Source organism: Impatiens glandulifera, chromosome 4, assembly GCF_907164915.1.
Source record: "Impatiens glandulifera chromosome 4, dImpGla2.1, whole genome shotgun sequence".
Taxonomy (NCBI): Eukaryota; Viridiplantae; Streptophyta; class Magnoliopsida; order Ericales; family Balsaminaceae; genus Impatiens; species Impatiens glandulifera.
This window is the reverse complement of record NC_061865.1, coordinates 53,508,920-53,581,008: the sequence shown is the minus strand read 5'-3', so window position 1 is coordinate 53,581,008 and position 72,089 is coordinate 53,508,920. Positions and strand designations below refer to the sequence as shown.

At 24.9% G+C, this 72,089-nt stretch overlaps 6 protein-coding genes and 1 long non-coding RNA gene across 7 annotated transcripts in view; 2 read left to right on the top strand and 5 right to left on the bottom strand.

Annotated features, from left to right (window-relative positions):
• LOC124935997 (putative phospholipid-transporting ATPase 9) overlaps positions 1-467 on the bottom strand; it is a 5,058-nt gene extending 4,591 nt beyond the window's left edge. The window contains exon 1 of the mRNA XM_047476448.1: positions 1-467. This exon is cut by the window's left edge and continues 300 nt beyond it. Within this exon, the coding sequence (XP_047332404.1) occupies positions 1-90 (90 nt within the window). The 5' untranslated portion in view covers positions 91-467.
• A 10,345-nt stretch (positions 468-10,812) lies between these two features.
• On the top strand, positions 10,813-12,129 carry LOC124935383 (ornithine decarboxylase-like). Its single transcript, XM_047475820.1, has one exon. The coding sequence runs from the start codon at positions 10,813-10,815 to the stop codon at positions 12,028-12,030; it is 1,218 nt and encodes a 405-aa protein (XP_047331776.1). The 3' UTR covers positions 12,031-12,129.
• Positions 12,130-15,339: 3,210 nt separating this feature from the next.
• LOC124936912 (lysine-rich arabinogalactan protein 19-like) lies at positions 15,340-16,280 on the top strand. Its single transcript, XM_047477443.1, has 2 exons — positions 15,340-15,940; positions 16,049-16,280. Exons 1-2 carry the CDS (start codon positions 15,383-15,385, stop codon positions 16,142-16,144), a joined length of 654 nt encoding a protein of 217 aa, XP_047333399.1. The 5' UTR covers positions 15,340-15,382; the 3' UTR covers positions 16,145-16,280.
• A 2,657-nt stretch (positions 16,281-18,937) lies between these two features.
• LOC124937079 lies at positions 18,938-19,432 on the bottom strand. The gene is made up of 2 exons (XR_007099219.1): positions 19,249-19,432; positions 18,938-19,132 (listed from the first exon to the last, which is right to left on the bottom strand). It is a non-coding gene; the product is annotated as an uncharacterized LOC124937079 (long non-coding RNA).
• A 506-nt stretch (positions 19,433-19,938) lies between these two features.
• LOC124935876 (phosphoenolpyruvate carboxylase 4-like) lies at positions 19,939-24,938 on the bottom strand. The gene is made up of 19 exons (XM_047476308.1): positions 24,594-24,938; positions 24,350-24,513; positions 24,163-24,277; positions 24,009-24,086; positions 23,866-23,934; positions 23,640-23,795; positions 23,474-23,569; positions 23,264-23,405; positions 23,077-23,178; positions 22,926-22,999; positions 22,529-22,834; positions 22,334-22,459; positions 22,121-22,222; positions 21,907-22,053; positions 21,730-21,828; positions 21,565-21,653; positions 21,352-21,478; positions 21,070-21,276; positions 19,939-20,984 (listed from the first exon to the last, which is right to left on the bottom strand). The coding sequence occupies exons 1-19, from the start codon at positions 24,747-24,749 to the stop codon at positions 20,160-20,162; spliced, it is 3,180 nt and encodes a 1,059-aa protein (XP_047332264.1). The 5' UTR covers positions 24,750-24,938; the 3' UTR covers positions 19,939-20,159.
• Positions 24,939-40,261: 15,323 nt separating this feature from the next.
• LOC124935382 (early nodulin-like protein 2) lies at positions 40,262-64,921 on the bottom strand. The gene is made up of 5 exons (XM_047475819.1): positions 64,798-64,921; positions 61,615-61,731; positions 60,977-61,268; positions 46,976-47,122; positions 40,262-40,364 (listed from the first exon to the last, which is right to left on the bottom strand). The coding sequence occupies exons 1-5, from the start codon at positions 64,919-64,921 to the stop codon at positions 40,262-40,264; spliced, it is 783 nt and encodes a 260-aa protein (XP_047331775.1).
• A 6,439-nt stretch (positions 64,922-71,360) lies between these two features.
• Positions 71,361-71,843, bottom strand: LOC124935381. Its single transcript, XM_047475818.1, has one exon. The coding sequence runs from the start codon at positions 71,841-71,843 to the stop codon at positions 71,361-71,363; it is 483 nt and encodes a 160-aa protein (XP_047331774.1).
• Between the last annotated feature and the right edge of the window lie 246 nt (positions 71,844-72,089).

Genomic DNA, 72,089 nt, shown 5'->3' with positions numbered 1-72,089 from the left:
TGAAAGATCATCTTCTTCAACAGATGGTTTACAACATCTGAAAGTGTAGATCTTGCTGAAATTAAACTTTCTTCTCCGACCAGTTTTCATTCCAAATTGAAGAACCCAGAAAACCAAACTATAATCTTAGCTAGAAAAGAATGTAACCCAGAATTTGATTTATGTTTTTGTCATGGATCTCTGTTTCTCATGGTTGACTTATGAAAAATAAAAAAATTACCCTTTATTCTATGTAATTTACTAACCCTAATCTTTACCTATGAAACAAATGAGATTACAGAGAATAATATTATAAAGATGTCTGATTTCAAAAACAGAGAAATGGGGAAGATGAAGATGGAATTTTTTTGGGTAAAACTGGGTGGGATCACACTCAAATTTGCAAATGTAATTGACTTCCATTAATTCTCTTTCAAGAAAATGCATCAATGGCGTGTTTCTCCTTCACCCCCACACTCTCTCTCTTCCAGAGTTGGCCTCTCCTATGTTCTCTCCCCTCCTTCTCTCTTATGCTTTTCTTTTAACTTTTTTACCTTTTTAGATAGTAATTATTATATTTACTAAATTAATTTATTAAGTTACTAAATAATGTTATTTAGAGATTAGAATGATGAAAAATTAGCTTATTTGATTAAAAATTATACAAGTATTTTAGTAATATGATTATTATTGATTTATTACCTTAATTCACAATGTGAGCTGTTAGGGGTTGTCTTCATTTTTAAACTAAATTTTTGTAAATTATTTTTTTATTTAAAATAGACCAACAAAATAGGACATCAAAACAAATTAAAATATAAAAAAAAATATCAAAAGGAGAATGAAAAATATAAGATCTTTAAGAAGGGCAATTAACTTCTCAATCAGACTTACAAACTTTTCGAAAGGAATAGTATTATGGATTACATGCACGTACGATGATTCCCTTTTAGTCAAATAGTCTACAAAAGTAATAGAGATAATAGTTCAACTATTCAAATTTGTGATATTTGTTACATCGATCTAACAAAATTTGTGACATCACTCACTAATTTCAGTCCCGTTCTAAAGAAAACTCCAAATATTTATATTAATATATTAATATAAATATTTTGTATTTTTAATATTTGTTTTTCAAACAAATTAATAAATTGTAACATTTTATTTATATTAATTTACTACTTCTAGAAGATTGAGTAAAATAGTTTGACAGACAAGCAAAGGTTGTAATTTGTTTGTTTTGGCAATGGATATTATTTTTAATTTAATGTTAATTAGTACTTCTAGAAGATTGTGTAAATTAGTGTAACAAACTGACAACTGTTATAATTAATAGTAATAAAAAAGATTCTTGTTTTAGTTGGATATTATTTTGCATTTGAGATCCTCTGCTACCTGTTACCTCTCACCAAGAGAGGAGCAATATGGTAAATAAATAAAAGCAGGCTAATATGGTAGAAGATCCCATATTTAAGTCAATAATTGATAGTAATATTTATGGAGTGATTAACACACAATGACATGTCACTATTTAAGTTGCAAGATTGTTTTAGTGGACTTTTGAAGAAATTGTATTTTTAATCAATTTATTTGTATGATTTTTTATAAAACTACTTTTAGATAATAAAAAAATACTTTATTTATTTGTATATAGACTCAACTTGTGTAAAAATAAAAGATATTTTTTTAATTAGGAGTGTAAATAATTCAGTTTATGATTTGATAGGATCAGTTTGTACACTTAAATACACAACTAAATCGTTAATATCGTTTAAAAAAAACCTTCGACTCAATTTGGCCAGTTAGAATATCGGTTAATCAATATAGTTTATTCAATCAATTTTTTCATTTGTCAAAATTCATTTAAATAAAGTGTTTAAAAAAAAATCAATAGTTAAAATATTTAATAATTAAGGGGTAGATTTATGTATAAATATTAGTTGCAATTGAATTATACAATTTTTTTACTTTTAGTCAGACTTAATAATTACTTTCGTTATTCGGAATAAAAAAAATAGTTGATATTATTAGTTTAATTGATTTGTTATTCTGCTTAAATCAATTCGATTTGATTAGTTTTGCTTCCCTAATATGTTCAACCCCTTGACTTCATTTTTGGTTTAGTATTTTTATTCTTTAATTTGTTGTGCATACATGATTGAGATGGGGTTGTATTTTACTAAGAAATTAACAAATTATTTTAGTATATATATATATATATATTTATTTATTTGGTATAAGAATATGTTTATTAATGGATTATAACAAAATATTCAATTTAAAAATAGATAATAATTTTATTTGGTCTAAAAAATGATTTATTAAAATAATGGTTCATATTAACTTGTAATGTTTGAGTAAGTGGTTAATTTGGAATATAGGTTTGATTTTGAATTTATTTTTTATATAGTCAAATTGTTTTATTAATTTACATATTAAATTATAAAACTTATCACCTAAACTGGCATGAGGCGGGTAGTTTTGCTCTGCGTTGCAGGCCAGAAATGCTCGGTCAAATATGACCAATTAAATAAGATTTTAAAATCCCACGTAGCAGGTTGAAAATAATATTTTATTATTATTTGTTTATTTTAATAGAATATACAATTTCTCTCTACTGATATTTTATTTTATTTAAAGAAATAATTATAAGAGATAATTTAGGATAGAGAAATTAAGAGGAAATGATTGTCATCTAGCTGAAAAAATAATAAAAAAAATTTATGTTATTTCTTTCTAATTTCCTATTAGATGTGATTCACCATTTAATTTACTTAAAAAAAAAGTTATATATTGACTTAGTAAGGGAGATTATAAATTAATAAGAAGAGAAACAATCATTCTTTTATTAAAAAAAACTTTAAATAACTAAAATTTTAATTTTGTAAATTTTAAAAATAATATTTAATTTTAAAAATATGTTTATATATTATTTAATTTAAAACATAACAAATTAATTAAAAAATAAAAATGATAGAATTTATAAATCTCAAAAACACTACTTAATTTGAAATATATATATATTAAAACGTTTCAAAATATTATTTCATTTAAAACGTAAAAAATTAATTAAAAAAATAAAAATAATAATTAAAATAAGATGATAAACATTTTATTCATTTATAAAAATCTCAAATACCTACATTTTTTATAATTCGAATATTTCAAAAATTCAAACAAAATTTAGATTCAGTTTCGTAAAACAATTAACCATATTTAATAAAGATATTGCCGTCTCCGCCGGTCTCTAATTCCTCCGCTGGATATAGATTCTTCTAATTCCTCTAAGAAACAACTTTTTATTTTTATTTTTCTATTAAAAAAATAATCGTTTAAACTTGCACGATAGGACAGATGTTGATTTTGTAAGGTGACTCATGATTTTGTTTCTTTTCCTTTTTTAAGTGGGGTTCTTTATTTAAAATAATATTAATATATAATTTAAAAAGTATAAGAAGATTGTATGAATACTTTTTTCTTTATTTAATTTGGTATTTATATTTTATCAAAACTCTATATTTATTTTTATTATATTGATTTATACTCCGTTAAAGTTTTATATTCTACTTGATATCATACAAATGTATATATCATGTCAATTTTTAATATTTTTTTAATAATTGTAAATTATTAATTAAACCAAATGAAGTGTACAAATATTAAAATAATAATAGTTTAAACAAACTTTTGTATTAATCAAATCCATAAATATGATAATATATTTGAAATATTTTTTCTAAGAAAAATAAATATTTAATAATTTAAAAAGATAAAAAAAAATTAATTCAATTAAATACACAATTAAAGTACTTAATAAACAAATAAGCATAATTTTTTTTATTATAAATACTTATTATCATATATAAACAAATATTAATAAATTAATATTCAAAGTTAGTATTATGAATGTGAGCTTAAAAAATTACATCAATATGTGAAGTTGGTTTATTGACAAAAAAAACATTTATTAATATTAATTTAATTTAAATGCAATCAATTTTGAATACAAATAGATTGGTTTTATTATTTAGCTAGACCGTACATTCAACTATATATTATTTGTATTATATCGGACCTAAACTAATTAACTAACAATTAGTATTGTATACAAAAATTTGGGTTCAATTTTATTAGTAACGTATTAAATAAAAGTAAAACTGAATAATGATGAATCATATTAGCTTTCTAAAATTGAAAACAATAATAAGTTCGATAAGTTAAATAATTTTCGGTTTGAAAGATTAAAAAAAATGATCTATTAGGACGGCAAAATTGATCAAATTTAGTTGAAAGTTAATAAAAAAACATAAATGTTGAAGATAACAAAGAAATAAATGTTGAAAATGACTAAATGTAACAAATGAGTAGACAAAACTCTATTTAACCTAGAATAAGTAGGGTTATGGATTGGGTAAGACATTTAATATTCATTAGCATCACATTTTGTACATGTACTTTTATTTCAAATATTTTATTTTAATTAAATAAAGTTACTTAAATTTAATTATCTTTTCTTCCTATTTTTCAATATATCCTATTCAACTAGTAGAATGAAATGGGTTATGAATTCGGCATCACATTTAATTATCCATATGACATAAATTATATATATATATATATATAGTTTTATTTTAAACATTTTATTTAAATTAAGTTACTTAAATTTATCTTTTCTCACTGTTTTTCAATCTTATTGTATTCAACCATAACTTAGTTATAATAATTTTATTAGAAAGTTAATTATAATACTAAATTAAATTAAAGATCTCTATATAATAAATAATGTAAAACGTTATGGATATCATGTTCCTTAATTGAGGTTGTATTTATTTACTAAATATTGAGTAATGGTTAAATTATAAAATATTTTTATTTTTATTTTTATTAAATTGAATTAAAGTTAACTAAAACTATTAATTAGTGTAAGATAAATTTAAAAATTGTAAGAATATTTAATTTTTACGAATTTAAATTTAACTAACAAATAATTGAGTATTATATTTTTTAATATTTAAAATGAAAATAAGCCTACTGCCCACTGAGGAATGCTCTGAAGGCCACAACAAATGACTTAAGCCAATACTGTTGTCTGTTTTGTGTTGGAATTTGAGTTTATTTATAATATATATATATTTAGACATGATGAGGGATGGGAACAAGTAGTGTACTCGTCACTAGTAACGTAGTGACGCATTGGAACTCGAATTTTATTTTATTATTCGATTCTGATACCAACTGGATGAGTATCTTTATTTTTATCTTTATTCTCGATTTCGTCAGGTTTCGATACCCGACGGATATTTTATTACCCGACTAAAAACTTGTAAAATTGGAGAGGTTAAAGAAGAAGAAAACAACTTTAATAAATAATTTTAAAATTAATAATATCGATATATTTAAAAAATAAATAAAAATATTACTTACATATTTATGTTTTATCTTAAATAATATAACAACTTTGTTGTTATTAAATTGATTTTTTTTTTATAAGAAAGGTTTAAGAAAGTTCAAAATTTAACCGGGATAAGTGATGAGTTAAAATAAAAGTTGAAAGACGTACAATAATGAAAGATAAATATTTTTTTAGGAATATAAAAAAATAAAATTAAAATAAGATTGGATAAGAATAAAATAAATAATATATTTATTATGATGTGATCCTAGTCAAATTAAGTTTTAATAAAAAATAATTTTATTTTTAATATTAATATAATCGGTATCAGGTTTGGATATCGCACACTTCTTATCCCATTCTTAACCCCGTATCTGATCGGGTACCTTCTTCCCTTCCCATGTCGACCCGATCCAATTTAAAATATTCGAATCTGACTATCGAATACTCACCTGCATTGGGCATACAAGTATTCATTGACATCTCTAAGTATACATCCATTTCAATTTAAACCGTTTTAAATAAAAATCGAACTCGTAATTTTCGATCTCTTTAAAACCACCCTTGTCACCTAAAATTTGAGTTGTGTTTTGATATCGAAAAAAAAATATTAAATTTACAAATTTTGAACATAAAAAAATTTAAAAGACTTCAAATTATTGTAAATTTTTTTCCAAAAACACTGAAAAGAGACAATTGGATAAAATATACCCAAACTTATCTTAAAAAGCATTAAACTATTATTATTATTATTATTATTATGGTTCTTTGACATTTGTTTAAATTGCATTAAAGAATACTCATTTCTTAAGTTTCTATGGACACTTTGGAATGATTAAACACCTTCTAAAATGTCATTATTTTGGTGAAGTTAAATGACATGCTCATGCTAGGTATTTGATTATGTGAGGCCCTCATTCATCCCAACCTTTTGAGACATGTTGAAATAATTTTGTAAGACGACACATACTAAACAAGTTAAGTACTTAACGGACCTCGACAGAATCGGATTTACATAGGGCAATAAAAAAGATTATTACCTATTAAGTTGGTATATATCTCAAACTTATTTAAAATAGTAACATTTATATTAGTTACATGCTGAATAATTAATACACATTCTAAGTTCTATTCTCTTCGGTAACATATTTTCAAAATAAAAATAAAAATCTAACTAGTCATGACCCCATCTTATGTATTATTAATATTAAAAAAAGTGATAGATAGACAATACAATTAAATGGATGACTAGGATAAGCTAAAATCTAGACAAAAAAATAAATGAAACCCATAAAATTAAAGTTATTTTTTCTTATCATAGACTAAAGCACACCATGTTTTAACCATTTCAGGTCCTTTTCTTCTTTTTTATTTGTTCTTTTACTTTTTTCAAGAATGTTGCCCCATCTTTTAAGCAATTTGATTTTCAAAATGCTCGGTTAAAGTCTCATATGAGGCGTTTTGGTGGGACATAAATCACTTTTCACTAGCCATTGCATGCCCACCCATTTGAATAGCTAGTTTTTATCATTTTATTGATTTAAAATGTAATATTATTTTTAACATTTTATTAAGTATGGCAACACCAATATATATAGGAATCGCAAATCAAGAAGAATAAAGGAAACGACAAATGAACAACTTTTGATTATTTAGAATGATAGACATGTTCACTATTTCAGAAACCGGAAAAGAAAGCACACATCGGTGCAAACCATTTAAGAATACGATGTACGTTTCACAACCCGTATGAAAGGGTCTCAACATCATATCATATTTTCGTCCAGATAAGACCTGTGTATTATGTTTTTTTTTAGAACGCTAGCGTTTCTCTTTCAGAGTGTGATTAATTTCCGCGGATTAAGCATATAGCCGTAAACATGTTTAACCAACTCATCAGGCTACCTAAATATGTAATATTATTTTTAACATTTTAAATATATAACATCAATATATATATAGGAAATCGCAAATTAAGAAGAATAAAGGAAACGACAAATGAACAACTTTTGAGACACATTTACTATTTCAGAAACCGGAAAAGAAAACATACATCGGTGCAAACCATTTAAGAATACGATGTACTTTCACAATCCCTATGAAAGGGCCTCAACATCATATCATACTTTCGTCCAAATAAGACCTATAAATTATAATTTTGTTAGAACGCTAGCGTTTCTCTTTCAGATTGTGATTAATTCCCGCGGATTAAACATGATATAGCCGTAAACATGTTTAACCAACTAATCAGGCTACCTATATATGCAATATTATTTTTAACATTTTAAGTATGGCAACATCAAAATATATATATATATATATATATATATATATATATATATATATGAAATTGCAAATGAAAAAGAATAAAGGAAACGACAAATAAACAATTTTTGATTGTTTAGAATGACACGCATTTACTATTTCAGAAATCAAAAAAGAAAGCATACATCGGTGCAAACCATTTAAGAATACAATGTACGTTTCACAACCCGTATGAAAGGCCTCAACATCATATCATACTTTCGTCCGAATTAGACCTATAAATTATATTTTTTTAGAACGCTAGCGTTTCTCATTCAGATTGTGATTAATTCCCGCGGATTAAACATGATATAGCCGTAAACATGTTTAACCAACTAATCAGACTACCTATATATGTAATATTATTTTTAACATTTTAAGTATGGTAACATCAATATATATAGGAAATCCCAAATTAAGAAGAATAAAGGAAACGACAAATGAACAACTTTTGATTGTTTAGAATGACACGCATTTACTATTTCAGAAATCAGAAAAGAAAGCATACATTGGTGCAAACCATTTAAGAATACGATGTACGTTTCACAACCCGTATGAAAGGCCTCAACATCATATCATACTTTCGTCCGAATAAGACCTATAAATTATATTTTTTTAGAACGCTAGCGTTTCTCATTCAGATTGTGATTAATTCCCGCGAATTAAACATATAGCCTAAACATGTTTAACCAACTAATCAGGCTACCTATATATGTAATATTATTTTTAACATTTTAAGTATGGTAACATCAATATATATATAGGAAATCGCAAATTAAGAAGAATAAAGGAAACTACAAATGAACAACTTTTGATTCTAATGATTGTTTAGAATGACACATTTACTATTTTAGAAACGGAAAAGAAAGCCTACATCGGAGCAAACCATTTAAGAATACGATATACGTTTCACAACCCGTATGAAAGGGCCTCAACATCATAAATAAGACCTATAAATTATGTTTTTTTAGAACGCTAGCGTTTTTCCTTCAGAGTGTGATTATCTCCCGCGAATTAAGTTTATATACCCGTAAACATGTTTAACCAACTCATCAGGCTACCTATATATATTATATTCAGTATGAATGATTTAATTGTCTTATTTATGTATTTATCTATATGTTTTTATAAAATTTTGGGTTTATGAAAAAGTGAATTTGGAGATGAAAAAGGCCCAGCCCATATGATAAAAAAAGGCCGGAGTGATTATCTTAAATGATTTAGAGATGAAGCCTTAAATTCATTATTCAATGATTTTCTCATTCCAAAATCTAATTCAATTTACCAATACATAAATTGATAATACTTAATTTATTATAATAAATAAAGCATTGAAAGATGCATTTAGGGTTTCACGCATTTTGCATTTTCTTTATTCAAAATATGCATCATTCAAAGAAAATCACCAATTCAAGTTATGTTTATCAATTCAAAACAATATTACTATTTTAGAAATTATTTTTTAAAGAACAATTCAAATTCATTAAAGATCAAGAAAGTTGAGGAAATCAAACTTATATATAAAATGAGTCAATCATCTTCATACTTTTTTGATTTTTAGTTTATCATCTTGTTTTTCATTTGAATTAAAAAGAAATAAAAAATAATTTGAACAAATTTCTTTAGTAAAGACCATTCGATTTTCCTTATTTTTTTTTTAAAATTTTTAGCTTTACAAAGTTAAAAAAAAAACAGGTAATTTGAGCCCAATATGATTTCAAATTGGAAATATTAAAACACAACTCCTTTGCAAAAATCTACATGATAATTATTGTATTTTGTTTTTAATATAAAAATTATTATATCCTCCAAACAATTAAAAAGAAAAGTAAATAAATACCTTATTTATTTTTTTCATAGGCATGATTCTATTTGGATTAGTGAAATAATCTCAAACAAATCAAATATCATTTCACTCCCCTTTTATCAATCATATCACTCAATTCATTATTAAAAAAATACTAAAATACTCTTTATTTTAAATTATTAATTCTTATTTTATTTATATATCAATACCTTTAAAGTTTTTTAAAAAATAAATCATTATTTTTTCAAAATAATCATCCAATATTAATTTTGTGCTTCTCTATTTTTTTTTTAAATAACCCAATACCATATTTAAAATAAAATCAATGGAATAAAATAGTTAATAATTGTGAATGAGAACAAGAGAAGTAAGAGCTAAATTGTGCTTACTAATTAACATTTAAACAAACAAAATAGTAAATGAAAGATTAAATGTAAATAACATTTAATGTTAACCATTGGATATATAGGAAAATGAAGCAAGAAGTTTCTTGACAAAAACTCAAAGTCCCAAGATTTTTTTATTTTTTTTAGAAATGGGCTATTTGTTTTGACTAGTGATCTTTTAAAATTAATGATATTATGTTTTTTTAATAATTTTAAAAATTAACCAATCATGCTGATGTTCAAATCACCATAAGATTTGAGTTCAAACCATAACTTGATGCCCAATTGTTTTGATATGTTGTTTTTCAACAAAATTAATTGAGATTTTCAAAATGAAGATTAATGAAATCCATCATTCAATTTATCAAATTTCTTTCTAAATATATTAAAAAATAATTTCCACAATCCAGAATTCCAGATTAGTACTGTTTTTATTTTTTTACTTAGTTTGTTCATAATTATTCAAATTATTGTGTATTATCTTTATGATATTTTTCCAAATCTAACCATATAACTTTTTCGGATTACATATATATATATATATATATATATATATATATATATATATATATATATATATATATATATATATTTAATTCAGATTCATATATATATATATACAAAATCTCACATCAGATCCAGGTTGGATACTAGACATATCCCTTCATTAATTAATACAATTTTCTTTTAAATATTTTATGCATTAATGTTTTATGCTGTTATGATCTCCTCAATCTGTCTCACGATATCATGTTTGGTTCGACAACAAAAAAAAAACAACAAATTTTAAATTTTTTTTTTTTTTTTTTTTTGAGGATCAAAATTCCAACCCTAATCTCTCCAACTATATATATATATATATGTTGAAACCTCAACAATTAGCTATTCATAATTCTCTCTCTCTCTAGTTCTTGTTCCATCTTTTCCACCAGAGTCCATCAACAATGGACAATGGAAAGAAAACTACAGAGATTTCTAAAAATGGGATTAACGATTTCATCAAATCTATCATCCTTTCCGATCCTTATACAAAGGAAACTAAAGAACCCTTTTTCGTTCTCGATTTAGGCATGGTTACATCTCTCATGGCTATATGGAAAGAAAATCTCCCCACCATCCGCCCTTTCTACGCCGTCAAATGTAACCCTAACCTTTCTTTACTCACCCACATGGAAACCCTAGGCGCCAACTTCGACTGCGCTAGCCAAAAAGAGATCGAACTCATCCTTTCTCTAGGAATCTCTCCAAACCGGATCATATTCGCAAACCCATGTAAACCCGATACCCATATTCGCTATGCATCCAAAACGGGTGTCACAAGAACCACATTCGATTCCGTTTACGAGGTTGAAAAGATCAAAAAGAACTACCCGGATGGTAACTGTCAACTCTTAATCCGGGTCAAACCCATACACGATTACGGGTCGGCTAGATGCCCGTTGGGAGCGAAATACGGCGCCCTACCGAACGAAGTCGAGCCGCTTCTAAAAGCGGCCAAACTCTCCGGGCTAGACGTGGTCGGCGTCTCGTTTCATATAGGCAGCGGCGACGCAGACTGCCGATCGTACCACTCGGCTATCTCAGCCGCTCGAGACGTATTCGACACGGCGACAAAACTAGGGTTTCCAAGGATGCGGGTTTTAAACATTGGCGGCGGATTCACAGCCGGTTCACAATTCATAGAAGCAGCCGAAGCTGTGAACTTTGCTATCCAAACCTATTTCAAAGACGAACCGGATCTTGAAATAATTGCCGAACCGGGTCGGTACTTTGCGGAGCACCCGTTTACATTGGCGGCGAATGTTATTGGGAAACGTGTGAGAGGGGAGTTAAGAGAGTATTATATAAACGACGGGCTTTACGGGTCGTTTAATTGTATACAATATGATCATGCGGTTATTACGGTGAAGGCATTTATGGTTGAGTCGGATCCGGAGAATGTAAATGGGTTCGGGTCAATGACATATGGGTCGACTGTTTTTGGCCCGACTTGTGATGCACTTGATACGGTGGTGGAAGGTTATGAGCTGCCGGAGATGGAGATCGGAGATTGGATGGTGTTCCCTAATATCGGGGCTTATTCGTCGGCTTCTGGATCGAATTTTAATGGTTTTAAAGGTGTTGGACTTTCAACTCATTTGGTTTATTCTAAGGGTGGCTAATAATTTAGGGTTTGATTAGTGGTTAAATAATTGTGTTTTAAGTGGAATATAGTTTTATCCATGTGGCACTTTTTTTGTTTTTTTAATATTTTAAGTTGATTATAATATGTATGGTGGAGATTTAATATATATTAAGTTTGATTATAGTTGTTGTATCATCTATTTAAAGAATATTATATTCACCATTTTCTATTATTAAATATATATTACATTAAATATTATTTATTATTTATGTAACTTTATTTAATTTAAATGAGAATATTATATTCATCATTTTGATCATAGCCCAAATAAGTATCTAAATCAAGTAATATATTTTTGGTTGTTTATGAAATATTTAATTTATGAGATTCAAGTTTTGGGACAAATTAGATATGTATATATTACTTGTCATTATGTTCATTTAAATTAGAAATTTGTAAGAAAATATTTTTTTAAAGACCTTAGCAAAGCACATGCAATATTTTTTTTAATGTTTAATATTTTTTTTTTTTGAGGTTACACCTAATAAATTAGAGATTTTGGGTTTGATTTTTAATAAATGTTAACGTTATGATTTAAATAAGGGTTACGAGTTTATGTTATGATATCGATAGTCTTCTTAGTACTAAATTCATATGTGAAAAAAGTAAATGATTCTCACTTAACTAACTAAAGATACTACCTAACACATTATTATTAGCTAACATATCAGAATTTTGAGTTTTCTCTTATTTATATATGACTTTTCTTCCCCAATAATAGAGGTTGGGTTACTTTTCCTCATATTTATTTATAGTTTGTATTTTGTTGGCTTACATTTAAAAAAGTTTAGTCCAACTTAATCTACTCTAATTTCAAACAAAAACAATATAATATAAAGTTATTTAAACTATCATTTCATAAAAAAAAATATAAATTGACAGACTCTCAAACAATATACATTTTATAACCTCATGTGAATATTACTCTACTGATCAATCTCTATCACTTTATATGAATATTATGTAACCATCTGGTTTATTGATTGATCAATCTTCACAAGTTTCCCAACTTGACTGACAATTAGTTTAAGTGATCAATTAATATCTTAATATTAATGTTTTCATTTATTATTTACAGAATATTATTTTAATAAGTGTTTATAATTCCTTAAAGCTTAGGATTGTACCTTTATTTGAAGATCAAATGCCTCATTTCCATTTTCCCTTGTCAGTTTCCCTTGATCATATATGCTCGATTCGTCTAAACTGTTGGACCTTAACTAACTCATCTTGATGGACCATTTGACTTGAAAGAAATCATAGAATATATATTTAATGAATATTAATTGTCTTATGAAGCGTTTATTCCATAATTCTATTATTATAAAAATTAAAAATATTTCATTGGATAAACCGGTTGAGACGGTCAAAAATTCATTGATCTTATCGAGAATCACCTTACTCGTTAAAGTAATTGTCCATCGATGAACATTTTTGTGTCGTGTTGTTTTCATTGGTTTTTTATCTCATTTTTTTGTAATATTTTTGCATTGAGATTTAAAAGACTCTAATTTATATCATATTACATTAATTTTTTTATAAGTTTTCTTTGTCTACAAATGTCAAAGTTTGTTAATTTGGATTATCATAATTAGTTATGCCTAACCATTTAATTAAGTCCATTGTGATAGTTGATCAACATTGGGTCACTAGCTAGGTTTTATGTTTGTTTGCAGAAAATTTGTTTTAGTCTCCTTTAAGAAATTAATAAATATTAAAAACAAAATTAGGTACATAGACTCAACTGTCCCTTTTCTTACATTAGAAAGATGATATAATTCATATAAAAGTATTAGGCAGACATACATAAATTGTTTGGTTTCACGAACTAAGCATGAGTTTTTTTAAAGTAGTTTATTTTGTCATTCTTTTTTATGATTCGTTCTTTATATATCTACTTCAATTCACATTTTATTATTGTCGGTTATTCATAATTGTCTAGCATGTTTTAAATGAGAGTAGTCTTTGTGCCCAGGCCGAACCTGAAGATTGGGCTCTCCTAGGCCCATTTCTTATAGAAATTAAATAATTATTTCAATTCCAATGTAGAATCTATATTTTTAATGGAGACTAAGCTAGAGAAGAGAAACATTATTTCTTTTTTTTTTATATGAACAAAAGAGTTACAAATTTTCTCATACAAAATATTTGGACAGTTAATTGGGTTGATGATATCACTAAGTTATGAGTGTTGTAAGTGATACACATACACTTTTCATTTTTTCGAATGATTTTTGTTTTTGGTTGATACGTTAATTTTATGGCTTACACGCAATATATTCTCATAAACAAGAATAATATAATAAACAAATGATTTGAGGTTAATGCGAACGAATAAAAATTGTTTCTTTCGATTTGGAGGTACATAAACATGCACAACTAACTTAATATTTGAAAGTAGTAATCTATTTTCTTACCGTACATAATGTTAATATTTGAGGAACCATAATGCAAGAAAAAAAACATGAAGGTGATAAACATTACAAAAAAAAAAAATAATAATTTCAAAGATTTAATCATTTCATGGTCAACTAGTAACCAGCATCTTTTCAAAGATTAAGTTTACAATTTCATAAGAAATCAGAACACCTATATTACTTATTTTTTATTTTATCTGTGGATTAACTAATTTTGTGACTAATTTGTGTAATTTTTCTAGTTTATATTTGAATTTTAACACCAATTGCAGGGCAGGCTATTAGAGATGGGCCACCGGCCAGACCCCAAAATTAGAAAGGCTAAAAAAAATGTTATGTTTCTTTCTATTCGACTCTCTCTCTTTAAAATCCTTCTCTCAATAGTGATTCAAAAGTTTAATTAGATCTTTGAAATCTTCTCGAATCATATTTTTTTCTTATTAAATATTATTTTTGAATTCAAAATTTAGGTCCCAAACTAGATCACCCGGCCCCAAAAATAAACGAGACGGCTCTGAGATAAATTGACGCAAAACAATTTATTAATCACAAATGTATTGTATCTTATTATTGGTTCATAAACCTCAAGAACTTTAAAATGTACTTCAAAATTCAACCAATTTCAGCCCAAATCTCTCAATCTAAATGATGTGAACAATTGACCAAATATTATGGTCTACAGTCATGATAATAGGTAACAAATGAAAGCAACATATGACTGAAAAAAAAACATTGCTTTCACTATACTAAACTAAACTTAACTCAAATCCTAAACAATCCAAATGAAAACTAAGGAAAACTACACCTACCCCATAAGATTAAAAACCAAATCCCATTTGAGAACTACATTTTAATTAAAATTCACCAACACTATATAAAACCACAATTTCCCTCAATCAAATCCCAATTACAATGGCTTATTCTCCCTTCTTATGGCTATGCTTTCTCACCTACCTCAGCCTCTCCCTTGCTCAACCTCCGGCCGCCGCCCCTTCCACCTTACCAACACCAAACACACCTCCGGCCACCACCCCTTCCGCCTTACCAACACCAAATCCGCCTTCAATCGCACCACAAATTGCTAGCAATACTCCAATTCCGATATCATCACCATCATCTTCAACACCAATTTCCTCACCACCTTCTCCTCCACCTCAAACTCCGCCACCAACATTACCACCATCACCCATAATCTCTCCACCACCTCCGGTCCTCCCTCCGGCTCTCCCGCCAACACAAGAATCCCCTGCTCCCGTCCCATTGCCACCAATCTCAACTCCAGCTCCGACACCATTCCTCCTTCCTCCGGTTCCAGCTCCAGCTCCCGGGAAACACAAGAGGAAGAGGAAGCATAAGCACCGGAGACATCATGCTCCAGCACCGGCACCCACACCTCCAAGTCCTCCGGCACCTCCGGCGATTACGGTCTCCGATGACGACACACCGGCACCTTCACCATCTTCGAATTTGGTATATACTTTCTCTCAATCATTTTACATTTAAATTGCTTTACTAAACCATGCTAAAAGAATATAATCACAATTGATCACTGACAATCATTCTTTCTATGGGTTTTAGAATGGAGGGAGTTCATTTCAAGAACAGGGTGATAAATTCAGGATATGGGTGAAGGTTGCAGTTGCAATTGCTGCTTTCATTATAACCATCGGATAAGATATCTTCTTATCCTTCTTCTTTATTAATTAGAGGATGATTGATTTATTTGTTAATAGATTGTATACAATTCCAATAAGGTTCTGATATATATATATATATTATATATATACAGTTTCAAGCTTTCATTCTGTCATCATTTTGAACCTATTCGAGATTTTCCTAAATATTATCATCAACTATCATATCTTTATTTAAATAGGAACGTTTTTTTTTGTGAAAACTTTTATGCTATAGGTTCATTTTGACAATTTTAAAACAAACTTAATCAAATTTAGTAGGATATTCTTGATTCATGGTAAGTCACACAATTGATGTAGTGGTAGATCAACTCATGACAAATTAAAGAAAAAGAACGACTCCTTGAAACTTGAAAAGTATGAGGACTAATAAATATAATCAATATAATATATTAAAAATATAATATAAAGATAGATATAATATTGATATTATATTAGTTTTTTATAAGTTTAATTTATATAAGAGACGTGCATCATATAATTATGAGAAATTCAATAAAATCTCTTTCTATATTCTTACAAGGACATAGACAGTCGCTAAATATTCAACGACAGATAAGTAACGTCAGTGAAAACATTAGCGATGTTTAAACAAAAATTTGTTTATGAGAATTTTCCGTCGCTAATAATTTTCCTACGGAATCCATAGTGATCGTTTCGTAATGGTTTTCGTCATTGTTGAATATTGATCATCAACGAATCTCTTTAGTTAATAGTCTTTTTTGTGAAATTTGAACATAATCTAATGAGTTATGCCGGAGACAATCGGTGGCGGTTGATAGACATTAATCATGACGACTAAAAAGACGTGTCATTGTATTTTTTTTTTGTTCCAAAAGATATTGGAGAACATTTAATAACTAGAGTAAACCGTTAAAATCTATATATATATAATGATGCTTAATTTTTAAAGTGTCCGAATTGCCGGGTCGAGAGCTGTGGTTAATTTGGATACTTGAGTCGGATTGTGGGTTGACCCGTTTTTAAATTTAAAACGGTTAAAAATAAAATTAAAAATGCTAGAGGTATGTTTCGAACTTGCAACCTAACAAAACAAGTACAAGAGGCTACAAAGACTTTATATTTTAAATTCAACACCAAATTTGATAAACGCGGGACGTTTTAATATTAATATAAGTTCAACTTTTTAACTAACTAATCTATATATATATAATGATGCTTAATTTTTAAAGTGTCCGGATTGCCGGGTCGAGAGCTGTGGTTAATTTGGATACTTGGGTCGGATTGTGGGTTGACCCGTTTTTAAATTTAAAACGGTTAAAAATAAAATTAAAAATGCTAGAGGTATGTTTCAAACTTGCAACCTAACAAAACAAGTACAACACTTTAACCAACTAGGCTACAAAGACATTATATTTTAAATTCAACACCATATTTGATAAACGTGGGACGTTTTAATATGAATATAAGTTCAACTTTTTAACTAACTAATCTATATATATATAATGATGCTTAATTTTTAAAGTGTCCGGATTGCCGGGTCGAGAGCTGTGGTTAATTTGGATACTTGGGTCGGATTGTGGGTTGACCCGTTTTTAAATTTAAAACGGTTAAAAATAAAATTAAAAATGCTAGAGGTATGTTTCGAACTTGCAACCTAACAAAACAAGTACAACTCTTTAACCAACTAGGCTACAAAGACTTTATATTTTAAATTCAACACCATATTTGATAAACGCGGGACGTTTTAATATGAATATTAGTTCAACTTTTTAACTAACTAATCTATATATATATAATGATGCTTAATTTTTAAAGTGTCCGGATTGCCGGGTCGAGAGCTGTGGTTAATTTGGATACTTGAGTCGGATTGTGGGTTGACCCGTTTTTAAATTTAAAACGGTTAAAAATAAAATTAAAAATGCTAGAGGTATGTTTCGAACTTGCAACCTAACAAAACAAGTACAAGAGGCTACAAAGACTTTATATTTTAAATTCAACACCAAATTTGATAAACGCGGGACATTTTAATATTAATATAAGTTCAACTTTTTAACTAACTAATCTATATATATATATAATGATGCTTAATTTTTAAAGTGTCCGGATTGCCGGGTCGAGAGCTGTGGTTAATTTGGATACTTGGGTCGGATTGTGGGTTGACCCGTTTTTAAATTTAAAACGGTTAAAAATAAAATTAAAAATGCTAGAGGTATGTTTCGAACTTGCAACCTAACAAAACAAATACAACTCTTTAACCAACTAGGCTACAAAGACTTTATATTTTAAAATTTAACACCAAATTTGATAAACGCGGGACGTTTTAATATTAATATAAGTTCAACTTTTTAACTAACTAATATATAATGATGTTGAGTAAATGAATACTTGTGTTGGATTGTGGGTTGACTCACCCATAAACTTAAAACGGTTAAAAATAAAATAAAAAATGTTATCCGTAATTTTTTTTCACGGTTTTTATAATTTTAGTCGTGCAAATGCACGGGCTAAATGCTAGTTATTCATAATGTTATTATTATATCGATGTCGGAGATCATTAGATTCGAAAAACTCGTAGATTTGTGTAGAGATTTATTGCTCTCGAGCCAATTAATTGTATTTATGAGTTTAATTTATTTTTTATGTTATTTGTTTTGTCGTTGTACTTAAACGTTTTTTATTATTAAATGATTCATTTAAAAAAAATAAATTCATTATATATTTTTTTCATTTCCCAAGCTTAATTTTTAACCATCATTTTATGCGTGAGAATGTGATAAAAACATGTCAATTTGAAAATATTCAATATTTGCCACTATAGAAGTTTGGAAAACACTTTTTATTTCAACAGGAAATTAAACCCTAGAAGGGTTTGCACACATGCATAGAGATTAGACCTAGAGGCCACACACAACAAGCATATATCATGGCACTAATAAAATAAAATTCAAAATACAATCTTTCATTTCTTCTTTGCAGCTGCTGACCTTGTAGTTGTACCCGATACCTGTCGAGAATAATTTGAAAAATAAAACTCAAACCGTTATTATGAAATGTTAACTAAAAAGTTTTTTCCTTTAAAAACACATGTTAATAGAATAATGAACATATATATAGTTAAACCTTCTTTTTGAGCTCTTGAAGCTTTTGCTCGATCTTCTTGGCTCCGGGAGCCTTGGAAAGCTCCTTTTTGACCGAGGCAGTGGCGGAAGGTTTGGAGCCGAGGGGTTTCTCCGCCTTCATTGAGGCCATCAAACTAAGAGTATATAATTCTTTGAACTAAGAAAAGGATGAAAATGTTTAGAACTTGTGGTGGTATTAAGGAACTATGAACATATTAATGGCTTGATTTATAGGCATGATTAAGAGGAATATTAGAATCATTTGTTGGACCATATGACAAAAGAAACTGTCAATCCATCCATTTAACGAATAATTGAACTGCAACTCCATTAGTAATTTCTTTTTCATAGATGCTTATTCCAAAAGAATATATTCATCTAGATGTATGTTTATATGTCATGTTGATTGATCCATCCCATTATCATAAGATAAGAGAAGGTAATTAGAGTAATATTATTGATTTTGAGACTTAAATGAGAGTTGTAAGGATATGACAAATGTTTAATTGGACTATTTTACGAGAAATTCTTTCTAAATGAAATGTTTCACGATAATTGAATTTACGAGAGAACTTATATCAAAAGTGCAACTTTTCGTAATTCTAAATGGTCTCAAATTTTAATATCTTTTCATGTAACATGTAATACTATCAATAAGATCATCATATAGTGAAACAAAAACATTAATCAATGAGGAATATTTGACAATTAACTAGCTAGCTAGATAATAAGAAGATACATATATCTATTGTCATGAACACATGACAATTAGACAACCATTCTTCATTTCAGCTAAGTTTAAGCAACTTTCATTATCAATTGCAGCTACCAAACAAAACTCAAATCATTATTATACAAACACATAACCATATATATACTAAAAAGTTTAGTTTATGAACTATCTTTGTTTTCTCAACCAGTATTCCTCATTCCAGCAGCAATCCCATTAATCGAAATCAATAGAGTATCCCTCAGCTTCACATTATCCTCGTCGCGTCTTAACCTTCTCAATATTTCAACTTGCAACATATTTATCGGGTTCAAATAAGGAAGCCGACTCTCAATCAGCCTTCGCAAGCTTTTATTGTTCTTAAGAAGCTTCTCATGACCCGTTATAGCCAGAACCGTTTTTTGAGTCGATAAAAGCTCATTCCTCAAATCATCACCGATTTTTCGCCTACTCTCTGAAACCAAGACTTCGTCGTAATGCTTAGCTATATTCGGGTCAGCTTTCCCTAATATCATTTCGATTAGATCAACTGTACATTGAAAGAAAGGCCACTCTTTATACATTGCCTTTAGTTCTTCGGTGTTTCCCTTATCGCAAACACTTTTCAGCCCTGCTCCAACTCCGAGCCATGCAGGAAGAACGAATCTAGTTTGAGTCCACGCGAACACCCATGGGATGGCGCGTAGACTACCTATTCCTCCAGAGCTCTTCCTTCTAGTTGGGCGGGAACCAATGTTTAGGAATCCAAGCTCAGCTTGTGGAGTGGCTTCGTTGAAATAGGTGATGAACTCGGGATTCTCGTAGACTACGCTACGATAGCTCTGGCAGCTTACTTTTGAGATATCGTCCATTATAGTTCTCCATTTTGCCTCTCGTGGCTGCTGGGGAGGGCGGAGAGTAGCTAAAAGGACCGCGGTTGTGTAGATTTCTAGTTGACGAACCGCGGTTTGAGGTAGCCCGAATTTCGCTTGCACCATTTCTCCTTGTTCGGTTGACCGTAATGTTCCCTGCATGTAATTTTGTATCGGTTAAAAGAGAATTCTTCGGGTTCTTTTTTTTTTCTAGAAATGCAGTAGGGATTCGAAACTTTACCATTACAGAACCGGGAGGCTGTGATTGAATGGCGAGATATGTGGGTCCTCCACCTCGGCCTATACTCCCGCCTCGACCATGAAACAGAGTAACCTTGATTCCAAACTCATTGCAAGCCGCTACGACATCTTCCTGAGCTTTGTAAAGTTCCCATGCAGCAGTAAACCGACCAGCATCTTTCCCAGAATCAGAATATCCAACCATCACCTTTTAACAAACAAAAAAACATCAAGTCTTAACAAAAGTTTAGTATTTCCTATGGTTGATAACTGATAAGACTACCTCTTGATGTGCATTGTGGTTTTTAATGACGTGATCTCGGTACCATTCAATCGACAACAATTTTCGAATAGCCGGACCAGCTGCCTGTAAGTCTTTCACCGTTTCAAACAATGGAACCACCCGTAATCTAATCACATTGTCATTAGAAATGATATCTTTAGCTACATTTTTTAATTTATAGGTTCATGTTCAATTTAGTGTCAACTTTCTTACGTGCCACCCGGGCATGGCTTGCTTAGCTCCCCTGAAACCGTAAGACGAGCATCTTTCTGCAAAAGCTCTACAGCAAGAACATCGCTCGCCTGTGAATTTTTTAAGAAAACAACATTACAATAAAAGAAATTTTCGAATGAATAGGAAAGTTTACAATTTACATACATTTGAGGCCATGGAAATCACGTATGCTCCTAACGAATCGCTTCCTAGCTCAGCAGCGACTCGAAACGTATCAAGAACTTCTTTAACGTCTGGAGGAACCTATATTAACTCATAATAGATTAGAAAAAAATCTGTTTTAAATTAGAATATGTTTCTGATGAAGAACCAATTTGACACCTCAATGGTGGGAGGAACAAGAGGGCGCTTGCTCTTTAGTTCTCTTGTCAAAAAATCCAACTTTTTATCTTCATCCCATTCACTATACACACCCATATCCAGATATGTTGTAATTGAATCAATCGTTTCTGCATGTCTTCCTGATTCCTACTACCAATAAACTAACCAGATCAGTTCACACATTCATTCAACAAAAGATCAAACGCAAACACACCTGACGCAGATCAAGCTTCATTAGATTCATTCCAAATGTGCATACTCGTCGAATAAGATCAGCAAGCCTTCCATCAGCTAGAGCACCAGATCCACATGATTGCTACACAAAAGGTTACAGTTTGTTTGAATGGGTATTTTGCTTTTCATCTTTTAACTACGATAAATAGTGTCGCTAAACATCAAATTCTCATTGTTAATTCATTTTACTTACCAGAGATTCATAGCATAAAAGAAGTGGTTCTAGAAATTGGTCAGGTGATTCATAGTAATCCCATGAATCTTGCTCACAAGGAAGATCCTCCAGAAGAAGTTCCAACCGCTTCCTGGTTTTCATCAACTGCAAAAGGAAAAAACAAGAATTTACTTCTCTTCCTTCTGTAATGAATCTAAAACAAGAAGTTATTACAGTTTCTTTAATGTTCCCAAGAACAACTCTATAAGGAACCAATGTGGGACGTAGAGCTACGCTTGGCTCTAGAAGCTTCTGGAAACTTGTCCTACCCATCTGAGATTCAGCAAATACTTTCCTCTGTGATTGGAGTTGAGTTGAATTGAAAGACGCAGAAGCTGCAGCAGATGCAGCGTTGGATTTTACACTGGGTGATGCAGGTGGAAGTGCGTTGTTTGGATTCAACTGATCTGTAGATTTATTCCGACCAATTTTACTTGTTTCCTGGATAGCCTCTGGTTTTTGAGATCTCCTTCCGTCCGTCTTAAATTCATTCAAACATGAAAAAGGAACAAGTAAGAAAGATAACAATTTTCAATTTATATGAATTTCAATTAAAACAGAGCTTCTTCACCGCAATTCCATGTGGCTTGTATTCAGTTCCAGGAACTTCTAGCCTGGGATAAGTTGATGCCTCGTTCTTGAACTCTAATTCATACAAGAAAACAATTTAAGTTTAAGACATGAAAAGCCAACTAATGATCAAGCTGAATGAAATTGTTAACCTGTGCAAGGAGGCATGGCAGCATTAGGTGGAAGATAAGTTGGAAGACCAGGCTTCGTTTGGCTCCATCTCTCGTGTCGATCATCACTTGCGGCTGCAGTTTCTGGAAGAACGGGCAACTGATATTATACACAAAACCAACAAAATTATTACAATCTTTCAAACAGATGAGAAATGAAAATTGAAACCTTTTTCTGAAATTTCCTGGGCTAATCTTGACAACCTATCGTTGCATCTATCCATCGAGAGTTCAAATCTTAGATGATCGACCTCTCGAATATAGAGATCAATAGCCATCCATCTAGATAATAGCGAAACATCCTTGGTTACCTAAGAACAAACAAGATCATTTGTTAGTTTCATTTAATTGTTTTGAAAAATAGTATAAGAAATTTCACCTTTGCAGTAACATTTGGATTTCCATCTCTGTCACCTCCCATCCAAGCTCCAAATTTGATTGGTGTGCATGTCAATGGTAATGGTTTTCCAGTATGCTGTTTTCGAAAAATGCAAGAATAAACACACAAAAATGAACCTTAAACAAAACAAAATGTTTCAAAAAACCTTCTTAAGTGCATTGCTGACGCGACGTAAATAAAGAGGCACTGCTTTCCAAAGGGATTGTTCTACAATATGTAAACCAGCTCTAGCTTCATCAACAGGTGTAGGTTTATGACGTCTCAATTCATCAGTTTGCCATATTGAAGTGATCTCCCTCACCTGCAAAATTTTGAAATGACCAAATTAAACACTTTAGATTGAATTATTTCCTAAACAAGTAAGTAGTTACCAGGTCTTCAATCAACATATCTCGATCCTCAAAAGTCAGATCAGGTCTGTCATTATAATCCAAAAGATGCTGAAACAAAAAAGAACCCAATTCAGAAAACACTTCAAAATGAAGAATATACAAGATTTCTTCTTCACACAAACCGCGAGTCTGATGTGTTTGTACTGTAATGTACGCCTGTTGATTTGAGTGGGGTGTGCAGTTAGAACAATTTCAACCTCCTATTTGAAGACATGAACAAGAAGAGATCAATCAAAATGTATAAATTTAGATCGAACATTTTGAAGAGAAACAAACCTGATTGCAGACAGTATTGTAGAGCTTTTCTTGTGAAACTCCACCTTGTATAAGCTGATTAAATATATCATCACAAGATTTCGATAGATGCGCAACCCCCCTTGTTTTTCTAAGCCTAAACATCAAGATAACTAAATTTGAGCAATTGGGTAATGAATACAGATCACAGAATTACAGAATTACAGACCTGTGATGGGTCTCAGCAATACCCATTAGATTAAGATAATGACTGAAAGCTCGAGAAAGTGTAAGAACTTCATCTAGTGTCATTGTAGACATTTCTGAAGCAAGTTGTTTCTCAAGAAGTTGAGCTGTATCTTCTATACCCGCTAGCCTAACATTACAAGCTCCCTAAACCAAACACCAATATCAAATCAAATCAAATCAAATCAAACCCATTAGAAAACGAAAAGAAAAGGGTAAAAACAAACCTGAGAAAGAACTCGAATCCTTTCAAGCTTTCCCATGAACTTAGACCCAACTTCTCTTTGTAAGACATCTTTTAGCAAACTACCCAATAACCTACAGTCATCTTCAAATCCTTGGAATGAAATTTCCCCTGCGATTTCATCTGTAGTGTCCGTCATTTCCCCCCTGAGAAGAAATGGAAATGAAGAACGTTGAAAAAGGGAGACTGGAGGAGATTCTGTTATATGGGGATTATGAAGGATGGCAGCAGGCTAATAATATCTTTTCCATAGAAAAAATGAGAGCAAATGGCGTATTAACACATGTCAATTGCAGCGGTATTGATGGAAGCCATTGTAGAGGACCGTACGAACCAATATAGCATACTCTGTATTGAAGAATAAAGCCGTTTTCATTCTATATTTGTTCTTTTTTTCAACTATCAAAGTTTTAATATTTTTTTTAAAGGGTGATGAATATTGGAACTCACAAATTTGTAAAGATTTAACCTTGTGGACTTAGTACTTGTTTAATCTAGTTTATTTGGAGGGTTTTAATGTTTTTTAATCCAATTGTTAAATGTGAATTATCTCATTGAAATCAAGTGAGAATTTAGATTTTTTCTTTCAAATCTCTTAATTTGTGACTTCAAATTCAATAGATAAAATATTTAGTTTGTTGAAATTTTGTAGTTAAATTAGTAACATTATCCTTTTATTTATTTATTTATAAATGTCACGTATATAATAAGTTAATGGCGTTTAAAATAGTTAATACAAAATCTCGTTGTATATAACTTTAACGATGAGAGGTCACAAATCGTAAAGTTACAAAAAAGAGATCCAAAATTTCAATTGTTCAACAATTAGCCCCATTTTCACAATTCAATCGCTTTTAATTGGTTGAGTTTTATTATATTTAAAATTTATAAAATAAAGCAAAAATTACTAATTAACTCAAAGTGACATTCTTTTAAGAACTTAATTGCATACATAATGAATGATAATATATGAAATAATTTTTTATTTGGGTTTATTTTTTTAGTGGTTAACACAATCTATAGGAGTCTTGATTCTATTTAAATAGATATTTTTAATAGATTAATATAGTTAAAAAGACAAGAAAACTATAATTGAAAGGGACATGTAATAAGAAATTATAATTAAAAGTTTGATTTTAGTTGAAAATTATGTATTCAATTACAATGTCATTTCATGCATGACTATATATATATATATATATATATATATATATATATATATATATATATATATATATATATATATATATATATATAATATATATATATATATAATATATATATAGTTAGTTAGTTAGTTGATATATTATAATTTTAATTAATCTATGATATACTTAATAAGATGATATAATTAATATTTTTAATAAATACATTATTGTTAATTTAGAACAAATAAAAAATAGAACAATTAATTATTATTAGAACTGAATATTATCAAAGTATATACGTATTTAACCAATAAATTGAATTAAAGTAACTCAAAATAAGATGTACACTCATAAATTCAAAAACTTTTCTTATCCTAGGTTATTTGATTATTGAAAAAATAACTTTTAACATATATATATATATATATTTAATTGTTTGAGAATCGAACTTCACGTCTTTTTATAAAAGAAGGCAATTAAGGTTTTTTTCAAATGAAAAAAAAAAAATCCTATTTTAGTAGTATTTTTAAAAAATTAAATATTATTTTCGGAATTTATACATTTATATATATATATATATATATATATATATATATATATATATATATATATATATATATATATATATAATTGTTTGAGAATCGAACTTCACGTCTTTTTATAAAAGAAGGCAATTAAGGTTTTCTCAAATGAAAAAAAAAATCCTATTTTAGTAGTATTTTTAAAAAATTAAATATTATTTTCGGAATTTATACATTTTACTTTGTTAAAGATGTTCACTGACTAAAAAAATATGTAATATAAGACAAATTTAGAAATTTCAAAAGAGATATATTTTTTCAAAAAAAAATTCATAACTTTTTATATGATATATCATTTTGAACGTATTTATATTTTAAATTTCGTATTTTTCAAGATATACACGTTCAAAGTTGTCGAATACGATTTTAATTCATTAAAAATATTATAATATAGAAAAATAATTGAAAAATCCAAATAGATGGAAGTGTTATTTTAGTTTTACATAGTGTAAATTAGTTAAGAAGATGAAAATATTGTGTTAAAATAAAAATACAGGTATTTATTTGTTATTTAAAAATTTTAAATAACTAAAATTGTTATAGTTGTAGCTTCATGTGATACAATTTAAAATTCGAACGGACTTAAATTCGAACTTCAAATAATAATTTATATATTTTTTTAATTATTGAATAATTAAAAAATTACTTTTAGATAGAAATATATTTTAATAATTTATTTACATAATTCAATTTTTTTTCTTTCTTTCTTTTATCCAACAAAATTTTAAATTTACAATTTTTTTTAAAAAAATAACCCGGTACCATCTCCAAGATGTTACAATGAAGTCCAAAAATATAAAAACAAAAATTCATAATGATATCAACATCTCATATGGCCAACTGCCACTTGCCACTGATATATATATTTTTTTTAGCTTTTTGCAGAATAATATAATTATAAATAGAGAGGTAGATTAAACATCATATCACACTCTTAATCAATACAATTAACTCATTGCAATATTATATATATATATATATATATATAATATTTATTTCATTTTAATTATTCAATTTTAATACTACTTTAATTCAAATAATAATATTTTATTTTATTATCAAGTTATTCAAATAACTACATAAATATTATAATATTTCCAGTTACTTTTTATAACATTATAAAATATTAATTATAAAAAATATTTTAATTATTTATCTTAAATAATCCAGTTTCAAATAATTAAATTATTTCCAAATAATCCCATAATATATATATATCAAACAAATCTTCGTTAGACTATGTACTAAAATACATTATGTATTTTTTTTATCTAGTTCTTTTCATTGTAAATATGTTTTTCAATTATAATTTTTTTAACACGTATATATATATATTTTTTTTTTTGATATTAAACAAATCTTAATATAAAATAGTTAAGACCCTTGCCCATAAGTAATAAATATCTAAAAACAATTCAACAAAAGACTTGATTATATTACATGAATGTGATTGAATGATAATGACAATATAATAGCCTTTGACATACTCAAGGGAGAGGAGAATTATAACAATTAATAATGTTATTTCTGAAATGAGGTTAACTATAACTTCAAGCATATTTGATTGGGTTGCTATGTTTGTGGAGCATGTTTTGCGCCAAGTTTGGGTAAGGTCAGCTAGACAGTCGTCTAGCTAGGACCCTCCATCGGGCACCCTAAACTTTTAAAAAAACAATCTACTAGAACAAAGGTTTAATTTCGAGAACATACTAAATAATTAAGTTTATATATAACTCTTATCAATTTATAATTTTAATATATTTAATAGATCCAGAAACAAATAAGTGTGTGTAACATTTAAGAAATAATTAAAGCAAAATTTAGACATTATAAATCGGTCTATTACGAGATAATGAGTCATTCTTAAGAGACAAATGGTTAATACCACCCTTAATAATGAAATTTCTCTAAAGGTTAATCTTGACCATTACAAAAGCATAAGTTAGGTTGTAAGCTCTCATTTGACCATCTTTACTAATTTCTCTCTAAATTTGGAGATTCATATATATAGAACTACCTAAACTTTTTAAAAGTTTAGTTAAAAAACTCCATATATAGATAATTCAATGCATTCTTCCTTTTTTATAGAATGTATTTTTGTAAATTCTACTAAGTTTATTATATTTAATAAAGTACAATTTAAACAAACAAATGGTAACATTTGCAGTGTTCACGGACTAGGGTCATTAATTAGTCATTAAGTGGCAAGTCCAACATGATTAACCAAGTTAGGTTAGTCTCATTGAGCATTAAAAGTAACAGTATATGTATAATGATATATACATAATTTAATGAAGTAATTTTATAATTAATTTATCTCTAATTATTATAAGTTATTAGTAAAAAATTTAATGTTTTCAATGATTGATGTATGTTATTGTCCATTTGTTACTTTGAAGTTTATTGTATATATGTTGAATTCATTTTTTATTAATTCATGTCAAATAATAACATGACTTATATCAAATTTTCTCTATCCATAACATTAAGTCATTAACATGTTGATGTCAACATTTAAATTATTGGTAGTTTTAAATGAAACAACTATCAATAATAATATTTGATGTTTAATTAGTGTATGAAAGCTTTAAATAAAAAGCAATGGACCTACTCGACATTAACTATGTACATAATGTTGTTGATGGTAGAATGAAAAAAACCTGTTTCAAAGTGGTCCAGCAAAGACTCACTTTCATTTATATGATATTATGACAAATTGACATTTTTTTATTTCATTTTGAACTAGAGCCCGAGTAAGCATTCATATGAAACATGCAAGCATTTATTTATTTTAAAAATTAAAATTATTATTTAAAATAAGCTACACCATCTTATAGTCATTACTCTTATTTCAACTAAAAACGAAAGTAAAGTAAGTTGAATTTCGAGATTTTAAGAATTTTTGTTTTAGCACTTTTCAGTTGAGTTAGTTGCTTCCAGTTCCCTTATAGGGAGTTAATATAGCATTCTAAATAAATGGTAAGTTTTCATTCATGTAATTGTTACTTCAATCTTGTATAATTTAGATTTGGGTAAAAATGTTCTGAATTTATGGGTATTATTTTCTTTTTTTCTTTCAATTAATATTGTAGATTAGTTCTCTATACTTTATAGTTTTATTCTCAATTTATTGAAACGATTACAATCAACTAGAAATGAAATCCATAATTTTAAAATTTAGACAAATAATTTCTAAATCGGGTTTTATTGTTTGTTTCGTTTTTAGTTGATTTAATTGTACATTGATTGATATATATCATGTGACATGATTGAGTAGTTGTTATAGATGTAATGCATTAATTTATGTCCAAACACAATAACTTTGTTAAGTACATTGCCTCTATAACTCAATATCTAAGCATTAAATCTTAAAATTTGTGATGCTAACCTAAACAGGATAAAAATATGATATAAACTACCAATAATTCAATTCTTATGATTAAAATCTATCATTATTATTAAATCTTTACCACAATATAAAATTTTATTAATAGATTAATAATAAAGTTAAAACTAAAAAATACCCAATATAATTAAATCTAAAAAATCCTAATTTTTTATATAAATATATACCTATATAATAAATAAATTCATTTATATTGATGATTTAAAAAATATTTTTATTAAAAATTAATAAATAAATTGGGATTTTTATCTATATATAAATATTATCATATTTTTAATTATTAAAACAATTTTATAAATATATATTATAATTAAATTTATAAATATACATTATAATTAAATTTATAAATATATATTAGAATATTATATTGAATAAAAATATATTAACTTCTTTTCTATATTTGTTTTAAAAAATATTACAAGATTAATAAAATAAATTAATAATAAAAATGGAAATTACTTAAAAAAGATATACAATTTTTTTCTTAATTTTTTAAATATAATATACAAATAAATAAACATAAGAAAGTATTATATGTTTGATAATATTTATTTATAATAATGTAAAAAAGTAATTTTGAATATATATAATAATTATAAAATATATTTACAAAGTTCACCAAACATAATTATATTAAATAAAAGTAAACTAGTAATTTTATTAAAACTAAATAAATAAATAAATTTTATTTTTTATATATACTATAATATATTTTAAATAAATTAATTTATGTAAAAAAATATATTATTTCCGTTTTTTATATTTAAACAATATATATAAATAAATAATTTTTTTTTTATAAATAATTGTTTATAATAAAAGAATATTGTTAAAATAACTTTTTTATAATTATATATATATATATATATATATTAAATTAATATTATTCTTATATTATAAAAGTTCATTCAAATTTTAGATATATTATTTATCTTATGATATATATATATATATATATATATATATATATATATATTTAATAATTTTTTTATTTATATTTTTACATTAAAAAACTTAATTTAAAAACATTGTTATATAAATTAGAACCTTAAATAAACTAAAATTAATAAGAAATGTTACAATATATTTTATTATTTATTATTAATAATATTTATTAAAAAAGTAAAAACTAATTTTGGAATATATATATATTTATTATAATATTTATAAAAAAATATATTTTAAGATATTTACAAAAAAAATTATATTAAATAAAAGAAAATTATTATTAATTTGATTCTTATTTTATATAAAATAAACAAAAAACAAATAATAAAATTTGAATTTATTTAAAAAAAACAATATTTTTTAAATAAATATATATTATTATATAAAATAAAATTAATAATAAATGTTACAATATATTTTATTATTTATTATTAATAATATTTATTAAAAAAGTAAAAACTAATTTTGGAATATATATATATATATATATATTTATTATAATATTTATAAAATAATATATTTTAAAATATTTACAAAACAATTATATTAAATAAAAGTAAACTATTATTAATTTGATTATTATTTTATATAAAATAAACAAAAAAACCAATAATAAAATTAGGAATTATTTAAAAAAACAATATTTTAAAATAAATATATATTATTATATAAAATAAAATTAAAAAGAAATTTTATAATATATTTTATTATTTATTATAAATAATATTTATTAAAAAAGTAAAAACTAATTTTGGAATATATATATATATATATATATATATATTTATTATAATATTTATAAAAAATATATATTTTAAAATATTTACAAAACAATTATATTAAATAAAAGTAAACTATTATTAATTTAATAATATGATTTTTTATATAAAAGAAACAAAAAAATAATAATAAATCTAATATTTATTTTAAAAAATAATATTTTTAAATAAATATATATTATTATCTAAAATAAAATATATTACTTATTATATAAATTTATAAAATATAAAAAAATGTCTACAAAATTTAATTTAAATAATAATTATCCAAATAACATTTTTTAATAAACTGTTCTTAAAAATTATTGTTTTATTAAAAAATAAAAAAATATTTTATTATTTTATTTACATATTTATAATATAATTAAAAATAACTATTTTATAAATATATTATAATATTATATTATATATATATTATATCTCATTTATTTATATTTATTTTATTTTATATTTTAAAAAAATATTAAATATATTAATTTTAAAATTAAAATTATAAAGAAATTTTTATTTGATATTAAATAAAATTATCTTAATTTTGTATAATTAAAGGTTTAATTTATAAAATAGATAGTTAAGCAAATATTATTATTTGATATTTTTACGGAAACAAATGAATAATGTTATAATCTAATTATTTAATATGTACATTAATATAATATAATTATTTTTCATGAAAACAAATTAATCAGTAAATAATTCAAATACAAATTTGTTAATTAAAAGCAAAGTAAAAAATATCACTGAGACCATGTATTATATTATAGAATAATGGTTGATTTTAATTTAAAATTATATGTAAGAAAAAAAACTAAAATAATGAGGAGAATATTTTTTTCTTTTAAGGAAGAATACTAAATTTATTATTGAGATGGTAGGTAAGTCTTGGCTCTCTATTTGTAATTTTATCTTTTGACTTTTTAATAATATTTTTATTTCCGGATTTATTTTAGAAAATATTTTTAAATAAATATATAATTGAGTTTTGAATTATAGAGCCGAAAATGTTGTGCTTAATTAAAAGTGTTTAGAAATTCTATTTGTGTCCGTCAGAAATTCTTTCATCTCTATTTTAACCTTTTGGCCAATTTTAAAATTTATTGTTTTACACTTTTAATTTGAAAGATTTAAATAACAATCATTTAAAATATTGAAATTTCTGAATATAAATCATATTGGAGATATAATTGGATTGATTTTTGTACAAGTTAATAAAGTTAGTTTTTTATAATATTATTTAAGGGTAATTTTATAAATATTTATTTAATATTAAGAAGAGTTCAATTAATTTATAAAGATTCTCTTATTAAATAGGTCAATTATCATTTCCTAGGCACATATTTCTTTTCTATTAGGGGTTGTTTGAAAAAAGAGTTTTTTTGGTTTTATCTGTGTTTTATCTTAAAAATTTTATTGGATAAAATTAAGAAAAAATGGTTTATAACTTTGAAAACAATTTATCATTTTGACTTTAGAAGATATGTTGTAAGTGAGAGAACGATGGTTTAGAGAAACATGTTATTTTGAAAACGAATTTCCAAGTTGACTAATAGACACTTCATTAAAATTCCTAATTATTTGGACTTTTTTTTTTTTAAAAAACGGTTGAAATGTATAGATCAGACCTAACAAGCCTCACCGGAGGCTTCTGTATCAAGATTTTTAAAGATCAAGATCTTTAGTTCTCTTATTAGGATTAGGGGCTACGGAGTTTTTGAAATTCTTTTACTCATATTAGAGTTTATGGTTCCATTCGGGTTTAGAACATCCGTTTACTGCATTAAGGCTTAAAGTAATCTTCTATGCGCCTAAATTTTTATGACTAACCTTCATTTTGCAAAAAAATTGATCTTATATTTTATCATTAGATGTGTGATGTTCTTTTTTTTTAATTAACGTTGTTTGCGTTAAATATCTTATTTGTTTATTTAATCAACGTTTTCACGTTAATCGATTTTTGATGGTTTTTAAAAAGTCAAGATTTTTCCTAAATGACAATTTCCATGTCAATCAATTATTGACGAAATGTTCCTTATACAGGGTTTCATCATCACTTCTTATTTTTTATTTTTATGTTTTGAAAGTTCGAACAAAACCTTTACCCCTCTGACAAGTTTTGATTTAATTGCGGCAATCATTTTTTTTCTTAGATTCAAACGTTTTCAGAGTTTAGTCTTGAAAACCATTTTATTGGATCGTCTTAAAAATAAGTCAATTTTTTTTCTTTATTTAAAAGTCATCATTTTTTAGTTCAATCTCTTGTATAAACGATAATTTTTAATTTTTAATTTCTCGAAGGAGTTTGATCAAAGTATTTAACTTTGATGACAATGAATTTTTTATTATGGGCCTTACATTGAGCACATTTTTAGTGAAACGGTCAGTTTCTTTTGAGACGATCACTTTGAAATAATGATTTTGACTTTACTTTTACTTGTTTCATAAATTCCTTATTTTATTATTATATTTATTTTTGTAGAGGGGTCAAAGCCTCATTCTTTCTTACAAAAACATAAAATTTTTATAAATATTCGACTGAACTTAAGAACAGACTCCCTACGTATCTTCCAGTATAGAAGAATCAAGTCAGTATGTTTCTTGACATAAATTTATAAAACATTTTTAGAAAAATATGAAAAAGATTGTTGCTTTACAAAAGGCTTATTTTTTTGGACAAGGGAACATTCGTTAGTTGTGGTGTCCCTTAGTCATGTTTTAATATTTGATTTTGTTTGACCTAGAAATGACATTTCGGTTGTCATATTTGTGATAACTCGAGTGTCATAATCGAAATGCCTCTTGACATTTGTTCTCTTACCGTATTTGTTTGATTTTTTTGAAAAAATGTGTTATTTTAGATTATCAAAGCTTTATTTTGGCCATTTCAGAAGATAATCCTATCTTGGTGATCATTTTGGTTTTAGATCACGTTCTCGGAGAGTCGTGTTTAGAGGACAATAAATAACGGAGGTGTAATTCCTCATGTGACATGCACGTAATAGATGTACAAACACATGTTTTTAAGTGAGTGAACACCTCTTTTCTAATTATTCTTTTGATATAGTAAATTGCCCATAATTTAAGAATTAGGAATTTCTTTGTTTTTTGTCTTGTTTTGAAAGTCAAAATGTAGTTAGAGGTTTTAACTCTGAGTATAATGAATACACGTATTTATAAATATAGTAGCCACATAACACGACTTTTTGACATGGCTTGTTGCTTGTGCACCTCAAACAAAGAGTCTGGATAATATAACCGGAATTTTGTTTCTAGGTGACATCATAAGATATTACCATTTACCGATATTGGAGAGGGGTTAACACTGCCATAAACTGGAAAATATTAACTCAATTTCGAAATTTTCCTCATCTTCACAATGCATACGTCCTAATGGACGACTCATTGCCAAAGAGAATGATCGATTCTATGTTTCTAGGTTTTTCTTTCTTTCGCATCATCGCTCAGATAGAACATGTCATCATTTCATTTGACGAATCTTTGCACGTATTTTAATAGATGTATAAAGTGTATCGTGTAATACTTCTGCTACACATTTTCAAGTAAATAGGGTGTTTATTCCTTTATAAAATAAAGGTTCACGTAAATTTAATTAGATAACTGTAACATAATTTTTAAAAAGCTTTTAAATGACAAAAAATTGTTTCGAGTAAGCTTCAAATGTCCCCAACAGAGTCGCCAAAGAAGCTGTATAGCCTCGAAATCTCTCGGCTCTCTATTTTTAATTTTTTCATTAAATTTTTAATAGTCTTTTTATTCCCGGATTCGTTTAAGAAAATATTTTAAATAATTTGGGAATTGACTTTTGGATTATAGAGTCGTCACCTATTTTTTCTAAAATTAGGAAAATGTTTTATATAATCAAATGCATTTTAGATATTCTATTTTGGTTCGGGGCTTGGTTACACTCGGGAAAGGACTGCCGCGCTTATTCATTCGTGATTTTTCCACTACTCGTGCAAAGGATATCGATCATTCTTCCCGGAGCACATACGACGATCTCGGTCCCTCGTTTCAGATCGCTTATCTAACGTGCGACGCCCGACCCACTATACATGTACACATGTGAGACCTATTGGAATTTTCAAACTAGTTTTATAAATTTCATTAATGAATGGAAATTAAAATATGGGTAAAAAAACCAAATTAAATTTACATTAAATTCAAACGTGAATTAAATAGTGAAATTTGATTCAAATTTATAATTTGAATCAATTAATTAAATTAATTGTTAGAAATGCCTTGATGACCAATTAATAAAATGTTGTTAATTTGTAGTGTAACTTACATAAGTTTGTTATTATTATTAACTGTTATGATAATTTAATATTATTATTAACAAATTGGAAAATCATGTAACGTTAGTATTGGATTGTAAATACCTTAATTATTTTGACAAACAATTACTCTATAATAAAGAGAAAAACGTTAAGGAGAATGAAGACAATCAATGTCAACCGTTGGATCAATTGATGATTTTATTTAATGGTTTAACTTTTGAACAATATAAAATCTCTCGTCTCTAATCTCAAACTACTTAATCCTCATATATTTTCTCACTCTAGAATTCCAAAAGCACTCTTCTTGTTTTGTGAGTGTTCTTCGAGTTCTTTGCTTGATATTTTCCTTTGAAACCCGGTGATAGCTCAAGTACATTGATCAAGTTCGATGCGTAGTGATTCTAGTGCAGAATCACTACTAGATTCGTTGTACCCTGGAAAATAACTATCTGCGATAAGCTCCAGCACAAACGAAAGACGATGGAAATGTGCTAAGCAAATGCCTCGAATCAACATCTCAATCGATGATTTCGTTCTTCATATATTTTATTTTATTTATTTGTAACATTATATGGATATATATTTTCTGTTATTCAAGACAAGATTATTAACCAGACCCAACACCTTCGTGAACTTCTTGATGTCGTTGTGAATTTATTGAACAAGGTCTCTAGCGGGTGCCATTATCAAACCAATATGTCCTTGACAAGATTAAATCTAAGCATGTAAATCAGTTTATATCTATTAAAATGACTGTCTTGAAGTTAAACATCATCTTCAATTTTTAATTTTAAAGCAGTAGTCATTTGACTATTCTAGTTTGTTTTCCAGCTATGCAACAGTTTAGAAATCAGAGGATTTGAACCTTTCAATAATTTCAAATGCCAAAATATAAAACATGAAACATGTTCAGAATAGTTTTTCCTTGGAAACTTTATCTAAGCAAACTTTTCAGCTAATTATAGAGAAAATCTCAAATTTCAGCAAGTTGTTTAATCTGAAATTATGTTGTCACATTTCATGCTTTCATCAAATTGAAGTTCAATTTAGCAAAGTTCTTTTTCCATCAAGTGCACACCATTATTTTAAACACATTGAACTGAAGAAAAAGTTGGTTTTAAGTGTTTGAATTCTAGAATCAGTTACACTTTGGGCCTTTTACAAAATGACCTCAATTTGTATGAATCAATTCCAATCAAGTATGAACAATCCTCGGAAACCTATAGAACTACAACTAGACCTCAACACATTTGATCAATTTGATCAAGTAGATCGCAAGCTATGCACCAATTTTAGCATGTTTATAATTAGAACAGTTTCTTAATTTAATTTATGCTTCTTAGAGTAATATTTAAATTCCAAACATTATCCAACTTCCAAATGAATTCAACATAATTCCTTTCAATCCTTCCTAGAATGATCTACATTGTAGCTAGGAATCAAATTCAAGTCCAAATGTTAATAAGAAACCTCAAGTTAAAGTTTGAAATCCCAACCAAAACAGTACTTACTGTTTTTTATTTCCTAAGCTTTGATACTTATGTATTTTAATCATTTTTCATTTTAATCTATTTCAATCTTACTCAAACCAAATGATCACATAAGTTTAAACAACCAAAGAAATATCATTCAAGCCATAAACCCTAGTTTCATCAATCAAACTATTTCATTAATCAAAAGTTCATTACTTATATAAACTGGAAATATATGTATATTGTATGAATACTATTCTATTATAGCTAAGTAGGGAAGAGATATATGATAATATAATATATAGGCTAGTTTGATTCAGTTTATTCTCAGCTTATTGAGTTAACTTATCCAGCTTATTCTGTATGTTTGATACGGTATTAGCTTATTTAATCGTTAACGTTGGTACGTTTGATTCAGCTTATTTATTTTTATATTTATAATATTATTTAAGAATTAATAATATATATATTTATTAATTTAATTTTAAATATTAATAAATGATTTAAATTAAAAATAGTATATATTTCAAAATAAATGATATTAATATATAAATTTTTATAAAAAATTTTTAATATATAATTTTAAATATTATTAATGACTTAAATTAAAAAATAATATATTTTAAAATAAATGATATGAATAAATAAAGTAATTTATTATTATTATATATATATTTTACCTTTCTACACCTTCCTTAACAAATCTTTTAATTGTGAATTTACTTTTGGAGCTTGTCATCTTCTTCATATTATCATTCATTTCAATTAATACTTTTAGATAATTAAGGCTAGTTTAATTATTTATTGTGTATTTATATTTCATATTTTGTTTAATTATTTGATATATTAAGATACATATATTATAAATAATAAATAAAAATATATTTAAAATGTATGTTTTTTATAATAATAATTTTATATAAATATATAAAAATATTATAAATATATGGAATAGATGAGAGAGAAGGAATAAATATTAGAAATGAATGAAATAGATGAGAGAGAATGAAATAGATAAGAGAAATGAATAAAAAATATTTTAAAATGATAAAAGAGAAAAACGCTGAGATTATAATCTTAAACGCTGAAGAGGGAGGTAGAGAGAAAATTGAGTTTAAACGCAAAAATATGTTTGATTATAATTTTTTACCTGAGATTATTACACAAAGTTATTGTAGTAACTTATTACGCAAACACTCATACGCAGTTTATAAACGCTAAATCAAACAAGCTCATAAAAGACACTTTAATGGAGTTCGCCGAAAATTGGGCGGTAGAATACTTAAAAGAAAAACGGTAAAACCCCGGTGGATAAAATGCGTAGGCTATCTTCTTCTCTAACGAGAACTAAATTGCCTATGAGAAAGTCCTCGAGCTTTGGAGCAGCCGTCGGCTCATGGTGATGGTGAAAGGATATAATGACACTATTATTTTCAATATTACAGACCCTGACTTTATGTTTTATGTTTAAACTATCTTTATTTTATGTTTTTAACAAATTGGTCACCTATTAATCCAGCTCATCATTTTTAACCTCTATCATTGAATATTCAAAATCAGACTATATGTGATTCTGAATATCCTATTTGAAAGATTATGAACGATATGAATGTTGTCCTTCTCTCACTAATTCATGGCTCTCTGGTTCTTCTTCTTCTCATTTATGTCTCTGGTTCCAAATCCTAACTTATCTTCTCAGGTTACATTTTAGGGTGTAACAAATTAGTTTCAGAGCCGACGATCCGACGATCATGGTGGAAACACGGAACCAGACGAAGAACGACTCCTTGCAAGAATCATTGACGTTGATTACACAATCACTAGAATAATAAAGGAAGTGGATAGAAAATAAGGTGAACTCACTTGAACGGAAGCTTGAAAACATTTCTTCAAAAGAGAGCTCAAGACGACTAGTAGATTCAGCGAAATCCTCCTGCACTACACCAACTAGAGAAATGTCGTATGTACCTCCAACCTGCTTGACTAAGGTTGATTTCCTGAAGTTCGACGGCGTGGACGTGGAAGGATGGCTCATTTTAGTAGAGATGTTTTTTCGGGTCGAGCATACATACAGACGATGCTACTGAAATTGAAATTGCTCTGATTCATTTTCAAGGGGACGCACGATTATGGTATGGATCCTTTATTCAAAACTGTTGTCTTATAGTAGCCCTCACAAGACATTTATTTAAAATTGTCCTGTTACAACAATTTGGACATTCTATTTGTGATAGTTCCTATTAGCCAACTCATGAATCTGAGCTGATGTGCATGTGATTGATTGTTATCTGAGTGGAAATACATGAAGAGATAACTAATACAGTTAGGCTATTAAACCTAAGATCCTTGAGTCCCTAAATGAGGCTATGGCAGTAGCCAAAGTACAAGAATCCACTTTCAAATTCCTGTTTACCCAAGATAGTCTATACTTAGGTAACCCTCCCATCCTTCCTACACCAACCCACACCCAATCTAATTATACTTGGTCACCATCTTCCAAACAAACTTATTCACGACCAAATTACTCACATCCACATAGTCTCCCAAAGGAATAAATATCTCCAACAAATAGATCCCAAAATCCTAGAAGAGAAAAAATGAATTATGTTTTGTGATGCTAAGTTCATATCTACCCACCAATGCAAGGCTAAGTTATTCATTATGTAGATGAAACATGAGACAAAGAGTTCCTATTAACTAAAGCTAGAGAGACTAGTGAAGTTATCCCTCAAGTGGATAAAGCATTTATATCTATACATGCCCTTGATGGAGCAAAAAATTATCAAACCATGAGGATATCTGAAAAATAGGTCATTTATCGGTCATTATTCTCATTGACACATAGAATCCACATAATTTCATTATAGTCATGTAGGGAGAAACATAAGTCATCAAGTGCAAAAAAAACAACTGCTTTAATTGATGGACCGAACATATTAAAAACATCGAATTGTGAAAATCTCAAATGGACAAAGGATGGTATCAAATTTATAGTTAACCTAAGATAATTGGACATGGCTTCCTATGACATGGTTCTAAGGATAGAATGGTTCATCACTCTCAGTTCATTTTGGAACTTTGAGAGTCTAACGTTATTATTATGCAAGAATGAAATATCACTGTTCCTGCAAAGAGTAAACCAAATGGACATCAATCTTAAAAGGAGATACACTTGAAATAATGTTAAAGAAATCAGCGCTGGTGAATAAATAAATTGTGATTCTTATCCATATATAAATATTATCATATTTTTAATTATTAAAAGAAGTTTATAAATCTATATTATAATCAAATTTATAAAATTATATTAGAATATTATATTAAATAAAATATAGAAAATATTTTTTATATTTGTTTTAAAAATATTTAAAGTAAATAAACAAAAATTAATAATAAAAATGAAAATTACTCTAAAAAAAGTATATACAATTTTTTTCTTAATTTTTAAAATATAAATATATAAATAAATAAACATAAGATATTATTATATGTTTAATAATATTTATTTTATAAGAAAGTAAAAAGTAATTTTTGAATATTTATAATCATTAATATATTTATAAAATATATTTTACCATGTTTACAAAAAATAATATATTAAATAAAAGTAAACTATTAATTTGATTATTAATTTATAAAAGTATTAATAATAAAATATAAGTAAACAAAAAACAAATAAAAAAATAGGATTTATTTAAAAAAACTATTATTTTGATATAAATATATACTATTGTATAAATTAAAATATATTATTTCTTATATTAATTTATAAAATATAAAATAAAATGTCTAAAACATTTAATTTCAATAATAATTAAGCAAATAATAAATATGTATAAACTTTGTTATTAAAAACCATATTTTTTATTATATTAAATTTATTTTTTATTATCTGTTATATAAAATTATAAAATTATAATGTTATTTCTGTTTTTTTATTTTTAATAAAATAAAACCTAATTAATATAAAGAGTATTATTTTTAATTAAATAAACTTTATTTTAATATATATAATATTATTTTTAAAAATTAATTATTTTATTAAAATAAAAATATATATATATATAAAATAATTGTATTATTAAAAAATAAAAAATAACCCATTATTTTTTTTATAAAGTTATAATACAATTAAAAATAAATAATTTATATAAATACATTATATCTCATTTACTTATATTATTTTATTTAATATTTTTAAAACTTAATAAATATATTATTTTTAAACTAAAATTAAAGAGAAAATTATTATTTTATTATATAGTTTAAACTTTAATTTATAAATACATGCACATTATAAATATAAATATAATAAAACATTCATTTTATTAAAAATAAATAAATTTTTAATTTTTAAATATAAATGTAATAATGTTTTTTAAGTTTAAAAATCAAAATATTTTAAATTATTTTATAAATGAAATAAATAAAATAATTTTTTTTTTTTAAAAAATAAACTATTATATTAAAAATATATAATATATTCATGACAATTTCATCTTCTACGGGAATGAATGGTGATAGATAAAACAAGAAAAAATAAAACTATAAAATTAATAACATTTATTTTATTAAATAATAAATAAATAAAATTTAAATTTTTTTATAAATATAATATTTTTTATAATCAAAATATTGTAAGATATTATAAAAATAAAATAAATTAAATTTAAAAAAAATACTATTATATTTAAAATATATAATATACTATTTCATTTTGATATATATATATATAAACATTTACAAATAAATAAATTAAACACTTTTTATAAATAATTATTTTTCATAAAAAGATAATGTTAAAATGAATTCTTTTATAATTATATATACATATTCAATTAATTTTATTCTTATATTATAAATGATTATTATTTTATAATTAATTATTCTTTATTAAAAATCATTTAAATTTTAGATATAATATTTTTTTAAATTAACTATTTTATAATTTATATATATATATTTAATAAGAATTTTATTTATATTTATATGTTAAACAATTAAATTTAATAAAATAATATTATAAAAAATAACCTTAAATAAAGAAATGATAAGAAATGTTCAAATATATTTTATTATTTTTTATTAATAATATAAATAAATATTGGAATATATATATATATATATTTATTATAATATTAAAAAATTATATATTAAATAAAATAAATATATAAATATTGGAATATATATATATAATGATTATAATATTTATTAAAAATATTTTAAAAAAACTATATATTAAGTAAAATAAATATATACAATTATTTAAAATAAAATATATTATTTCTTAATTTAATTTATAAAATATAAAAAAAATAATTTAAATAATAATTAACCAAATAATATAATAAATGGGATGCATATTCTCTATTTAATAAACTTTGTTCTTAAAAACCATAATTTACAATTATTATAAATTTATTTTTTATTATCTGTTATATAAAAGTATATGTTAAGTCTGTTTTTTATTTTATTTTTTAAATTTATTTATAAAAAAACTTAATTAATATAAAAACTATATTTTTATTAATTAAAATTTATTTAATATATATAATATTATTTTATTAAAACTATAAAATATATATAAATTAATAAAATAATTGTTTTATTAAAAATTATAAATAACTTATTAATTTTTTATAAAGTTATAATATAATTAAAAAACATATTTATATAAATAGATTATAATATTATACTAAAGAATATATATTATATCTCATCTATTTATTAATATTAATATTAAAACTAAAATAAAATAAAATATATTATTTAATATTAAATAAAATTATCTTATTTTTTGTAACAGTGTTTAAAAATCAAAATATTATAAAATATTTTATAAATTAAAATTTTAAAACAATAAACTATTATATTAAAAATCTATAATATATTATTTCATTTTATTTATATTTAAAATAAATATATTTTTATAAACATTAACAAATAAATAAATAAAACTATTTTTATAAATTTCTTTTTTATAAAAGGATAATGTTAATATTTACATATTAAATTAATATTATTCTTATATTATAAAATTTTATTATTTTAATAAATATATATAAATAATTTATTTTTATAATTAATTATTTTTTAGTTAAAAAACCATTCAAATTTATGTATAATATTTTTTATAATTAATTATTATTATTATATATATAATATCAGTTTTATTTTTTAATTTTATATTTAAAAATTAAATTTAATAAAATTATAATATAAAAAATAACCTTAAATAAAAATAATTAATAAGAAATGTTACAATATATTTTATTATTTTATACATAAAAATAATAATTAATATATTTATAAAATTTGAAAATAAAAAGTTACTAAAAAGTTATTAATATATTCATCTAATAATTTATTTTAAATAATTTACTAAAAATATTCATATATGCATATATAATTATATAATTATTGAATTAATATAATTTCTTCCAAAAACAAATTAATATAATAAATATTGAAAAGAAAATAATTAATAAAAAAATTGAAAAATATAATTTTATAAAAAAAAATTAAGTTTTCAATTAATCATTTCCGCAAATATATTAAATAAATTTTAGAAATATATATAAATATATAAGTTATTTAAAATAAAAACTCTTAACAATACTTTAAAAAATAATTAATGAATAAAAATTTATAGGTGGTGATAAAATATTATAAATACAAATATATTTTGTAATTTAATAATATTATGTTATTTAATTTATTTTTGGAAAGTATATATATCTATTATAAATAAAAATAAATCTGTTGTTTTATTTTATATTATTTTAAATATGTTTTTATTTTAATTATAAATAAAAATAATTTAAAAATATAAATTTATAGAAATATAGTTACTTTTTGAAATAATATATGTATAAAAAAAATCATATATTATAATTTGTATATAAATTTATTCTCCTGAAAATAATTATATAAGTTTTTGTTTAAGAATGTTATTATTTAATTATTCAATATTTACATTAATATCATATATTTTTTATGAAAACAATTTAGTAATTAATTCAAATACAAATTTGTTAGTTAAAATCAAAGTAAAAAATATAATATTGAAACTAGTTATCATAAATAGAAATATGATGGTGGTTGATTTTAATTTAAAATGATATCATATTTTTTTTCAAATTTTAATGGTGTTATTTTTTAACTTTTGAGTAGAAAGAAACTAGCTATCACCCATATATATATATATATATAATATACTTAATTTTTAAAGTGTTGTGATTGTCGGTTTCGAATTTGCAACCTAACTAAACAAGTATAACTCTTTAACCAATTAGGCTAACAACACTTTATATTTTAAATTCAATGCCAAATTTGATAAATGCGGGACATTTTAATAATATAAGTTTAACTTTTTAACTAACTAATCTATATATATATATAATGATGCTTAATTTTTAAAATTTTCTAACTAACTAATCTATATATATATATAATGATGCTTAATTTTTAAAGTTTTCAAATTGTCGGGTCGAGAGCAGTAGCTAATTTGGATATATATATATATATATATGGATACTTGGATCGTATTGTGGGATGACTCACCCATAAATTTAAAACGGTTAAAAATAAAATTAAAAATGTTATAGGTATGTTTTGAACTTTCAACCTAAAAAAACAAGTACAACTCTTTAACCAAGTGTGATTTGGATGAGGTTTGCCGATGGATATTAGGCCAGTATCAATTGAAAATAGTTAAACAAATATGAATCAAATATTTGATTGACCAAAGTGTAAGGTCACGATGCTAAATATTAAAAAAATAAATCAAATATTTGATCGACAAAGTGAAAGTGTAAGGTCATAATATGAGAGATTCGGAAAAAAATATGTGATGAAATATGTGAGAAGAAAAATTGTTTTACCGAAGTGAATAAAATGTGAAATGAGAGCGTTTTATTTTTTATTTTAATATATTATTCGTGATTTATTAAGAATTTTAAACATTAAATACATATTATTATAGATTTTTTTAAATTCATTTTGTTTTTATTTTTATTCGTGTCAATCGTACGAAAATTTTCCTAGTTTTAATGAGATACACTTACTATAAACACATGCCTTAAAATTCCTAACCACTTCATTCATAAAAGAAACAAAGGCCTTAAAACTCCTATCCCGTATCATTAATATGAAAAACTATTATTCATGATATTTAGATATAGGCTAATATAATCATTATTAAGATTGCACTTTTAAAATTAGTAACGATTATTTTTACATTAATAATTAACAATAAATAGACGTGACAACTCCAACGTGGTTATAAGTTAATGTAATGATGGTAGTAAATATAATTTTTATAAAGAAGGTAAGAATTTCATTATTCAAAAGTTTATACAAGATGATGTGAAGATCAATGTCATTTTCGAGTTCAAACTTAAAATATAGTTTCTCATTCTTGATCCATCGAAAATGAGTTATCGAAGTTTAGAATCTGTTATACAATACATTAAGTAAATGATGTATTATCACCATTATTCAAAAGTTCATCCATTCATCATATTACTAATTAACCCACAAATTGGGTACCAAAACAATGTACGGATTTTATTTTCTGTTATCGTTTTTCTGTTCAGATATCAACACCATTGAAAAAAAAGTTTTTTTTTAAATTATTGAAAGAAAGTTATAAAAAAAATAAAATTATACAAAATTTGTATAAATAATATCATATCAAATAATCAAGATATGAATTAGCGTGGTTCTCAAATAAATGAAAAGTCAAAACCCAAATAACAATGACAATTTGTGATGTTTTATAAAATGGGGTTCTAATTTTAAATTGTGTCAATCTCAGTTCTAATCATTACAATTTATTCATTTGAGATTTTGTCCTTTATCTTTAAATTCTATTTTTTTTAATAATTAAGTTATCAATTTTTTAACAATATAATGTTTAGATTAATTTTTTTACTAACAACCAAGTCTTTCTCCCATAGCATATACATACCACTCTAGTTCTAGCAAACATGACAACATATTTCATACATATGTTCAAAAACGTATTAATCAGTTTAAAGACTGTTAAACTAGTTTTTGTAAATTAATAAATGTGTTAATTAATTGGGTTAAAAATGCATTAAATGGTTCATAACATATCAAACGAATAAAAAACGTGTTAAATATCTTGATAAAAACGTATTACACAAATCAAAAACGTATTAAATAGATAAAAATGTGTTTATCGGATTGAAAACATGTTAAATATATTAAATAAGTCAAAAATATATTAAACATGCAAAAAAAAATGTTATATAGATTATATAAATATTAAAATTTGGGACACAAAAATAATTTTAATAAATTTATTTTGTCCAAAAAAAATATTTATTTCATTCAAATAGTGTAAGTGATTGTGTTTCTCTAATTCAAAATTTTTTCCTCATGTATAAAACTTAATTCAAAAATTTTTGATTGTTCCATATATGCCATAGTATCATCAACATCAATATTTAAACATTTATCCTGAATTTGATTATGCAGAACTAATTGAAACTTTTAAAAAATAATATTAAAAGAAAAAACAAGATTCTAAATAAATTAATTAATACTATGAAACTAAAATATAGATGATTCATGCAAAATATGTCAAAATGTTTTCAATTAATTTTAAGATACCTAAAATCCTATAACTCAATATAAAATCAATTAAAACGAGTCTAACCTAATTAAACAAACCGAAGAAAAACAATGAACAAATAAAAATGGATAAAACAGAGGCGCCATTAATCTAAGCGACGAAGACGACGAGCTGCTGCTATTGGCAGTTTCATCACTCGGCGGTGGCGATGAAGAAGTTTCGTGTTCCTCCAAGACTTTAACTATCATTTTCTGACCTCTTTCACAATGACCGGAGACACCACTGATGAAATAAAACATGACCGGACTATCAAGAGTAAAGACAGTAGTGTTGCCGTCGTTAGAAAAGTAGATAGGTTGAGTAGACAAACATTTGTCATAATCATCTTGAGTCACCACCAATACAGAATCGTCTTTATAATTGAACCCTAATATTCATCATGCACAAAGAACAAATCTTTATAATAATTCTCGACAAAAATTCTCGGTTGGGTGTAGGGGATGGTTGGTTTTCTTGATTGAAAACCATGCCAATGTAGAATCTCTCGATCAGACGCCAAGAACAACTACAGGTTTTGAGATTTCATTTGGAGCTTACATCCTTCGATCTAAAGGTATGGGAAGTTTTTGTCAATTCATATGAATCGTATTTAACATCATTCTAATGTATCAATCGACCGGGAAGATGTCAAATTTGATTCGACAGTTCTTGAGTAAAAATTGGGTTTTCCGTTTTTAAGGTTTGATCCAGTATAAGAAGCTTACCAATAACTTCCTTATACATGTAATGATTAAATGAAACCAAAATATGAACATTTCCTATCAATTTTGACCAATTTAAAAGCGGATTTTTTTTCAGATTTTTGGAATTTTTGGTTTTTGTGTAAACATACTTCAAATCGATTAGAATTGATTCAAAATTACTCCTAACATCTTTTAAGATGTGTTAGGAAGCCTTTTAAACCGATTTTGAATTTTTTTAAAATTGAATTTCGGTGTTTTTTTTAAATTGATTCGTTCAAATTGGTTTACATTAAAATTGAATTTCGGTGTTTGAAATGATCTTAGAGTCAAATTCAAATAAAAAATAGATAATCAAACAATATTAAACCCTAGTCGAACTGAAATGTAAAAATTCTAATTTGATTCAATAACTTGAATTACAACGTTAATTGAAGCTTACAGTGAGTTAGAGAACACTCATGAACTCTTTATAAAGTTTTGTGATGATCTAGAAACGAGCCATAGAGTGTTAAACAAAATTTTTAAAATCTTGAGAAAATTTAAATGACGAATTCTGTGAAAGTTGGATGGGAGGCTTGAGATTCTGATCATTTCCTTCGTCTTGGCCAATGAGACCTATTTACAGCAAGCCAAGGTCAGTTGGATGATCAAGTGGATCGAATTTGAGACAAAATGTCATTAGTGCATTTGGTCTTCATTCTATCGTTCTTATCCATCTAGGCCATGATTGAGCCTGTGATCATAGGCAAAATGATCACCATGTTAGGGCGACCATTTCAGCCTTTGAATCACTCCATTTGATTGAGTATCGGCCGAGTTCCACTTTTGAAAAATCAAATGTTTCGACTGATGTTCATCATGTTTGTCGCGAGGAAGAAGACAACTAGGATGAAAACATCGTCGTTTCGGTCCAAAACGTGAACGCACGTCAGGTTGGCACAACGTTTCATTCGAGTTCTGTCAGGGGTTGCCGTTTTATCTACGTTCAGACTAATGACGTTGCGTTTTGTCTATGTTCGGATTAATGACGTTGGCGTTTTTTGTCTACTTTCGGACTAATGAGTTTTGGTTCACTAAACAAATTAATTAATACTCTAATGCCACACCAATAATAAAATAAATATTTTTATTCATGATAATTAATTATATGCTAATACAGTCATTATTAAGATGACACTGTTAAATTAGTAACAATTATTTTTACATTAATAATTAACGATAGATAGTGACAACTGCCAAGTTGTTATAAGTTAATGCACAACCATATAGAACGAGTAGAAGTTAGATGAGAAATGATTAGAAAAAAATTTGGAAAACGGACCGAATGATAAGAAATTAGGTTGTACAATATGATTAACTGAAAAAATAATATTTTTTTTTTTATATTTCTTTCTTATATTTTTTTCTTTTTTTTATCCAATAACATGATAATATTAATGAATCAAAACTATTTAAGAACATAATTAAAACTTTGGAAACTGTGATTAATGCTCATTTATTATGAATTATTTCACTATTAATATAACTTTTCATTCACTTTTTCTTAGTATATTCACATTTCTCTTTATTTTCTCAAAATACTCGTATTCTACATCTAAACTCGTAATTAACTCATTAATTATATATTTTTTAATAATTACATATTTTCAAAAAATATTAATATATTTTATATATAATTAAACTAATAATAATTAAATAATTAAAATAAAATATATATTATATAAATATTAAAATTACACACATTTTATCTTTATTTAATTTAATAATTATAATTTATATGATTAAAATTCGACAAATTAAATTAAATAATTTAAATAAATATACACTACAAAAATGTTAAAATAAAGTTATATAAATAAAATTAAACTATACAAATAAAATATACATTTTATTTTAATTTTACATAAGGTATTTTATTTTAGTTTATAATATTTATTTAAATTATTTAATTTAATGTACAACTATCATTCTTAATTAACTAGTTGGAAATTGTACAACTATAGATTTAATTTTAATTATATGTATAATATTTTTAAAATTAAATAAAAATAAATAATTTAAATAAATATATTATATAAAATGTATAAAGATAAAATAAAGTTGTAAGAATAAAATAAGATATATAAATATAAAATAATTTTAATTTTTATTATTTATGTAATATATTTAATTTTAATTTATAATATTTATTTGAATTATTTAATTTAATATGTTTAATTTTAATTATATATATTATATTTAGAAAATTAAATAAAGATAAAATATGTTAATATTTATATAATATATTTTATTTTAATATATATATTTTATTTTTTTTAATTATTTAATAAAGTATTATTAATTTTACTTGGGAAGAATGTCAATTTTACCATCGAACTATAACGGAATATTTATCACTGAACTAATTTTTATTCATTCATATCACTGTAGTTGAGTTTAATGTTCATCTATGTCACTGCTAGACAAAAACATCAAATTCCGTTAAGTTTTCCGTTAGATGATGACACGTGTGATTGATATGTTATTTTTTTTTAAAATAATATATATTATATATATATATTTTTTTATTCATAATTTTTAAATAATAAAACTTTTATATTTTTAAAGGCATTAATGAAACAATATAGACATTTCGAGAGACACTAACAATAATTCATTTTTTTTAAAATTAATATATTTTTAACATTTATTTTTATTAGCATTATTATTTAGAAATGTTAATAAAAATAAATGTTGAAAATATATTAATTAAAATAAAGTGAATTATTGTTAATGCTTCTCAAAATATATAATTTATTTGATTAATACCTTTGAAAATGTAAATTATGTTTTATTATTTAATGTAGTGATTAAAAATAAAAATATAATATATATATATATATATATATTAATTTAAAAAAAAATGACATGTCAATCACACATGTCATCATTTAACGAAAAATTTAACGGATTTGGATGTTTTTGTCCAGCAGTGACATAGATGAACATTAAACTCAACAGTGATATGAACGAATAAAAATTAGTTCAGTGATATACGTGAATATTCCGTTATATATAGTTCGATGATAAAATTGACATTATTCCCAATTTTAATTATAGACTATGTTTATAAAATTAAGTAATTATTAAGTATATTTATAGAAATATGTAATTAGTGGGTTAATTAATGTAATTATTAAGGATTATTTTTTTTTTATATAAAATGAGGTTAAGACTTTTAATTTTATTATATGGGTCAAACTATCAAAATTTTATTGATTTAAAGTTTTTTCTCAATCTTATTTTAACGTATAATTATTTTTTAAAATAATTTGTCACGTTTTTAAAAGGAATATATTTAGAGAAAATAATATTATTTTCGTTTTTAAAGAAAATAATTTTGTATGGGTTCAGGCTTTTTAATTGAGTATTATTTTCGTTTTTTAAAGAAAATAATTTTGTTTCTTTTAATATATATATAAACAAATCTAATTAATATGAAATAGTTAAGACCCTTGCCCATCAGTAATAGATATCTAAAAACAATTCAACAAAAAAAATTGAATATATTCATGAATTTAATTGATGATAATGACAATATAATAGCCTTTGACAAACTCAAGTGAGAGGAGAATTATAACAATTAGTAATGTTATTTGTGAAGTGAGGTTGACTATAAGTTAAAGCATATTTTATTGTCTTTCCCTTTTGAAACCTCTATGCTCAAAGATTACTTACCTTGTTAATGTGGTGGAGTATGTTCTGGGCCAGGCTTGGGTGAGATCAACTAGACAGTCGCCTAGGACCTCCACCGGGTACCCTAAACTTTTTAAAATAGAATCTACTCTAACAAATGTAATTTGATTTTGAGAACATACTAAATAATTAAGTTTATTTATAACTCTCATCAATTTATAATTTTAATATAATTAATAGATCCAGAAACAAATATATATGTGGGTAACATTTAATTAAGAAATAATAAAAGAAAAATAAAGAAGGAATTCTTTAAATTTTATAGGTCAATATATCACAAGAAAACGAGTCATTCTTAAGCGACAGGTTGTTGATACCACACTTAATAATGAGATTTCTCTAAAGGTTAATATTGATCATTACAAAAGCTTAAGTTAGATTGTAAGCTCTCATTTGCCAATCTTTACTAATTTCTCTCAAAATTTGGAGATTCATATAGAACTACCTAAACTTTTTAAAACTCCATATATAGATCTAATTCAATGCATTCTTCCTTTTTTTTAGAATGTATTTTTGTAAATTCTACTAAGTTTATTAAATTTTAATAAAATACATTTTAAACAAATAAAACTTGTTAATGGTAACATTGACAATGTTCACGGACTAGGGTCATTGATCATTGATTCACAAGTCCAACATGATTAACCAAGTTAGGTTAATTAGTCTCCTTGAGCATTAAAAATAACAGTTTATAAATATAATGATATATACATAATTTAATGAAGTAATTTTATATTCATTTATCTCTAATTATAAATTATTAGTAAAAAAAATTAATGTTTTCAACGATTGATGTATTTTATTGTTCATTTGTTACTTTGAAGTTTATTGTATGTATGTTGAATTCATTTTTTTTATTAATTCATGTCAAATAATAACATGACTTATATCAAAATTTTTCTATCCATAACATTAACACATTTAAATGAACCAAATATCAATAATAATATTTGATGTTTAATTAGTGTGTGAAAGCTTTAAATAGATGACTAAAAACAAAATATAGAGCTTTAAATAGAAGGAATGGACCACCTCACATTAACTATGAACATAATGTTGTTGATGGTAGCATGAAAAAACCTATTTTGAAGAGGTCTAGCAAATACTCACTTTCATTTATATGATATTACGAAAAATTGACATTTGTTATTTCATTTTGAGTTAGAGTCCGAGTAAGCAATAATATAAACACACAACCATCTTATAGTCATTACTCTTATTTCAATTGAAAATCGAATCTGAGATTTTAGTTGTAAAGTAAGTTGAACTTCAGAATTTTAAGAATTTTTGTTTTAGCACTTTTCAATTGGGTTAATTAGTTTCTTCCAGTTTGCTTATAGGGAGTTAATAGAGCATTCTAAATAAATGGTAAGTTTTCATTCATGTAATTGTTACTTCAATTTTGTATTATAGTTAGATTTGGGTAAGAATTTCCGAGTTTGTGTATTGTTCTTTTTTTTTAATTAATATTGTAGATTCGTTCTCTATGCTTTATATTTTTATTCTCAATTTAGTGAAATGATTATGATCAACTAGAAATGAAACCCATAATTTTAAAATTCAAAAAAATTATTTCTAAATCTGGTTTTATTGTTTGTTTGGTTCTTAGTTGATTTATTTGTACATTGATTGATATCATGATCATTGAGGAGTTGTTATAGATATAATGCATTAATTTATGATTTATGAATTTTAATTTCAATTAATTTAAGTCAAACTATCACAAAAAAAAAATAATATAAAAAATTCATAAGAGTCCAAACACAATAACTTTTGTAAGTACATTACACAATAACTATTGTAAGTACATTGACTCTATGTTTCAATATCTAAAATTTGTGATGCTAACCTAAACTGGATAAAAAATTATTATATAAACTATCAATAATTCAATTCTTACAATTAAAACATGTCTTTATTATTAAATCTTTAAAACAATATAAAATTTTATTAAAACCCAATAATAAAGTCTAAACAAAAAAAAATACCCTAATTAAATCTAAACAATCCTAATTTTTTATATATAAATATATACCTATATAATAAATAAATTTATTTAAATTAAATTACAAATTTAATAAATAAATTGTGATTTTTATCTATATATAAATATTATCATATTTTTATTTATTAAAACAATTTTATAAATATATATTATAATTAAATTTATAAAATTATATTAGAATATTTTATTAAATAAAATATATAAAATTCTATTTTATATTTGTTTTAAAAATATTTAATGTAAATAAATAAAAATTAAAATTACTCTAAATAAAGGATAAACAATTTTTTTTCTTAATTTTTAAAATATAAATATATAAATAAATAAACATAAGATACTATTATATGTTTAATAATATTTATTTTATACGAAAGTAAAAGTAATTTTTGAATATTTATAATAATTATAATATTTATAAAATATATTTTACCATGTATTAATTTGATTCATAATTTATAAAAGTATTAATAATAAAATATAACTAAAAAAACAAATAATAAAATTAAGATTTATTTTTTAAATTTTTTTATATATAAGTATATACTATTATATAAAATAAAATATATTATTTCTTCTATTAATTTATAAAATATAAAATAAAATATCTAAAACATTAAATTTAAATAGTAATTAAGCAAATAATAAATATGTATAAATTTGTTATTAAAACCATAATTTTTAATTATATTAAATTTATTTTTTATTATCTGTTATATAAAATGATAATATTATTTCTGTTTTTTTATTTTTTAATAAAATATATTAATAATAAATTAAAACCTTAATATAAAGAGTATTATTTTTAATTAAATAAACTTTATTTTAATATATATAACATTATTTTGTTAAAATGATTCTTTTATTAACAATAAATATATATAAATATATATAAAATAATAAAATAATTGTTTTATTAAAAAAATAAAAAATAACTTATTTTTTTTTAAAATTATAATATAATAAAAAATAAATAATTTATATAAATATATTATAATATTATATTATATATATATATATTGTATCTCATTTACTTGTATTTATATTTTTAAAACTTATTAAATATATTAGTTTTTAAACTAAAATTAAAAAGAAAATATTAATTTATATGAAATAAAATTATCTTATTTTTTATATAGTTTAAAGTTTAATTTATAAATACCAAGGATGCAAAAAAACGGGATTAATCCGCGATTAATCGAAAATCGGAAAAAAAAAACGTTTCGTTTTTTCTAAAAATCGGTCAACGGTCAACCCGATTAAATTGGGTTTGACCCGATAATTTAAGGGCTTATTTCAAAATAATCCCTTACTTGAAGGGCTTATTTCAAATCATCAATCTCTTGAAAACTCACTCTTTAGGTTACTCTACCATTTCACCGCAGCTTCTGCGACTCGCCGACTGAGAGGAATCCACTAACCGTCACCTTCATTCTCTCGGCTCAGCCATTTCTCCGCCTCGCCGCCACCATCTTATCCGGCTGATCTAATCGGATAGATTCATCTCCGCCGCATCAATTTTCACTTGCAACCGAGATCAATCGCAGATGAGGGATCTGCTTCAAAGGCATCAACTAGTAAACCTGAATCAACTGGGTTCTACTTCAAAGGTATCAACTGGCAACCGAGATCAATCGCATGTGAGTTTTGTTTTCTGAGTGAGTCGAGCAGATTTAGATAATGGGTTACCTGAATATTTTCCTCAAAGGCATCTAAACGATAAACCTATAATGGGCTTATTCAGAATTGTTCAGAATTATTAAATACTCATTATAATATAAAATTAAAAAAATAAAAAAAATAAATAATTTTTTTAATTTTTAAATATAAATTAAAAATATTTTTTGGGTTTAAAAATCAAAATATTCTAAAATATTTTATAAGTGAAATAAATTTAATTTATAAAAAAATAAACTATTATATTAAAAATATATAATATATTTATAAAGATATCATTTATAAATACTTATCATCAACACATCAACATCAACTGAATTCGGAAAATAAAAACAAAATTATAAAATTAATAAAACATTAATTTTATTAAAAATATATAAATAAATAACCTTTTAATTTTTATATATAAATATAATATTTTTTTCATGGATTTAAAAATCAAAATATTATAAAAAAAAAACTAATATATATATATAAAATGTATAATATACTATTTCCAAATAATAAATTCTTATAAATAAATAAACATTTACAAATAAATAAATTAAACACCTTTTATTAATAGTTGTTTTCAATAAAATAATGTTAAAATGACTCTTTTTTTTATATAATTATATATATACATATTAATGTTACAATATATTTTATTATTTTTTATTAATAATATTTATTTTATAAATATATATATATATAGGAATATATATATATATATATATATATATAATTATTATAATATTTATGAAATACATATTTTAAAATATTTTTAAAAAAAAAAAGTTATATATTATATTAAAGTAAACTGGAATATTAATTTATATAAAATATTAATAATAAAATATAAATAAACAAAAAAACAAATAATAAAATTGGAATTTATTTAAAAAAACACAATTTTGTTTTATAAAATAAATATATACTATTATTTAAAATAAAATATATTATTTCTTATATTAATTTATAAAATATAAAAGAAAATGTTTAAAACATTAATTTAAATAATAATTAACCAAATAATAAATATTTAATCAACTTTTTTTCTAATTTATAATTATAATAACTTTCTTTTTTATCATCTGTTATAAAAAAGTATATGTTATGTCTGTTTTTTATTTTTTTTAAATATATTAATAAAAAAACTTAATTAATATAAAAAGTAATATTTTTATTAATTAATATTTATTTTAATATATATAATATTATTTTATTAATACTAAAATATATATAAATTAATAAAATAATTGTTTTATTAAAAATTAAAAATAACTTATTAATTTTTTATAAAGTTATAATATAATTAAAACAATAAATTTATATGAATAGATTAAAATATTATATTAAAAAATATATATTATATATCATTTACTTATTAATATTAAAACTAAAATTAGAAAGAAAATAATTATTTAATATTAAACAAAATTATCTTATTTTTTATATAGTTAAAAGTGTAATATATAAATAAATTAAATTTATTACAGTGTTTAAAAATAAAAAATTTATCAAATTATCTTATTTTTTGTAACAGTGTAAAAATCAAAATATTATAAAATATTTTATAAATTAAATTTATAAAACAATAAAATATTATATTAAAAATCTATAATATATATATATATATATTTATAAACATTTACAAATAAATAAATTAAACTCTTTTTATAAAAAAATTTATAAAAGGATATTGTTATAATATATACCTATTAAATTAATATTATTCTTATATTATAAAACTTTATTATTTTAATAAATATATATAAATATTTATTTTTTTATAATTAATTATGTTGTAGTTAAAATCCATTCAAATTATATATATATATATATATATATATATATATATATATATATATATATATATATATATATATATATATATATATATATAAAATGTGAATTTTATTTATTTATTTTTATATTAAAATTTTAATTTAATAAAATTATAATATTAAAAATAACCTTAAATAAAAAAAATTAATAAGAAATGTTACAATATATTTTATTATTTTATAAATTAAAAAAATAATTAATATATTTATAAAATTTGAAAATAAAAATTTTATATTTAATTTATATAATAATTTATTTTATATAATTTACTAAAAATATTTATGCAATATAATTATTGAATTAATATAATTTCTTCCAAAAACAAATTAATATAATAATTATTGGAAAAATAATAATTAAAAATATTTTTGAAAAAATAATTATATAAAAAATTTAAGTTTTCAATCCATCATTTCCACAAATATATTAAATAAATTTTAGAAATATATACAAATATGATAAGATCGGTGCTACTTATAGAGACTAGGGTCTGACTATTGATAACCACTTATACACTTCAGTTCGATTTTAACTCTGTTAGAAGTTAAAATCTGTTTCTATTCTTAACAAAACCTTCGAACTCTTGAAACAATTTCAAGTGCGGAAATGTTCGTCGGATTTGAAGCTTTGAACCAATGAAAGATGAATGACAGAAAGTAAAGAACACATGGAGTTGTTTATGGATGTTTGGAGCAAACACTCCTACATCACCCCTTCTTACACAACCGGAAGGATATCCACTAAATATTTTGAATCAAATACAACTTTCTAAACTAGCTAACTCTCTGTTGAACAAGACAACCTTTGTTCAAGTTACAATATTCTCAACAATATTCTCACAGCTAGACAGTAATTGATTCTTTCTCTCTTGAACTTGAAGAATGTAAGAACTTAGTAAGTGCAAGAGTAAGTTTGTGAATTCAGTGAACTGGCAAGGTATGATTCGTAAGGTGATTCGTCTGTTGTCCTTGAGCATCTATTTGTAGTAGAAGGACATCAACGGTCGAATCTCCTTCATTGACACATAGCAAGCGTCCATTGGAAGGTCTCCCATAGTACCAGAAATCTGCAGACTCTGAGCAAAGAGATCGTGGCCATACTAAACTGGTAGTGTGCCGAATATCCTCCTAAAATTGTCTTGTATTGGACAAACCGTTGGAAGGACATTTGCGTACGTGGTGTTCGTTCATTGGATACAATTATCAGTTTTGTCAAACTGCACAAAAGTGAGTGGAGTAGGAGTAGGAGTATGAGTAGCAGACAGCTAGTTGATCGTGGTTAGACGTATGCCATTGGACTACCAAGTCTAAGGGAGTTAGACGTCCTCGTCTAACTGCGCATTCCAATAGACCACCAAGTCTAATGGAGTTAGACGTCCTCCTCTAACTACGTATTTCATTAGACTATAAAGTCTAATGAAGTTAGACGTCAATGTCTAACTATGTTTCCATTAGACTACCACGTCTAATGGAGTCAGACTTCAACGTCTAACTACGTATCACATTAGACTATCAAGTCTAATGGAGTTAGACGTCTAGGTCTAACTATGTTTCCTATTAGACTACCACGTTTAATGGAGTTAGACTTCAATGTCTAACTTCGCATCCCATTAGACTACCACGTCTAATTGAGTTAGACTTCAACGTCTAACTTCGCATCCCATTAGACTACCACGTCTAATGGAGTTAGACTTCAACGTCTAACTTCGCATCCCATTAGACTACCACGTCTAATGGAGATAGACTTCAACGTCTAACTTCGTCTAATTAGCATACTTAGATCACGTCTAAGTTAGCATAGTCTAGTGCATCTGCACCAAACCAAATAGACAACTTAGCTTTATTCACAACTAAACATCATCAAAATTCCGTTCTAAACATCATCAATGTTTCAAATCTTTTGTTTATTTCTAAGTCAATTATTTCTCACTTAATTAACTCTTTTTTTTACTTTATTTTTACTTTTTCCCAACAAAATATATAATTTGTTTAAAATAAAAACTCCTAACAATACTTAAAAAATAATAATTAATAAATAAAAATTTATAGGTGGTGATAAAAAATTATAAATAAAAATATATTTTGTAATTACATAATATTATGTTATTTAATTTATTTTTGGTATATATATATATATATATTATAAATGAAAATAAATCTGTTGTTTTATTTTATATTATTTTAAATATTTTTTATTTTAATTATAAATAGAAATAATTTTAAAATATAAATTTATAGAAATATAGTTACTTTTTGAAATAATATATGTATATATGTATAAAAATAATTAAAACATATATTATAATTTGTATATATATTTATTCTCCTGAAAATAATTATATAAGTTTTTGTTTAAGAATGTTATATTTAATTATTCAATATTTACATTAATATCATATATTTTTTATGATCACAAATCAGTAATTAATTCAAATACAAATTTGTTAATTAAAATCAAAGTAAAAAATATCATATTGAGACTAGGTATCATAAGTTATACATCTTATATATGATCATTGTTTATTTTAATTTAAAATGACATCACATTTTTTGGTCAAATTTTAATGGTTTTTTTTTTTTAACTTAAGTAGGAACAAAATAGCTATTACCTATTTTAATGAGGATGCACCTTACTGTAAACACAGGCCTTTAAACTCCTACTCCACACCATTAATAAAAAATTGGTATTCATGATATTTAGTTATAGGCTAATTATATAGTTGTTATTAAGATTACACTGCAAAAATTAGTGACGACTATTTTTACATTAATAATTAACAATAAAAAGTGATAACTCTAAAGTTGTTATAAGTTAATGTAATAATGGTAGTATATATAATTTTTGTAAAGAAGGTAAGAATTTCATTATTCAAAAGTTTATACAAGATGATGTGAAGATCAATGTCATTTTCGAGTTCAAACGTCAAATAATAGTCTTTCATTCTTGATCCATCAAAAGTGAGTCATTGGAGTTTAGAATATGTTTATACAAGAGATTAAAGTAAATGATGTATTATCACCATCGTTCTAAAGTTCATTCATTCATTCATCGATTACTAATTAACCCACAAATTGGGTACCAAAACAATGTCGCAAATTTTATTTTCTGCTATGGTTTTTCTTTTCGGTTATCAAAAACATTGAAAAAAAAAGTTTTTTTAAAAATTATATAAAGAATGTTATAAAAAAAATATATAATAATTATACAAAATTTGTATATTTATGATATTCAACAATAATATCCTATCAAATAATCAAGATATGAATTAGTGTGGTTCTCAAATAAGTCAAAAGTCCAAAGTCAAAACCCAATTAACAATGACAATTTGTGTTGTTTTATTAAATGGAGTTCTAATTTTAAATTGTGTCAATCTCAGTTCTAATCATTACAATTTATAATTCATTTGAGTTTTTGTCCTTTATCTTTAAATTCTTCTTTTTTTTAATAATTAAGTTATCAATTTTTTAACAATAAATTTAGATTAATTTTTTAACAATAATTAAGTCTTTCTCCCACAGCATATACATACCCCTCTAGTTCTAGTGAACACGACAATATATTTCATACATATGTTCAAAAACGTATTAATCAGTTTAAAGACATGTAAACTAGTTTTTGTAAATTAATAAATGTCTTAATTGGGTTAAAAATGTGTTAAATGGTTTATAACATATCAAACGAATAAAAAACGTGTTAAATATGTTGTTAAAAAACATATTACACAAATAAAAAACGTATTAAATAGATAAAATGTGTTTATTGGATTAAAACATGTTAAATTGGTTAAATATATTAAATAAATCAACATATATTAAACATGCCAAAAATAATTTTAATAAATTTAGTTTGTCCAAAAAAATATTTGTTTCAATAAAATAGAGTAATTGATTGTGTTTCTCTAATTCCAAAACTCATGTACAAAACTTAATCTAAAAGAACTTTGATTGTTCTATGCCATAATGTCATCAATATTATATCGTTATTTAAACATTTATCCTGAATTTGATTAAACAGAATTAGAGTGAAACTTTAAAATCAATTAATTTTAAGATACCTAAAATCCTATAACGTAATATAAAATCAATTAAAACGAGTCTAACCTAATTAAACAACCCGAAGAAAAACAATGAACAAATTAAAAATGGATAAAACAGAGGCGCCATTAATCTAAGCGACGAAGACGACGAGCTGCTGCTATTGGCAGTTTCATCACTCGGCGGTGGCGATGAAGAAGTTTCGTGTTCCTCCAAGACTTTTACTATCATTTTCTGACCTCTTTCACAATGACCGGAGACACCACTGATGAAATAAAACATGACCGGACTATCAAGAGTAAAGACAGTAGTGTTGCCGTCGTTAGAAAAGTAGATAGGTTGAGTAGACAAACATTTGTCATAATCATCTTGAGTCACCACCAATACAGAATCGTCTTTATAATTGAACCCTAATATTCATCATGCACAAAGAACAAATCTTTATGATAATTGAGTTCAAACCCTAATATTCATATCATTTCAAATCTTTATAATAATTAAGATCAAACCCTAATATTCATCATTCACAAGAACAAATCTTTATAATAATTAGGATCAAAACCTAATATTCATCATTCACAAAGAACAATTCTTTATAACAGTACATAAGATCAAACCCTAATATTAATCATCATTCACAAAGAACAAATCTTCATAATAATTAAGATCAAACCCTAATATTCATCGTTCATAAAGAACAAATCTGTATAATAATTAAGATCAAACCCTAAATCCAAAAACATAATCAAAACTTACGGAGAGTATCTTCGACTCTGAATCTGTGATTAGATGCCCATTTATTATAGTATCCAATATCTGAACCAGATGGAATGGACCATCCTTGATCATCGCCGACTATATATTGAAAAGACTCTGCAATTGGCAACGGGAATAAGATGAATATCAAACTTATAAGCCCTAGGGTGATATTACTATTTGTCATGATTACATATATATGAAGAAGCTTTCAATCTCTCGAATTAATGGTGATTTAGCTTCGAGAAAGATGAAGTTGTAAATATATAATATGTATATATTATATCCAGAGTTTGCAAGACCGAGTATCAAGTTTTGACTCAATCTTAGTTATTATGTTAGTGATAGAGAAATAACTTTGAATATTACTAAATAATAAATTTATGTATAATTTATTGGTTTAGAGTAATGATAGGGGGAGAAATGAATAATAATAGAGGATGAATAAATCTAATTAACTCATTTTTATTTACAAAATATATAAGGAAAGAGTTTCTAAGAAAATGAGTTGCATATTATTTATTATTCAAGTTAGAAATATTCAATTATATTTTCAGTTTAATTTCTCAGTTTGAAGATTGATGTGGAGGAAAGAAATAAAATGACATTTTTTTTATTAAGTGATCATAATGTTGTTAGTTCTTATGAAAAGTTAAAAAGTGAATCGAGAATAGAATAATTAATAATTTATATATTTAATTTTTATTGTCTTTTATATATATTAATGTATTTTTAAACTTAGATTTATATATTTTGTAATAGAAATTAGTTATTTATTTTCTTTCTTATTATTACTTATTTGAAAAAATACATAAATAAATTAAATGAGAAAGGAAAGAAAGAAAGAAAAGTAATGGTGAGAAAAATAAATAAATGCATAATTATTAATTAGCATTTCAACTCATTTTAGATACATTAATTTGGTGTGCAAAACAATTGCTATTATATCATTATCATTATTTTACTAGGCAGTTTTTGTTGTTTAATTTGAGAAAAATTACATTTCATATATTTGTCTATAATCAAAAAATAATTTTGACCTTTAGTCGTAATTTTTTGTGCAACTCGTTTGATCATGGTTAAAAATGGAGAAATGATATTTTGATGTAAATCTTGATACGTATCACATGAAAAATTGTTAAATAGAACGTTTTTATAGCTTAATAGTAAACCGCAACAATAATAAAAAGATAAATAATGCATTTTTTTTTGTGAATACTCATATACCTATAAGTAATATAACACATGAACTCATGTTTCTAAGATTATGGATTTCAGCATGAAACCAAATATGAAAAATAGACCGACGAGTTTTAGTTTTTCTAAAACTAGTTTGCTTAAAAAAAAATTGGAAGAAATTTTTGTAAGGGTGTTTTTTTTAGATTAAAAGTTAACGTAAAAGTTGTGATAATTGTTTGTTTGAATAAATCATTTCATTATCGCAAAATTATCATGACAAAAATACATCTAAGAAAATTTATGCTTTTCCGTCACAAGCAAAATATTGTCCTCAACCTAAAAAAAATGCTGGAACACCGTGAACCCATATCCTTAATTAATTGAGTCTTTGTCCATAAATTTGATTAGGGTTAGGGCCTAGTTAATTGTTAAAATAATACAATTCAAAAATATCATTTTACTCTTTTCTCCTCTATCATATTATTCCGTACTATCATTAATTAAAATATTAAAATACTTTTTATTTTAAATTATTATTTTTTATTATATATTAATACATTTTAAGTTATTTTATCCAAAAATATTCTCTAACTCCTTAATCATTATTTTTCAAATAACTCAATTCTTTTTTTAAATATTCGGAAGAGAAGGCTAAATCAAAGTCTGGGGTTTTTCAGATGTCTAGTTTCTTCTTAGCCTTCCAATAATAGGCACCCAACTTTGGGTTAAAATTCAAAATAATGCGTCATATCTGACTTACACACTTCATATTTTCAGCTTGAACATTTTTAGAAAGAAAAAAACTTTGTTGGATAAAAAACATTACAAAATTCATTTGCTGAGTATTAAAATATCATTAAATTAATTTGTTTTCTCTCTATTTGATAAATTAATTTTAAATATAAATTGTAATTTTAGTATTTATAAATAAAAAAAAAATAATGATAGTGATGTTTTTAACTAAAAATACTTAAATAACCTAAAAATCCAAATATAACAAGCTCTTCCTTAAATTTGAATTATTTTTATTTTTTATAAATAAGACGCTTTTTCAAAACTTGAAACTTGTGATTTCATCCCAAATTTCGGAAAAAGAGTAATTAGTAAAATTAAATTTTCATGAAATCTCAAACACTTTTTCATCTCAAACACTTTTTCATGGCAACTCTCGAAATCCCTTGTAAAAGGTGCACCTTACATTTAATTTTATTGATGAGTCAGTCCAAGACTTTTTAATAGTACTTCTAGACTCTTAATGTTTTTTGGAACATTTTTCTATTTGTTTTTAAAAATGTTTTAAATAAAATAAATGAAACACAAATTCATTAATTTTTTAATTCAAACTTGGATCAAACTTACAAAAATTATTTTCATTAGTTATAGTTGGTTTTGAAAAAACCTCTTAAAGTTATACTTTATGATTTTTAATAAAGTCCACACTGATTCATTAATTTAAATAATTGGAATGAATAAATCAAACATGCCTTCATGCATAAACAACGGTTTCATCTAGAAGGGATCCATTTTTTATTTTACTTATTTAACATTTGTGGGTATCAATAAATTGCGATGCTGGTAGAAACTACGACCTATTTTGAGATCACATAAAAAAAAATATTTGTCAAAGAGACGCATAAGTCTTCGTTGAAATCTCGGGATTAGTAAATGTTGTTGATTTTGAAAAACATGTGGAGGTTTTTCTTGCAATTAATTGAACTTTCATAAAGATATAATTCTTCATTTCCTTCCACATGAGATTTCAATGGGGGTACCCATATCCCTTGAAAAGGGCCTTGATTATTTAACTAATTAAACATATTAAATAAGCCATTACACAACCCATATCTGAAAACAAACGAATTACCATTTTATTTGTATAAAAGTACTTCTAATCTGATGTATAAAACCCATGAACCCAGAAACCAAATTAACAAAATATGAAGAATTCCATTATAAAATCTATGATCAATGATTATTCTGATTAATTATGGTTCTTGGATGGACCTGAAGGTGGAACATGAATCCATTTCGGCAATCTACTCAACAGCAATTCTTCCCTCCTTCCAACCGCTTTCACTTCTGCCTCCGTCGCCGCCGTCCGATCACCACCAGACCCATTCGCCGCCATTGTAGCGCCAATTCGAGCCGCTGAGAAAGGATTTAGATGAAGAAGAAGAAGAATTATAAGAAGAACAAATTTGAGAGATATGGGTTTGGGATATGAAGAAGAGAAGAAGTTCATGTTGTTTTGTTTATTGTTGAAATAGAAATTTGGACAGGGAACTATAATGAGTTTTGTTCACATGGGGTGTTTTGAGATATATATAATGAATTGATTTTTTTTGTTTGAATTAGAAAAGGTTTGGAGGCTGGAAATGGAATGCTAAGGGTCATAAATAGAGAGGTGTGAGAGGGGGACCCTATGATGAAAACATGTATTTCTATGGGTGTGTCCTTTGTCAGATATATTTTCTAATTTTGTCTCTTTTACTTTAATTTTCATTTTTTTTAATTTAATATAGATTTATTAACGTAAAATGATATTGAGACAATGATAAAAAACAATATATATGTAAATGTTCAAAGTGTTTGTAATGCTTGTTAGGATAAAAAATCAACTTTTCGATGAATGGATAATTTGGTTGACATGAATTGAACAAAAATAAAACATGAACAAAATAAAAAAATAAAAAATATATATTTTTCGAGGTTTTTCACCTCAAAATCATGTAAAAATTATGATAAAATTAGATCATTTGAGTGATTCGAATTGAAGTCAAATCAAACTAAACTCAATCCAATTTCTCAACTTGTGCTAGGATTAGAATTTGGATAAACTCGTTTCTTTTTCACCCTTATACGGTTTTGTAGATAAATTTAAAAGGCCATAATACTTCGGTTATACACTATGAAAATCGTAATGTTAGATTATATAACAAATTATTTTATTTTTTTAAAAGGTATAACAAATTTCATTATTTAATTTTCTAAGAAGATTCTATACAAAAAAAAATGGTGAGAATGGTTAAAAGGCCCATCAAAAATACAAGATAGTTCATTATGACATGTTTTTGTTTTAAATTATACATAAAAACACACTCAAGATATAACAAATAGCATTTAATCAAACAAAATCAAGTATTTCAAAATACTACTATAATAATAATTTCAAACAAATTTCTTATTAAATTAATAAGTAAAAAATAAGTTAGCATATTTGTAAAAAAAAATGGACATTATAATATTAATTAATTCTTCATATATACATTGTAACGTTATTAATATATCAAATTTATATATTTGGAAATATATTTGTTGTATCGAATAAATTTTGGTTTTGATTTGGTCGCTATAAAAATTGGAATGTTTAAATTGATTTAAGTGTTCAACCACCACGAAACAAAAGTAAATAGGATTTGAAAAGTTTTTATGACTAACCACCATAATTGATTCATCCAACTCTATGGAAAGGTAAACAGTTTCAAAGTAAATATCGTTCCAATACAAAACCAAATCGTTTCAACCCTACTTTAAAACTTGTTTCTTGGTCAATGGCAAGAGATAGCCCAATCCAATTGAATGCATATTTCAAATAAGTCCATCTATTTAAGACATGCATATATTCATTCATTTTTTTTATTGATCACTCCACCCAGACAAGAAAAAGACTTCAACTAATATATTCTCGATAAGTAAAAAATTGGCTTATACCGCATTAACATTTAAACTGTAACGATTCAAATGGAAATATAGAATGAAACTATATGTGCATGAAGAATGTTTGATGTTCTAGAATTTACTTATTTATGTGTATAAACCCTATATCAAACAATCCCTAAGCATTTAACGCACATGTGAAAATTGATATAATAGAGAAACGCATATCTAGGTTTGGGTGTGGGGAGGTGGGGAAATGGAGAACCATCCGGTGGAAATTTATGCAGCACTTGCTCATCATGTTGACTTTTTAAAACACTCCAAAAACCTCTCAATTTGAGTCATTTGTATGCACTAAATTTATTTATTTTTATTAGTTACAAGTATAATATGTATGTCAAATTGAGGCTCCGGATTAGAATCCAATTGAGTTTTTGAATATCTTCTTTCAAACCTCACCATTTAAGACTAGCTACTTATTGTTGTAATTATACAAAAATGAGGTTTAAATGTCTTAAACACAATTAAACGTCACATAGGTAATAAATTAATAATATTTTAACTATGGATATTCAGAAAATTGGTAATCAAAACCCTAATTCGATTAATATGAAATGTATATATATTAATTAGCTTTATGATTAATTTGGTATTTAACAGACTATTTAAGGGTTTGTTTGATATGTTGTTATTCTTAAACACTGGAGTTTGATTGAAATTAAGTTTCAACGAAAAAAAACATTATTGAATTATTAGTATATATTTTAGAATATTATCTCATTTAAAACTCTTAAACCATTCATTTGACTCAAATATTTCAAACAAAACCATTGTTAACTTACCTTTTCATTGGTTTGCACTTAGCACCCATATGCCACAGGCTCACAGCCTTTCAAAGTCAATGTTCTAAAGAAAAGACAAAGAGAAATATAGAGAGAGAAAGAGTTTATGCATAAATTGGTGATCATGAATTTGAAAAAAAAAAACTATTATTTAAAAATAAGCAAATTCCATTGTAATTGTATATGGCTTCTAATTGGGATATCCATTAATTAACTTAACCCAAGAAGCAATTAGTAAACAATTCAATAATGAAATTTAACACACCTAGCCTCCATCGAATATTGATCATAATTATAAAAGATCTATGTATGTATGGTATTGATTAATTTATAATTATTCTAATGATGATCAGGCGTACGAACAGAGCCAATAACTGAATTATGATCCGGGGATGGACCTGACGGTGGAACATGAATCCATTTCGGCAATCTACTCAACAACAACCCTTCCCTCCATCCAACCGCCGCCGCCGCCGCCGCCGCCGCCACCCCTGTCCCACCAGACCCATTCTTCCCCATTGTTCTACCAACCCGACCCCCTAAGCTAGGGTTTACATGAAGAAGAAGAAGAATTATAATAACCGCCTGAACCAAGAACATGTTTGTGAGAGATTTGGGTTTGGGAAAAGTGAACATGTCTTCTTTAATTGTTGTTAATCAAAAAGACTGTTTTTTTTAGGGTCTGAATTCTCACATGGAATGTTGTCATATTTATACATGAATGTACATGTGTATGCATGGACAGGGAACTAGAAAAGGTTTAGGGTTTGATTGATTTACTTTATTCTGTTAGGTCATTATTAGGTCCAAATTACTTTTAACAATTTATTTCGCTTCATAATTAATTAATTGAATCAAACAGACTTATGACTTTTGGAGAGGGGATGCAAAGAGTTAGATAGAAGGGACGCAATTTTGAAGTTCAATGAATTAGGAGAAGACATAATTGAATTCATATGGGATGCTAATATTTTTCTTGGAAACTTGTGCCTGTTTGGTATTTCAATATGTGAATAGCTTAGATTAATTGAATTCAATAATTTATAATATAATTAATCTACGAAATAGTTCAAGTGAGAAGAGTTGTTGTCTAAAAGAGGTCTAATTCACGTGTTTAATTTGTGGTGACTATATATGGTCTAGTTTATTAAATTCAAAAAAATAATTTATTATTTAGTTCCCTTATAGATAATAAGGGGGTATTTAAAGAAACAATTAGAATTGAAGTGGAATTAGATTTAAACGAAATGTTATTAATTTTATTATTTTATTTTTTTTTGTTCAAATCAAATCCACTATCAAACAAATACACTTAAAACACAATTTGGTACTAACTATAAATTCTTAAGAGAGAGATTTTAATTGTAATAAATAGTTGTAACGTGTTTAAATGTGAATCAAATTAATTGTTTAAGTCTGTGAATAGTAGTAAAGTTAGTTTGTTTAAGTGTGAATATAAATAAATGTAAAGAAGTTTATGGTTTGAATTTATTTGAATAAAATATGGATTTAATAAAAACATATATACTTAGTTTGTATTGGTTCATAAATGATCGATAATTGATGTAACTATCTTTAATGGGTATAAATGATGAGATATTTAATTGATCACACTTTATAAACTTTAGTTGTTTATAAATGATCGATCATCCCATGTGATGAAATCATGAGTTGAGAAATAAAGACTAAAAGACTCCAAATTAAGTAATAACCATGAAAGAGATTGATAGCATATATATAGAATAATGTGTTTTGATGGGCAATAATAACCAATTTTTTAAGAAAGATAATTATTTTATATTTTTTCAATTAAATTAATTAACTTACAAATATAAATATGGTTACTCTTACTATATACTATTATTGTTGATAATTGTGGCTCAAGAATTTCCCAATTTTGCAAAGAATTAGTACATTTCAAGCTTGTATCTATTTTAGATAATTTAATATTGAGGGACATCAATTATAATATTGTGTTGTGTGACTTTATTATTAAGCTACAATGGACCACATGAACATAGTCTGGTAAAATATTATTTTTTTGGCTGGATTGCGATTCACTACAGGATTAGACGATGACATGTACATAAATAAGGGATGCGTTATGGCTGTGTAGTTTGTATAGTCGAGAGTCACTTATTCATTTGTTTTTAAATTATCACGACTTAACTAATATATAGAATTTGTTAAAATATAGTTTCACCTTAATTTATTGGGTAATATTAATTGGTATTATTGCCGGTTGTGAAGGAGTTCGGAGTGGGATGCCTAGGTTAGCATGAAATTTTAATAATGAAAGTCGACCTATCATGTGTACTTTTTAAGAATATTTTGATATCATAATTTAATATGAGTTTTTATTATATATATTAATACATTTATACCACATATTATGAGTATTCATTAAATAATTATTAATCAAATATTAAAATACATTATATATATATATATATGTATATATTTTAAATATTATATTTTTTTTATTATATATTAATACATTTTTACTAAACAACACAACTTATTTTTATAATATCAATTCGGTGAAATATTATTTAAACAATTCATCCCATTCCAAAGAGGGCATTTTTAGAGTTTTGATTTTCACCCATCTCTTTGTAAGAAAAAACTGTCTACAAGCTACATGATTTTACTATTCATAAATCATGGAGAAAAATAGAAATCTACAAATTAAGCTACATAATTTTACTATTTATAAATCAAAGCATGGAGCATTTATGATCAAACAACTTTTATAGTCAATTCAAAGCTAGGCTCATTTCTTGTCAAATAAGTTTAATAATTAATAAATAACCATGAGTATAGTCTATTAATTAGTTATTGAATCATAGTCATTTTGTTACTTTTCTATACAATAGTTATAAGCTATTTCAATAGTTTTATGGGGACCAATATTTGTAGGGCTAGCCCACTCAGAAAAAAATTAAAGTACAAATGTGGTATTAATAATTCATAATTTATCATAGTTTTTGGTCCGCTAGATCATGATTTTCCTACTCCCAGAGGGAAAGGTCCTTCTACACTATTTTTTATATAATTTAAAAAAAAAAACAACTTATATATATCCACCATCGTTTTATCCATAATTTTTTTGTAATTTTGTAAGTTCACCTCAATATTTTTCAAGTTCACCCCAACTTGATTCCTGGTTCCGTACCTGATAACTTATCATATGCTTTTACCAGATGTGATATCATAAAACCAAAGTTACAAAATTTCAGAAAATTTCTAATAACAATCCGCAAAACCTTAGACAACTCAAATGTGTTTATGAGTTGCCCATAAACTACCATCCAATGTATTAATTTTAATGAAGAAATAAAATTTTATTTTACATTTTACATTTTACATGGAAAAGATTTTTGTTAAAAAAGACTAATTTATAATAATAAAAAATTAAAGTGAGAAAAAACTAATTTGTAATTGCAAATAGGCTACTCTCTTAATTAACTGGTCAATATTATTGTTTATAATCGCATGAGATAGTTATATTGTATTTTATGAATTAATGTAACCTGATTCGATAAATTAAATAAACAAATAACTGAAATTGTATCTATATATAGCAAAAGTCAAATTTGTGCACTCTCTCGTGTAATCTCATACGTCATAAGATACTTATTAAAATTCATATATAAACATCTTAAACAATTATTAACAATTTCAAATAGAAAAACCAAATTAGATATGTATAATATTATAATTAATAATTAAGGAAATTAAGGTTTAGACTATTTTGTATATATTATTTATTTTAAGTTTGGTTTACTATAGCCTTAGGTTCACCAAATTAATTATGAGAAAAATTATTTTTAATTTGTTTTTATCCATAATTAATTAATTTTATTATTTATGAAAAAAATGATTTTTTTTTAATATACTTAAAAGTATATAAGTAAGTATTCTCAGTCATATTCATATATCTTCCTCTTAATAAATTAAATTTTCACTAAAAATTCACTTAAAATTCATAAAAACTAATAAAATAATAATAACTTTAAAATATTACTAATAATTCCCTTCTCTATGAACAAGAAACAAAAACAAACTCTACAATATTCCATTAACCCTAAAATTAGCCCTAGGTGATTTCGGCATCTCTGAAATTCTCTTTCCTTCATAATCATAATAAATCGCTCCAGAAAATTCCGGCGGCTGACATTTCTCTCCCATCAATATCGCTTTATGCCACAACCCTTCGCCGCCGTCCGTCGCCGCCGACATCCCTTTCTCCACGTCTTCTCCTCCTTTTATATCGCTTTTGCGGCGGTTGTTATGGTGGTGATATATTAACGGCAAAGCCTTATCACCTATGCTCGAAATCAACTGCTTCGGAAAACGCAGCGGCGATCGCGGTGGTATCATCAGCTCGTCGGCCGATGGATTGAACGGCGGCGGCAGGTTTTTTGATTTCCTTGCATGTTTGGCGCAGAGAGTTAGTAGTACTGAGATTGTTGCGAAGAAACCGATTGCTAAGGGAAATGAAACAAAATATTGTGATTTTTGCTGTAATAATTGAGATAGATAAACCATCTTAATGATATCAATGGAAGCTAGGGCTTAAATTCTTGAATATGTATATATATATATTATTTGTATATTTGACTTTTGATTTTTGGGTAGTGGTTGGATAGAGGATATATTAAATAAAGGGTTTGAATGAGTTTTTTTTTTCTTTTGGCGTTTTATAAACTTTTTTTTTTTCATAATCTATTTTTTATTTTATATATAATATAAAAATCTTTATTTATTATAAATATATAAAAAAATTAACAATTT

What these genes read in the sequence shown, in the direction of transcription:
- LOC124935382 (XM_047475819.1), bottom strand. Translation starts at nt 64,921, where the DNA reads ATGGCGGCGAATGGGTCTGGTGGTGATCGGACGGCGGCGACGGAGGCA. An exon ending in GATTCATGTTCCACCTTCAG is followed by an intron (nt 61,732 to 64,797) that starts GTCCATCCAAGA and finishes TGCCAATTGCAG; the next exon opens with AGTCTTTTCAATATATAGTC. An exon ending in CTTAGATTAATGGCGCCTCT is followed by an intron (nt 40,365 to 46,975) that starts GTTTTATCCATT and finishes TACTCTTTGCAG; the next exon opens with GAACAGTGATATTTCATTCT.
- LOC124935383 (XM_047475820.1), top strand. Translation starts at nt 10,813, where the DNA reads ATGGACAATGGAAAGAAAACTACAGAGATTTCTAAAAATGGGATTAAC.
- LOC124935381 (XM_047475818.1), bottom strand. Translation starts at nt 71,843, where the DNA reads ATGGTTTATCTATCTCAATTATTACAGCAAAAATCACAATATTTTGTT.
- LOC124936912 (XM_047477443.1), top strand. Translation starts at nt 15,383, where the DNA reads ATGGCTTATTCTCCCTTCTTATGGCTATGCTTTCTCACCTACCTCAGC. An exon ending in CTTCACCATCTTCGAATTTG is followed by an intron (nt 15,941 to 16,048) that starts GTATATACTTTC and finishes TATGGGTTTTAG; the next exon opens with AATGGAGGGAGTTCATTTCA.
- LOC124935876 (XM_047476308.1), bottom strand. Translation starts at nt 24,749, where the DNA reads ATGACGGACACTACAGATGAAATCGCAGGGGAAATTTCATTCCAAGGA. An exon ending in TTTTATGCTATGAATCTCTG is followed by an intron (nt 22,223 to 22,333) that starts GTAAGTAAAATG and finishes CCTTTTGTGTAG; the next exon opens with CAATCATGTGGATCTGGTGC. An exon ending in TGATTTCCATGGCCTCAAAT is followed by an intron (nt 21,654 to 21,729) that starts GTATGTAAATTG and finishes AAAAATTCACAG; the next exon opens with GCGAGCGATGTTCTTGCTGT.